This window comes from Phyllostomus discolor, chromosome 11 (assembly GCF_004126475.2).
Source record: "Phyllostomus discolor isolate MPI-MPIP mPhyDis1 chromosome 11, mPhyDis1.pri.v3, whole genome shotgun sequence".
NCBI lineage: Eukaryota > Metazoa > Chordata > Mammalia > Chiroptera > Phyllostomidae > Phyllostomus > Phyllostomus discolor.
This window is the reverse complement of record NC_040913.2, coordinates 40487374-40559462: the sequence shown is the minus strand read 5'-3', so window position 1 is coordinate 40559462 and position 72089 is coordinate 40487374. Positions and strand designations below refer to the sequence as shown.

The window sequence follows — 72089 nt, the reverse complement described above, 5'->3', positions numbered from 1 at the left end:
TCTAATATATAATACTGTTAGCCAACATGTTTAACATACAAATAAACAAACTAAAGACCATGTAAACATCTATTAAGCAAAATTAGAACTGATAAATAATCTTATAAACTCTAACTCCTATATGCTTTTTTACCAATATAATTTCTACCTAAAACAAAAGAGAAGACTTACTAAAGATTGAGCCTCAAGGACAAAAATGAATAAACAAGAGAAATAACCAGCTTTTGACAAGTAATCCTGCCTAGTTCTCTAAAGGATTGTTTTCTCATTTTATTTTAATGACCACTTAATCAAGATGTATTAATTTTTCCCTGCAATGGTCCAAAATTCAGGATTAAAATTAACGCAATTTGAGATCAACTGGAGAATATTTTAAGAGTATGAAATCTTAATAAATATGATTGATGAGATGACAAATTCTGCAGCAGCTGAGGTAAAGCAAAATATGAGAACAATTTAAACAAAATATGCATTTAGGACTTTCAAATGACAAATCACCTACATGTGCACTGTGTAATAGCCAACTCTTGGGTTTATGAGCCCTGATCATTGGGACTCCAGGGAGCTCTATGTTTTCCTGAGGGAGGCAATGAACCCCTCAAAATATTCTTAAGATAAAATTAATGTTAGTAGATATATTTGTTGTAATAATATGAAATCATAAAACTAAACAAAGAAATCATTAGTCATAACATATAAATTCTATTACTTGGCACAATACTAAATACATAGCTGCTGTCAATTGAAATAATTATCAAAGAAGATATTAAAAGTCCAAAACTCTTGGGTACACCTACCCTGTGTCAGAAATACTACATTACCTTTAATTCAGTATTTATAGGAAACTATCTTGACTGTTTAAGAATGATCTTTACTACAATCTATTTGTAATATACTATAATGTCATAGAAAGTAACTCCTTTTTCAGGAAACACTAAGAAAGCTAAGCTGCAGGGCAGTGAAAGTTCTGTTGAACATCACAGTTAGAGTAATCCAGCAAGATATATATCATAGAGGTCTTGGGCTCTGACATCAGATTTGACTGCAAATCCTAGGTATACCAGATATACTTCATGTCCATGTTTTTTTAAACCTAAAATCCTCCAAGAATATTAAAAAGAAGAAAATATGAAGCAAAGGAAAATGTCCTACAAAATACACGTGAAGACAAAACTTAATCTGAACTAATGAGAGATTATTTATAGCTGCTATGTATGCTATTTACTGTGAATATTTATCTACTAATGTGTTTGATTACAGGGTATACTAAGAATATACTAGGATGTTTGATATTATAAAGCATATACTCTATAAGCTTTCTGAATTTTGAACAATTTTGATTTCCTAAGCATATTGATCCACAAAGGTATGCAGTAAAGGGCAGGACTTTTCTTGGTGTATGTGTGTTTATTAACATGGTGATCTTGGATAAGCAGCTCTACTTGACTCTGGCATAATTATAAGATGTGGGGAGAGTGAACAATGTCATGTTGAAAAGTACCTGGGACACACTGTGGATTTATGACATGGTAGCAATTACTACTAACTGAATGCTTGAAAGTATGGAGGGTAAGAGTTACTTTTCCTCCATAGACAGAAATTCTTTCCTTTATTCATACAAACTATATTTCTTGAACTGAGTTGCATTTTGGAGATACAGTATAGCTCTCACAGTTTAGAAATGGAGGATGGATGTTCATAATCTATGCCTTGAAACTCCCTGAAAAGGATATTTTATCCCAGGTGACTTGGAAGCTCAGAGACAAGTTTCTGGAGGTTCTGCCTGAAATGAGTTTCAAAAGAAGAGTTAGTTGGTAGGAAGAAGTGCTCTAGATGAAGAAAAAGCCATGTCATTTTTCAAACATTGACCAAGTATCAGCAATCTCCCAGACAAAGAAAATAGGATAGCATTAGGATAATCAACTTTTCTTGTTTGTTAAGGACTATTCTGGGAAATCCCAGATTCCTGAGCAAACTGAGATGGTTGGTCATCCTAGGTGGAAGTAGGGCATGACTAAAGACAGTGAGAAATTAAACTGGAGAAGTAGGTAAAAGGTAGATAAGTATGCAAACTTTTGTTTGAGACTCTTTTAACAAAGATATATGGCTAGAGAAAAGTCATGCATGCCCTCTTAGGGCTTAAAATGAGAGAGCTTAAGTACTCTGATTAAAAAAGAGAGCCAGTGTTCATATCTCAGAGCATCACAGTTGGTAATCAGAAAAAAAAAAACAACCCTAAAACTATGATAGGGCCAGAAGAATAGAGAGAAAGCAGTCTCATAGACTACAGACTCAAAGAGATGACATGAGAGAAATTTGTGCTTTAAGCAAAAGATAGTATTAGAAAGGTAAGAAAATGCATTACCAATCATAGCTTGGTTAGAATGGTGTATCTCTCATGTAAAATGAAGGGTTTTAAGATGACATCACAATTTTCTTTCTTTCCTTTTTTTTTAAATTGATTTTGTCCAACAATTTATATACAGGAGAAATCATGGTATATTGAATATTTGATTTGCAACATACATTATTTTCAATTATGCTATGTAGAAATGATGACTGACACAGTTAGAAAGTAAGAACTATAATTATTCAGAAACATCAAGAGATATTGGTGGTCATAATTAGGAAATAAATTAAATTTCCATGTTATATATAAGGAGACTTCCATGTTCCTCAGAAATACAACCTACATTTTTATCTAATGAGAAAAGCTTCAGTATCTAACCACTAGGTCACAGATGAATTTGGAAGATTTTTGGAAATGTACTTGCCAGATTTAACCTGCTTTACTGGTCAAAGTATCTCTAGGATCACATATATTGCATGTTATTCAGTAGAATTTGTAATGAAAAATATAGTCCTGGACTAGATGTAACCTAAGATAAAGAGGTGATGTTGAGGTGCTTTACTCTATTTTCTTTATATACAATTGCTTTATTTTACTGTATCTCCTTGGTTTGGAAAAATCCCTACCCTTCCTATATAATCCAATTTAAATAATTCTTAGATCAACACATTTCCCCATAATCCTCAATGTTACTCCTCATGCAGAGGGTAAACAAACAAACAAACAAACAAACAAAGACCCAAAGAAATTTGAAAAGAAAAGGAAAGAAGCAGCTCAGTGTGTCATGTTGTAGTGACATTAATATAACCAATAAGAAACCCTGGACTCAAACAAACTACTATGTACTCTCTTACCAAGCTGAGATGTATACCTTTTCTCTCCAGTAATGGGAAAGCAACTAAAGATGTAAAGCAGAACCATAATTATTATCTGAGTTAGTGCAGTAGTATTGTAAAAGAGAAAGGAAACAATTAATTTAGAAGACTTTAGGACGGTACAGTCATGGGAACAAGGGACAGCCTGCATGTGGAGAGGAAAGCTAACGCTTATTCTAAATACTAGGGCGAAGTGCCTAGAAAAACACCTATCTTCTTTAAAAAGAATGTAGAAATGAAGGGCTAGATTAATTTAAAAAGATATCAAGACAGGTCTTTTTCCTGTTGGATTTTAAATTGTTAACAACAATGGATTCCATTTATTGAATACTTTTCTAAAAATACTAATAACAAACAGTAATGATTTTTGAATGTCAGTTGGTGATCAGAAATCCCTAAAGACCTTGAGAAAAAAAATACAGATTCCTGTGCCCCAATGTCAGAAATTATAATTTAGAAATTAGATGAGAGCTCTGGAAATCTATATTAAAAACAAACAAACAAGCAAACAAACAAAAAGACAGAAAAACCCTCAGATGATTCCAATATGCAGTCAGGTGCAGAAAACACAACTACAGTGCCTCTGCCTTTGGCCAAGCATTCTAAAAGCGTGGAGCCATTCATTTTTAATGAATGAGAGTTCTGAACTATGCAAAATAAAAATAATAGCAAACATGTGGGTATCAATAAAATTTCATGATTAGAGTATGATTTCAGAAGAAAATTAGATTTGTCTCGACACAATTAGAGATCTAATAAATTTAGTTTCAATTACCTTTTTACTTTGAATTTGAAAAAAATATGATTCACTTTTATTTCTTAATATCCTTTTAGTATAAAAATACCTGTTCTTTAAATGAGTTAGAGATTTTATTCAAAATTTTGCAAAATAGCTGGAGGCAATTCTTTTTCTGTTCTGAAAGGGTAGTGACTCATGAAATTGTCATTTTAGTAAATGCTGTCATTTAATATTTATTGAGTACAAACAATATGTCAAGTGCTGACAAACTCTAGCCATTTTACACTACATACAGTATAGTTCTTATTTATGCTTCTGTTTGAAACTTCTCAACCCTTGCTTGGTAAGCCAAGAAGTCCTCCTTTAGTATTTACTCTAAATTATTCAGGCCTGGTATCCTATTTGTATTTGTCATGAAAAACTACATTTCAAAATAAGATGATATGAAAATGGAATAAAATAACCTTTTAATTTCTTGGAACATGGTGTAAAATATTAAGGAAATGAGGGCAATTAGAAAAGGCATTAAGAACAAATTATATTCATTATATCCTTTGGCATTATTCCAAATAGAAATTCTTTTGATAAGAGAAACCAATGTGATTATTACCCAAAAATGAAGAATAGTGGACTGAATCCAGGGTAGCTGTTACCTTTTAGAATGCTGAGACAGGCCTGGCTGGGTAGCTCAGCTGGCTGGAGCACTGTCCTGATACACTGGGGTTATGGGTTCAATCCCCAATCAGGGCACACACAGGAGTCAACCACTGGATGCATAAATAAGTGGATAAAAAAATCTCTCTTCTATTTCTCTCTTTCTCAATTTTATTTACTATTTATTATTTTTATTTTTAATTGTTTATGTTGTTACAGTTGTCCCGCTCTTTTCCCCTTTACTCCCCTTTACCCAGCCCACCCCCACTACCATATCAGTCCCTCACCATTGTCCATGTCCATGAGTCCTTCATATATGTTCTTTGACTAATCCTTTTGCTTTCTTTCAATCAATTTCCCCCTTCTTTCTCCCAATTTACAGTTGTCAGTCTGTTCCATGATTCTATGCCTCTGGTTCTATTTTGCTCATTAGATTCCTCTTATAAGTAAGATCATATAGCATTTTCTTTTTTAATTAGAATGCTGGGGTTTATTTGAGAAGAAAAATCATTTCTGATATCCACTGGCTGCATCCATTTAGATATCTGGACATTAACCAAGATTCTACCAGGCAACACCCTGTTCAGCTAACACAGAGAAATCTGCAGGGCAAGGAACTTGAAAAGGTTCTCAGCTTCAGCAGAAACTCTGACAGGATCATGACAAGAACAGTCAAATTCATGAAAGTAGAATATGACCCATACTCACCCCAGAGCCATTTCAAGCTTTCCAACTATACATTCAAAATTACATCTATTGATCTTTATTTTCAGGGGCAGAAGACACTGGTTTTCAAGAACTCCTTAAAATGTGTGGAGTAACTGTAAACAATATCTTCTAGACATACTTTCTTTTTGAATAGAGTTTCTAAAATGGAACTGGAGGTCTTTCACCTCTGGCAATGTGAACAAGCAGACAGACACTGTATTGCCTGGTTGCCACTGGCCATTAGTTTTCCTAGTCAGGATGACCAACTGGACTGAGTCCAGTCTGAAGGCCAGGTCACAGTCAAGTCTAAATTTAGCATTCCCTATGACTTTCCTATTAACCTTAGACTCAAAATATAAACTGTAGCAAAGTGGCCCAGCTTAGGGTATAAAGTAGAACCCATGCCTATTTCGAGACATGTTGAAGGCTTGTAGTCTATAACTTTTTGACTGAAGGAAGGTCAAGAGTATCCTAAATTTTGTCAGGAGAATAGAATGGTTTGTGTTTACTCGTTAGACTACAGGACCAGATATGTCATTCTTTGGACAATAAAAGGCAAAGGGTAAAGCTGACAGGACCATTTTTACAACAAGGTGACAGGGAACAGCAGGGAGTGATAAGAAGAGCATTCTCTTAACTCTGTGCAGAGTTCAATGGCAATGATCCGTGAACTGGCAGAGAACTGGCCTGTCCCAGAAGCTGCAAGGGAGACTCTTTCCAAAAGTTTGAGAGAAGCAGTTTACGAAACTGCCAGAATGGAACAACTTAAAACAAAGTTGTGTGATCACTTTTATACCACCCCTGAGTATTTCTAGACTCAACCAGCTAGATTTAGTGGGGGAAGAGTGGTCTTTAATAACAGAGAAGGGATAAGAAATTAGCAATATATTTCATTATTACCTGTAACAGCTGAGACCCAGAACTAATTCAGATTGTGAAATTTTTTGGATGTCATTTGTAAATGTAATAATGATAATGATAAATTTCTCATTATAATTTTTAAATAAACATTTTATTTTGGAATAATTTTAGTACAGATTTTCTAGGTACTGACAGTCTTCCCTAATGCTAACATATTATATAACTGTTCTACTTGTCAAAATTATGAAAATAACATTGGCACAGTAGTATGACTATGAACTTTATTCAGAAATCACAAGTTTTTTCTATTGATACCTTTTTACTGTTCAAGAATTCAATCTACCATAGTACACTTCATTTAGCATGATTTTATTTAAATTACAAAGTAATTAGTGCAAAATTACATATTGTGTATCTAAGTAGTATATGAGACAAAATCTCTGCCTTCAAAAATATCATAGTCTAATAAATAGTGTCCTATATAAAATAGTATAAAGTTAATATTTTAGAGCACCTGTGTATTGTCATCAAATATGACATGAAGTATGCCCTCTAAAAATTAGAGCAGGGACACATACTGATTGTGTTCACCACCAAAATGAAAAAAAAAATCACTACATTAAATGAGAGAAGAAAATAAAACAAAAAAATCTACATTTTGAAATTTGAAAATGTACACATGAAATAATCTACATTTGTGCCAGTTGAGAGTAGATCAGATATTGTAAAGCACGACTTCAGTAGGAGATTGTACACACTGAATAGCCTATCCAGAACACAGCAGGAAAAAAAAAGGAATGAGAGCCTTGAGAAAAAAAGGGACACCTGACACAGTTAGAATGATGTCTTAAATTATAAAATGTGCATATTCTCAAATGAAAAAAAGAGGAAGTAGAATAGAAGCAATGATCAATTATACCATAGGAAATAAGGAAGAAGAATTTCAAGTTTACAAGAAAAAGGATTTTAATATTTTTAAAGCAAAGTTTAAAAAATAGTCAGGTAAAACATGGCCTTATGAAATCTCAAAATTAAGAAAACATACAGATAAAACAAGTAGATAAGTCAAATTAATACAAACAGTAAGGTTTTTCTCATAATTTTTATTTGGAATATTAATTTTTTAAAAAGAAGGCATTGTTTCTAGAATTAGCTTGATTTTTTATCTTTATTTCTTAAAGATATTTAAATGAAAAGAATCTGTACACATATTAAAAATTCACACTGTATATTAAGGAGTAAAATTAAAATCGAATTCCCTTATTCATTCTATGCTCCCCTGGTCCCTGACCTGAAGGTAACCAATATTAGCCATTACTTAGGTATCCCCAACTAAAAACAGTTCATACTTACTTATAAGATAAAGAGACAGATAAAGTTCATACATTAATATATGCTTGCATAGCATCTACTATTAACTGAGAACTGTTACAAGCACTTTAAAACTATGTGGGAATTGGGGGTGGGCAGGGCAGTGGAGAGCAATGGGGAAAAATGAGGACAACTATAATTGAGCAACAATAAAAGATAAAGTAAAATAATCATCACAACTTACATTATTCTGTATGGACAATTTGCATTTTTTAAATATAAGTTTGCAAACTTCAGTTACAGTTTGTGTTACGATTTAGATTGTACAGATTTTTATCATTCTTTTTAACAATTGCAGAGTATTTTATTCTCACAGAATTTTGGAGGCCAAATATTATAAGCCCAAATGCTATAGGTAGTCAGCTTATTATCATTTAATTCTGAGGTCAACAGAAAACCTTATTAAATATGCAACTCAAAAATGTGTCACTCGTATAAATTTCTTGAGAAAATAATTTGTATCTTCAGCAAGAAGTAGTCATTTCAAAATTAAGAATTCAATAACGAGACTTCTGGCCAAGATGGAGGCATAGATAGACACACTGTGTCTCCTTGGACAACCAAAATAAGGACAACAACAATTTAGAAACAAAAAACAACCAGAACTGACAGCAAATTGAACTTTATGGAAGTATGACAACCAAGGAGTTAAAGTAGACCCATTCATCCAGACTGGTAGGAGAGGTGGAGTTGGGCAGCCAGGCAGAGAAGGATCTAGGCAAAGCAGTGGCTGGAAGATCCCAGACTCACAAGGCAGCAGCTGGCGGACCCAACCAGGCAGCAGACTGTGGAGGGGTGTAGTGCAAAAGGCAGCTGGCAGACCAGGTGGTCCCACATTTGTGAGCAGATAAACTAGGCAAAACTGGGGAGTGAGACAGACCTCACAACCCAGGGTCCCAGTGCCAGGAAATAAAGCCTCAAAACACTGATTAAAAACACCTGTGAGGGTTGAAATGCTAGGAGAGACTCCCAGACTCACAGGAGAGTTTGTTGGAGAGACCCACAGGGTCCTAGAATGTACACAAACCCACCGATCCAGGAATCAGTACCAGAAGAGCCCAGTTTCCTTGGGGGAAGCTAGGGAAGTGACTGAAATCCAGCAGACAGCTGAGCAAGTGCCATTGTTCCCTCCTAGACGCCTCCCCCACAAACAGCAACACAGCCCAGCAACTAGGTTGCCCCACCCTGGTGAACACCTAAGGCTCCACCCCTCACTACTTAGCAGGTATGACAAGACAAAAAAAAAGTAAAAAGGCCCAAATGAAAGAACAGATCAAAGCTCCAGAAAAAAATACAGCTAAGCAACTAAGAGATAGCCAACTTATCAGATGCACAGTTCAAAACACTGGCAATCAGGATGCTCACAGGATTGGTTGAATTTGGTCACAAATTAGATGAAAAAAATGAAGGCTATGTTAAGTGAAATACAGAAAATTGTACAGGGAACCAATAGTGATGGGAAGAAAACTGGGACTCAAATAAATGGTGTGGACCAGAAGGAAGAAAGAAACATCCAACCAGAAAAGAATGAAGAAATAAGAATTCAAAAAAATGAGGAGAGGTTTAGGAACCTCCAGGACATCTTTAAACATTCCAACATCTGAATTATAGGGATACCAGAAGGGGAAGAGGAAGAGCCACAAGTGGAAAAGTTATTTGAACAAATAATAAAGGAGAACTTCCCCTTTCTGGCAAAGGAAATAGACTTCCAGGAAGTCCAGGAAGCTCAGAGAGTTCCAAAGAATTTGGACCCAAGGAGGAACACACCAGGATTAACATGAAGGAGAGAATCCTAGAAGTAGCAAGAGATAAGAAGACAGTTATCTACAAAGGAGTGCCCATAAGGCAAGAAGGGGCTGGGAAGAAGTATTCCAAGTCATGAAAGGCAAGGACCTCCATCCAAGATTGCTCTAGCCAGCAAAGCTTTCATTTAGAATGGAAGGGCAGGTAAAGTGCTTCTCTTCTCAGATAAGGTCAAGTTAAAGGAGTTCATCATCACCAAGCCCTTTTTATAAAAAATGTTAAAGGGACTCATCTAAGAATAAGAAGGTAAAAAACATGTATAGTAAAATTATAGCAAATCCACAATTATTAACAACCACACCTAAAACAAAAGCAAAAACAAACTGGGTGGACAACTAGAACAGGAACAGCACCACAAAGGTGGAGATCACATGGAGGGTTAGCAACAGGGTAGTGGGAGGAGGAGAGAGGGGGAAAAGGTGCAGAGAATAAGTAGCATAAATGGCAGATAGAAAATAGAGAGGAGGAGGGCAAGGATAGTATGGGAAATGTAGAAGCTAAAGAACTTACAACACATGGACATGAACTAAAGGGGGGAATGTGGGTGGGAGAGGGTGTGCAGGGTGGAGGGGAGTGAAGGGGGAAATGGGACAACTGTAATAGCATAATCAATAAAATGTATTTTAGAAAAGAGGACCTTTATGTTTTTGCCTCAATCATTTGTAGAATAGAGAAAATAATGGCTAACTTGAAGATTGTCATAAAGATTTACATTGACAATAGATGTAAAAGTACTTGGCATGAGATACACAATAAATTCCCAGTAGAAGCTTGTTGAACATGAACTGGAGTTTCATCAGCTGTAAAATGGGAATGATTATTCCTTGTAGGTGCCACCTACTACTGCTTAGCATGGGTCTGTTTTCTTTCTTTTCCTATTCCTTCCATAAATTTTACATGAGGACAAAACAACAAACTCATTGTAAAAAATTTAATAAACATATAAAAGCCCATCTAAATGGAACTTGTTAAGGTATAGCTTATGTATTTTACTGTTCAAAGTCTTATTTTTCTATTTCTGTTCTTTGCTCATCTTTTCTCTTTGTTTTCCAAATTTAACACAATTTTCTAAGTAGTTAGTAAGCTATTAGGTTATATAATCTTAAGGGTGCTAGATAGGAACTTTTAAGAAAAGTAGTTTCATGAAACCCAGGTCTCAAAGGGCAAAAATTTAAAAACTCTTTGTTTAACTGTTATTATATAGCCTCCACTTATTAAGTGCAAATACACAATAGGGAAAAAGTAGGCTTACAGTTGTTGATATGGAAAATAATATAGTAATTAATAAATAATAATGCAAGAATAAACTGGATTGTATGTACTCATAAGTATAAACCTTTTGCCCAACCCTTTAGTACTAGTGTTAATATTTTAGACTTTTATGGGATAATACTTGACTGTGTATAGTTTAAAGTCACTTGAGAATATTGATCTGGGTACAATTTAGGAGGCAGAGGAGAGGGCACTAAATAGGGAAGTAGGATGGCCCCAAGGATGAACTTAATTACAGTGAATTACAGAAAAATAATCAATTTTGTTGTAGTATCCTTTTGTCGGCTCTTCACTTGAAAATTTGCTTGGTAATTATTTAGTATCTGTTTTGGGGAAGTTTACCTTTTAATCAATTTCCACATAGTTCTAATGGAAAAAAGTTGTAGTCAAGATTTTCTATTTGCTAAAATTTATACAAATTTACATTTTAAAAAGTCATCTTAGCATAAGTTTTATCCACTCTGTTTAGATGAATGACATTTTTTTAAACCTAGATGTGCCATCCACTTAATAACAAACAAGTTTATTTTGGGATGAAATAGCTCTAACTCTTCTTACTTATAGACAGAAGCCATGAAATTCTACTTGTTATACCATTGCGTGAATAAGTTAAATGCAACTTCAATAACTATCCTGAGATTCATTATCCTAATATTGTTTCAGAATTATCTATGAATCCTTGAATTGCTAGCTAGCCTGGAATCTATGTCAAATAATAAGCATTATAGTGCATTGTCCACCAGGTTGGGAATTGGAAGACCCAATTTCTGATATTTGTCCTAACACCAATCATTTTATTTTTTTAAGTTTGCTCTACAATTAAAATAAATTCCTATGCAGGAATTTGCCACACAAAAATATTTTGAAAAATGTAAGTCATTACACAAAAGCACTATATTATTACTTTTTAAAGTATTTAGATGTATATAGTCAGTTTGCAAATCTTTTACCTTGCTTTATCTTGATACTTAAAATATTTGGTTTATTGAAACTACTCATTTTCCTACTAATTTTCTATTCTTCCACAACCCAAATAGGTGGTTGAAGTGTTCATTCACATAATTCTAAGAAACTTTTTTGTGACATGTGTTCTGATCCTAACACAGGAAATTTGTGAAGATTCTGAGCTTACTTAAGCTGTTTTAGCTTGGAAGTGATATGTGGGAAGTTTGTTCAGATTTACTTTTTTTGTGTGCAGCACCTAGAAATTACATAAAGCATTGCATAACACTGAGACTGATGAGGTGCACCTGCCCAGGACTGACATGTTTTACTGTTATCCAGAAAAGGTTGTGACCAGGACTGATCCTGGATAGGAAACTGGCCCCACAAAGTAGCATTTCAGCTTCCAGAAAGTATAAGATGATTCTCATTGACTCAGATGTCATCACCTGTGTTTGTGTGCCCTCTGGTGAGGCTCCTAGGGTCCTAAAGCTCATACCTTCCCCTTTTCAGAGAAGGTTGCTGATCTCACCACATCATCTTTTTCTGCATCTTACAGATACATACATAAAAATGCCAGGTACTGAAATTCACAGACTAACTTTGTAACTAATATATGAAACTGTGACCTTCTCTCTACCAGTTAGATACATCCACTCCATACTTTGAGTGGGTCACTTATCACACAAAGAAGCAAACATAAAAATCAGGTGAGGTAGCAACAATATCCAATAACCATATTTAGTAAGAGCATTCACTATAGAAGCCACCTGTGCAATGAGAATCAGCAGGAAAACCATGGCCTCTGCCCACTGGCTCTGGCAGGTTTCTTCTTTGACCCGCTTTCATTTGTAGTTAGGGAATAATTCTTACTGGGATATTCTCTAAGACTTCTATAGATTGAATGAGCTACTGTGTTGCCACCCTTCAAGGCCAGGCAGGTTCATGGTATTTGTTCAGACAGAAAAATATTTATGCAGCCGTTGGGATGGCTGGCATGCCTTTATTCATGGGTGGGTGAGCCATGCATGCTGCAAGCTGCTTGTCTATCTGCATGTCTCATGTCATGGCTCTTGCTCCCCATCGTGGCACCCATCATGGCACCTGTCCCCTTGCATGTCTGTCATCATAATTGCCCCCAGCAGGGAGTCCCTACCTGTGTAAGTACTAGAGGGGAACAAAACCCGAAAACTGCCAGAACAATATGCAACTTAACATAATTCTGTGCACGTAAGCCTGCTTCATGTTATGGAAATGGTTTATCAGACTCAGTCTCAAGGCTATGAGAACACTAATTATCAGGCCCCTCTACGGCTATGGGAACACTGCTTCCTTTAGTTACCCAGACACCTGGGTGAGGAAACCAGACTGCCTTAACCTACCCTACAGCTACCTAATATTTTAAAAGAAATAGTTTCCCTTTTTGTTTCAATTACTTAAACTTGATTTCTTGAAAATTAAGATAATCTTCAATATGTACTATTTTCTGCAGTGTCGTCCTGAAGTCTATTGTCTGTAAGGGTGCCATGCTGTCTTGATTTGTCTGTTGATGGTGGCTAAAATCACACAGCATTCCTTTCTAGCTTAAATTTTCACTAATTTCCTCAGCTTGGCTGCTGTTTCATGTGAAAGAGGAAAGATTTTTACATCTTTTTATATCTTTGGCTGTTTCGTTCCTTATGGTGGCAGAGAATGTGCATCATCAAAATCCCCTTTATAAAGTGTGCATTCCCCAGCCTCCTCTGAAGTTAGGTATGAGAAGTTAGTAAATTCTCTCTGATGAAATATATATACATAAATATTTAATGACATGTGAACAGAAGAACTGAGAAAAATCTTTACTGAGCTCCTTTATGCTTTTTGTCTTTTTTGTTGACCTTCCAGGGTGACCTTGGAAGCCTTGTATTAAAGATGGTAGACTGGCCATCAGCCTGATGACTTGAGTGACTTTTGTTCAAGAAGGCCTTAAAGTTGTCTTCAACTTGACTAAATTCTAGACAGCTAATTTCAGAATCTAGGCTCCTGACCTCTCTTTCTTAGAGCATTTACTTTAGAAAATTTATAGCAGTAAGCTCTTTTTCTGGCCCTTTAAGATGTAAATTTTTTTAACAAAGATTATTGCCAGTTTTACAACCCAGTAATACCTTTCTCAAGGACCCGGAGGCCCTCCTTCTGAAATGTTATCATAGAGAAAGAGAAAGCTGCTATCTCCCAGTTTCTAATGGAGGAGTGAAGCCTGATTTGATCAGATTTGAGGAGACACCTTCATCCAAGTAGTGAAACTGCCTCCTTTCATGAAGATAAGAAAAAGTTTACTTTTCCTTTGAGTAAAGTCACTTAGAAAACACATGGCCTATGCTCTCCCCCTCACCCAAGTTTTTTAAAACACCCTTTGTTTTAGTCCATGCAAGTTCAGACTGCACTCTAGTATCCTTTTGCTAAGAAAAGTATTCCATTGCCCTTAATCCACACAAGGACTAAATGAGAAGAGAATAAACTTCTAAGGTATTAAGATAATGAAATTTGGAGTCTACTGAAGTTTAGAAGCTAACAAACCCTGACTATTGTGATGATATTTATAGCTGAAAGCAGGGGAAAATTGTAATAAAAAGTGTAAAAAATACTAACACGCCCTGCATTGGCTTAGTGGTAGTGTTATACACAAACATTTATAGCGGGCTGGGAATCTGGTGCCCCATATCCTGTGGTGGCATGCTTGGCAAAATTTAGCCTCTAACAAATTGGAATGTGGTCTAAGTATTTTTCAAGACTTTAGCTCTATGAAAGGAGAGTGGAAAAACCCAGAAAACTATTGAAAAAACTTGCAACTTTTAGCAGGGTATTGCAAAAAAGAGAGGCTCTGCCAGTAATTGCAAAGATTCAAAATGTGCAACATTTTTTAGACAAAGAGCCTCAAATTATTAGAAAATCTATTGAAGAATGCATCCCAAGTGTCAGGAAATAAAAGCAAAAAACAAAAAATGCTTGAGAAACAAAGGCTTTGAAGAACTTTCATTTAGAAAAAAGACTCGATATATTATCTATTTTTAGGTGGTGAGCATAAGGGTAGATAATAATAAATGTGATCCCTTTGCACCCATACCTCAGACAGTCTGTAGGTAGCCATGGCTGAATAGATTTCTGGAGAATAAGAGAAAGTAAAGCAACAGTGAACCATGGAGTAGAATGTGAATTTAATCATGGATTCTTTCCCATTGTCAGGGGAAGGGTTTAAAACAGAAGCTACCTGGTAGGAGTTCATCTGTGTTAAGAGTCTCATAACTTGCTAAGTTTTTCTGATCTTCCCTTTTCAGAATGAATGTATTTACTGCTCTTATTTATACTGGCTTCATCCTTTGTAATGTGTATATTGGAAGTAGAGTAAAGCAAAAGGTTTGTATTTTATTTTATAAATTGTTGTATCATGAGGAACCTTGACCAGACCTGATGGAAAAGATTGTGAATCACCCAGAGACTTTAGAATTTCATGCAGATGTGACTAATGAAAGGAACTTTGTCTTACCTCCATTGGGAGGGACTATCTGTGCTCTTCATAGAAAGAAGGCTACAGATAGATATTTGGTGGCTTGAGAGGCTGCTGTGGCAAAGACCAATCACTGTCCAAGAACATCATGTTCCTCTCTCCTCTGGGCATATAGGTAGATTCCCATATTTCATGCAAATGGAGGTGGTAGGTCGTCCACTTAAGAACAGGATGAGAGCAGCCTATTCCATACAATATCCTGCAAAGCAAGGAGCTGCTTCATACTCTTTATCTCTTTCTACTTTATTGAGTTGTAGATATCCAAATTTCTTTGTAAACCAAGTGTTGAACACAGTGGAGCTGCTATGAACATGGATCCTGAGTAGTTATGTAGAGGACAGCTGTTCTTTGAACCTGAACATCCACTGTAGACCATGAGTTGGAAATAAATAGCTATGTTAACCCACTGCAATGTTTGGATTGTTTGTTGCTGGAGTCAGCCCTTCCCTAACCAACATAATGATAATGATATTTTTTCTTATTCAATGCAAGAGAATTTTATATAGACATTAAGTGACTTTTAATTTCCAAACCATTATATTCCCATTTTCTTACTTAATCTTCATAGCAAGCCCAAAAGAGAGATCTCTATTGTATTGTGAATGCACTAGGAGAGGTTTCATTATAGAACCAGAAAATTACAGACCTGGAAAAGAATTTTAAACTCTCTAAACCCAAAGCCCATGATGTTTTTAGTATTGCTCTGAACATAGATATGCTTGTTTGTACACTTGAAATTAAAGAAATTCCACTTTCTTATTTCTTTCAAAAATATCAGTTTCTTGAACCATGTTTTTCCTCTTAAGATGTCATTTACTAATACCAGCTCTATTTTTCACTTTAGCTCATTAAACAAAGTAATATTTCTATTTCCATGTATGGTACTTAGATTCCCACCCCCACCCCCTTCTAAAATATTTCTAATTGTGGAACTCAGTATCTATAACACTATCTTTACATAGTTGCCTGTGGCAGTCACTGAGTTGGTCAATTCATCAAACAAGAAAAAGCAACAAAAGCATAACCAATACAATAAATGCATTTTTCAACTCTGTATGTTTAAGTGAGTCCAGGAAGATAATATGTGGGATGGGGCTGTAGTTCTGTGTGATAGGCATCTGTCATTTATGAGGCCGCGTCTGTGCAAGCATTCTTACAGAGTGCTCTTCAGCAAAGTTTGTGATTATACCTCAATGAAATCTCACCCTCTGGATCTATCTTTTCAGAAATAGCTTTTAAAACATTTTAACTCTTAAAGCTCCATTTTTATTAAAGCCAAACTTCCTTTCTTCTAGTGTTCCTCTGCTTTTCATCTTATATTTCACCATTATATGGAATACATTTAATTTTATCCTGTGTATTACTTACACAGTTTGAGTTATTTTTGAGCAGTTTCAGAAGTGAAGTTTCTAACTGGCCAGTTTCAAGCCTTCCATGTTCAGGCAGGAGGTTTCTTGAGATACACATAGCTGCCAATACCAGCTAAAAATGGATGAACTAAAACTAGAATTAGTTTGATTTAGGATTCAATGGAATTCAATATATAAAATACAAAAATACCATTCGGTGGGGGTGAGCTCTTCCTATGACCTAGGCAGTCGATGAAATTCCTTTTAGAAAACGTGAAATGGATACAATATATTGTATTTTAGAAAGTGCATATGCTACTTTTTAAAGAAAACATGTAACAGCTTCATTTTATATTAATGGACATTCTTTCAAAGAATAATAGCATTCAAAAATTCTTACGAATATAAATGTAACTACTCTTGTTTTTCATCATAAAACTAGTAGTAAATGGGTTTATACAATATGCAGATCACTGTATTTCCTATTACAGTTTATTTATACACAATAAACATAATAAGACAGTTAAACTGGGTCTAATTTTGTCTAAAAAAAAAGCCAAGATTAAACTGGTTCAAACCTCAAAGGCAATTTATAAGACTGAAAAGTCCAAAGGTTGTCTCAGTCAATAAGCACCTTGGCCTTGTTATTATAAGGCTCTCTAGACTTTGGTTTTGTGGGGATTTTAAACTTGCAGTAGGTTTGGAAGTGGCTTCAAGCTGCCACTGGAGCGCTAACCTTCTTAGTCACATGGGGAAAGAGAGGCAATGCTTCTCTGCACACCATCATACAATACCAGGTTTTGCATTGATTTTCCCCTCCCTAAACACACACACACACACACACACACACACACACACAACCCATATGCTTCTTGGCTTATATTTCATGAATTAATCACTGTGGCAAGGGAATGGTCGTAACTCATATTGGCTTAGACTGCTCAGTCCCACTGTTGGACCTGAGAGAGGGTTGGTACAAAGGAGCAGGAAAGTATGGGAGGCAAAGAGGCAATGAAATGCCTGCTGTTTACTTACTAGTATTCCTATCATTTTATTGGTGAAGATCTGAAGGTTAGCAAATTCAAACGATTTGACAAAGCAGTAAATTTCAGAGCTGGGACATAAGCTGAGATTCCAAAGATCACCCTGTTAATCAAGTCACTCTTAATTTTAATTTTTCTCATTCTATGCATTAATTAGAAACAAAATAAATTGAATGTAATGCTGTTTTCTAAGTATCACATCTATTTTCCTGCCTTTTGTGTCATGGTGAGATATAAAATGAGTCTGTTTATGTTGTATAAGTTAAAGGTGAGTAGTTTAATCTTAGATATTGAATTCTATTTAATTTTATAAATTATTATGAGTTCTTAGTACAGTGGTATTTTTATGGTTGCTGTGTGGTTAAAATTGATAATAATAATTGAGATAATAATAGAAAACACTTCTATAGAACTTAGTGTTTTCCTGACACTTTTCTATATGCTTTGCACATAATAGATCATTTAGTTCTCATCACAATGCTAAGTGTTGTAGTTATGCTGCAAACATAGGTTAAGGTACTAAAAGAACAGAGTTATAGCACTTAAAGAAGACAGAATTTTACTTTCCTCTTGTTTAATAGTTTGTGATGGGGATATAAGCTCTATTCTATGGCATTATCCAGGGAACCAGACTAGTGTGATGGCTCTGTCATCCTCAGTAGGCACTTCTGCCTCTGCATAAAGTGCAAGTGCTCCAATTACTGACAATTACTAGCTAGTGATATGGGGCAAAGAAACTTAACAAGCTATTTGTTCTTAAGGGGAGACCTAGAACACTCATATACTATTGACCAGTATTCAAACACATGGCCACACCTGCTTGCAAGGGAGGCTTGGAGCTCAACTCTGTAGAATGCCATGTGACCAGCTGAAACTCAAAGGTTTCTGTTACTAAAATAAAGAATGAGAAAGTAGATAGTGTGAAGCAGAAGATTTTGCCACAAGTAAGTAGTATTGTATTTCCATGTTGCAGCTGAAGAAACTAGTGCAATTGTCCCACAGTTATCAGTGGTAGAGCCCAGATGTATCCAAGATGGTGTGGCTTCAGACACTATGGTCTTAACCACCATTCAAAGCTGCCTACACAGAAAGGTTTAATATGTAGACTACAAAAGGGAACTTTCACCCCTCACCCCTATCCTCCCAAATCCTGTCTTGTCTTTAAAGGTACCAATTGCAATTTGGTGACAATTTTTTTCTAAGAATTTTAATTTTTGGTACTTTATTCCTTTGAGAGTCATACATGTATTTTAATAGCTTAATTTTCTTTGTTAAATCACTCAATACTAATGTAAAGAAAGTTCTTAAAGCTAAATTCCTTTACCTTCTATCCAGTTTCATTTATTTCTGAGACTGCATTGTTGCAAGTTGAAGTTTACTAAATGTCTAATAGACATAAGAGAATAAGTAGGTTAGAGTTCTTACTTATAATGTGCTTATTGTTGAACATTTACATTTTCTTATACACTGCTCAGCCAACAAACAGTAAAATCATCTTACATAGTAGTAATTTTCCATTCTCTTACAGAGCTGAGCTATTAGATACCAAGTAAACAATTCATGGCTAAGAACTGTAGTCACACTCATTGCCTGCATGATGCTTGATTGGTAGGGTCAGCATACATTTTTGTAACTGCACAGTTGCAGATATGTTGAATTGATCACAACCAACTTCTTTGGCAGTAAAGTACACATTTTGGTGCACATTTAGATGAATATTTGAACATCCAGACCAATACATTTCCCTTCTTGCCTGCAAGGTTTCTTTTGAGAAATCAGCTGATAGTCTTATGAGAACTCTTTCATAGGTAATTGTCTCCTTTCCTCTTGCTGCTTTTAAGATTCCTTCCTTATCTTTAATCTTTCCTCATGTAATTATGAGGTACCTTGGTGTGTGCTTCCTTGGTCCAACTTCTTTGGGACTTTCTGGGCTTCCTGGACTTCCTGGAAGTCTATTTCTTTTGCCAGATCAGAGAAGTTCTCCTTCATTATTTTTTCAAACAAATCTGCAGTTTCTTGCGTTTCCTCTTCTTCATCTGGCATCCCTGTGATTCAGATGTTGGAATGTTTAAAGTTTTCCCAGAGATCCCTCAGCCTCTCCTCATTTTTTTGAATTTTTGTTTCTTTGTTCTGTTCCGGCTGAATGCTTATTTCTTCCTTTTACTCCAAATTGTTGATTTGAGTCCCAGTTACTTCCCTTCAGTCTTGGTTCCCTGTATATTTTTCTTTATTTCACTTTGGATAGCCTTCACTTTTTCCTCTATTTTGCAACCATACTCAACTGTTTCTGTGAGCATCCTGATTACCAGTGTTTTGAACTGTACATCTGATAGGTTGGCTATCTTTCATCACTTGGTTGTTTTTCTGGAGTTTTAATCTGTTCTTTAATTAGGGCCATATTTCTTTGTCTCAACAGGCCTGTTACATAGTAAGGGGCAGAGCCTTAGGTATTTGCAACAGGGCTAGGCAAACCAGGTCTCTGCATGGTGGGGCTACCTGTGGGAGAGGGGTCCAGGAGGGAACAATGCCACTTGCTCAGTTCTCAGCTGGCTTTCAGTCACCTCCTGTGCTACCCACAAGCAAGTTGGACCCTTCTGGTGCTGACTCCTGGATGGGTGGATTTGTGTACATTCTAAGACCCTGTGGGTCTCTCCAATAAATTCTCCTGTTAGGCTGGGACTTTCTTTTGCTGCTTCACCCCCCACAGTTTTTTACAGCCAGAGGTTTCGTTCGGGGCTTTATTTCCCTGCACTGGAACCTTGGGTTGCTTGGTGTGTCTCGTTCCCCAGGTGTTCCTCCTGGTTTATCTAAATGCAAGCATCGGACTGCCAGCCACCACCTCCCTACCCACTCCTCCAGCTGCTGCCTTACTGGTGTCCTCTCTGCCCCAGCTGCCTGTGTCTGCCCCTCCTACCAGTCTTGATGAATGTTTTTTCTTTAACTTTCTAATTGTCAGACTTCCATACAGTTCTATCTTCTGGAAGTTCTGGTTGTTCTTTGTTTTTCAATTTGTTGTTGTCCTTCTTTTGGTTGTGTGAGGAGGCAAAGTGTATGTACCTATGCCTCCATCTTGGCCAGAAGTCCTCATTCACTCATTTTGCATATATTTGTTCATAGAATTACTTGGTATGTCCTTTGTATGGGAAATGAAAAATAAATAAAATTCACTATTCTTGAAGAATTTAAAATGTATGTTGGAATAAAACATAAACATTAAAATATTATGTGTAAAAGGAAGATATAATTTACTAAATAATTGAAATTATATTTAATTATTATTATGGGAGATCAACAATTCTAGGAATCACTATTGATTGGTATCCTTAGAGAATGATTGCAGAAGATAATAGAAATATATTTGACATATGGTCCAAACCTATTGGAAAGGCAAAGGATATTGAAAGGGAGGTTTACAGACATAAAAGAAGTATCTGTGAACAATATTACAAGTGTAGAGGAGCTCCATTGTAATGGAGAATAAATGAATAAGGAAGCAAGCTGAAATAGAGATTCTTCTTGTGGTGCAGGAGGTGACGTGATTGGTGATGTGACTTGCAACAGGAATGCAGAGATTTGAAAACCCTGGGCAACATAAGGATGCTCCCATTTTTCCCCTTTAAACTTTTATATATAATTTATATAAATATATGCATTTTATGTGCACATATGTGTATATATAATATATATGCAAACATATATTTGTATATATATATATAATTCTAATTTTTATACTCTGAATTTTTTTCTTGAAAGTTTCTATTTAAAGATCTGACACTGTTAAATTTCATTGGGTTTTTGATTTTCAATTATTTTTCTACAGTTTTATTTTGCCTTGAACTATGCTGCCTTGGACTATAATATTATCTCATATTATAAACTAAACATTATTAAATAGGACTAGTATTTGCATAAGTGTCTTCTAAGAAAAACTTGTATGCCTCAGCAGTAAATGTTATTTGACATTTTGAATGCTATGGAATACTGAAAATATATGTGAACTTATAGTGGGAGTTGGGGGCTGAGTGGGGTAGGGGAGAGCAATGGGGTGTTCCCCACTGTAATTGAACAATAATAAAAAAAGTTAAATTTGAACCACTTGTCAGAATGTATATATTTGAAAAATATTTTATCTTGTGTATGTCATCCAGATATCGAACCAACTAAATAGTTAATCATAACCAGAACATAGCTTTAGTGATAAAACCATAATAAGATAATCTCTTTTGCTTACGAAATAGACCTAAAATGACATATCACTAACAGTACCTGCCATTTTGATTAGTTATTTCTTATTGTTCTTGACTGCATTACAAAAATCCTTAAAATGTGAATATTATCGTATTTTTTATCTTATCATGTGTTTTATTTTAACATTATAAAACACATGAAGTTAAATTCAATTGAATCAAATTTGATTGTGGAAGTGCTCATAGAATAATTATTTAATCACAATAATCAAATTTTACTATTATCTTTGTGTTATAACTTATTTTGATAATTAAAGTCTCAAGTGCATGTTAGTATATTGGCTTATTTATAAAATGAAATAGAAGTTGAACTGAATAAATTAACATAAAAATGAAAAAATCCAATAGAGGTAGAATTTTCATTTGATGTATGAGTTTTTCTTTTTTCTTCCATAGACACTATTGGGGAAAAATAAATATAAGATGCTCATATCTGAGTTCCAGCCAAGGTTTGGTGTAGGTAGAAACTCTTTGCACAACTAAAAGGAGGATAACAACCAATCTAAAATCAATAAACAACAAAAAGTACCAGAAAATTAAACTACATGGAACTCTGACAACCAAGGAGTTAAAGAAAAAATCAACCAGAACAACCAGACTGGTAAGGCAGAGGACCACTCAGACCAAATCAGAAAAATAGCTAGAGAGGTGGCTGAGGGGCGGGGGTGGCTGCGGAGCTCACAGGGTGCACAGGAAGGGCCGAGTTAAGGGGAAAACTGAGACTCAGAGCTGACTGTGGGCTACTGCTGGGGTTGCCACGGTGGGAGTTTCTCCCAGTCTTACACAAGAGTCTGTTGAAAAGTATGCTAGAGACAAGCAGGCAGGCTGTTCCCTCGCTGGCCCCTCCCACATAAGCAGCACCAAAATGCAGCAAAGAAGGTTGCCCTGCCTTGGTGAGTACCTAAGACCCCACCCCCTTACAACCTATCAGCTGAGCCAAGACAAATAAATATGGCCCAAATGAAAGAACACAGCAAAACCTCAGAAAGAGAACTAAGCAATGAGGAGACTGCCAACCTATCTGACGGAGAGCTTAAAGCTCTGGTAATCAAAATGCTCATAAAACTGATTGACTTTGGTTGAAAAATGAAACAACAAGTGAAAGATACCCAAAATGAAATGAAGCAAAATATTCAGGGAACCAACAGTGACAAGAAGGAAACCAGGATTCAAAGCAATGACTTGGAACAAAAGGAAGAAATAAACATTCAATCAGGTCAGAAGGAAGAAATAAGAATCCAGAAAAATGAAGAGAGGCTGAGGATTCTCTGGGACAACTGGAAACATTCAAATATCCAGATTATAGAGGTGTCAGAAGGAGAAGAACAAGAGCAAGAAATTGAAAACTTATTTAAACAATTAATGAAAGAAAACTTCCCCAATCTGGCAAAGGAAATAGACTTCCAGGAAGTTCAGGAAGCCCAGAGTGTCCCAAAGAAGTCAGACCTAAAGAAGAACACACCAAGACACATCATCATTAAGTTACCCAAGATTAAAGACAAAGAGAAAAACCTAAAAGCAGCGAGAGAAAAGGGAACAGTTACCTACAAAGGAGTTCCCATTAGGTTATCAGGTGGTTTCTCAAAAGAAATCTTACAGGCAAGAAGGGGCTGGAAAGAAGTATTTGAAGTCATGAAAGGCAAGGACCTACATCCAAGAATACTCTATCAAGCAAAGCTATTATTTAGAATGCAAAGGCAGATAAAGTGCTTCCCAGATAAGGTCAAGTTAAAGGAGTTCATCAGCACCAAGCAATTATCATATGACTGCATTAAAGGGACTCATCTAAGAAAAAGAAGATAAAAAATATAAACAGTAAAAAGACAACAAACTCACAATTATCAACAAATGAACCTAAAAGAAAAGAAAAACAATGAAAACAAAAACTAAGCAAACATCTAGAATAGGAATAGAATCAGAGAAATGGACATTACATGGAGGGAGTTCAGTGGGGAGGAGGAAGGGAGGAATGAGGGGGGCGGAGAAAGGTACAGGGAAGAAGAAGCATAATTGGTAGGCATAAAATAGACAGGGAGAGATTTTAAAAATGGTATAGGAAACAGAGAACTCAAAGAATTCATGTGTACGACCCATGGACATGAACTAAGGAGCGGGGAATGCTGGAGGGTTGGTGGGGTATGGTGGAAGGGGGAAAAAGAAGGAAAATTGGAAAAACTGTAATAATATAATCAATAAAAAATAAAAGATTGCTCATATTGCTTTCCTCTTATGTCATAGGCATTTGATAACATAATAGAGTATATTAAATATTTTCTTTGTACATTATACAAAACTTGTAAAAACAAAATCCAGGTAAAAAAGAATGTGGTAGAATCTTCAAACTGGTACTGGGGACTTTTTATATCAAAATCACTGAGGGAATGAGGCTATTGGATACAGCAGAAGGAAATATGGGATTGGCTATAAAGTTCATTTAGTTTTCCTGTATGATGGCTCTAGTAGTGCTTAGTTGTCTTTAACTTCATGTGAGACAATTTTGTTAGATTGTATTGTGACAGCTGTCATATCAGCATGCATTTAAAAAAACATCAAAATTGGTAAATTATTATGCTTTATTATTTTAAGAAAGGTAAAAACACAACTGAAACACAAAAAAAGATTTGTGCAGTGTAAGGAGCAAGTGCTGTGACTAATTGAATGTGTCAAAAGTGGTTTGAGAAGTTTTTTGGTACTATTGACATTTTGGCCAAATAATTCTTTGCTGTGGGACTGTCTTATGCATTGGGAGATATTTAGCAGCACTGTTGACTTCTAAAAGCCAGTAGTGGGAGAAGGCCAATATACTCAAAATATCAATAAAGTTATTGGTAAAAATGAAAAATATGTCTTTTGCTTTATGGAAAAAAAAAACTAAACGTACTTTTTGGCTAACCCAATACATATTTCTACAATTTGAAGTAGAAGATTCCAGTCAAGAGAATATTATGCCTGTGGTGATTCAAAAATTTGAAGAAATTCCACTAAATCTTATGGAACTGAAAACATGAATTTCATTATAATAGAGTAAGACAGGAATAACTTTGTGTAAGAGAATTCTTATAACTGGTGGAAGATGATACGTTTTAAATGTAGTGATCTGTTTAGCTATGACATATGATAAACCTAGCTTAAGAGTAAATTTGTTGTTGTTTGAAGAGGATCCTTTTACACATTTTTGAGAGAAGATGGCCCTTGACACACCTAAAAAATATTTTTTTCATTTTACTTTTATATTTGTTTAGTGAGCAGATACTTGCACTGTGCAAATAATCATGTTTCTAAGCATAAATTTGCTTATTAGCTTTACTATCTTTATATTATATTCCTGAAATTTTTATTACCATGGTATTTGTCAAATGATGAATCTCTTTTTCCATAATTCCCTACACACTTATTAATTGGAATTACACTGTGGGGAAGAGCTCTCTTGCTTTCCACTAATTAAGTTATATAATTATATATTTCTATCAGTACATAATCATAAATATGTTTTTTGAAATATAATTTACATACCATAAAATGTATACTTTCAAAGTGTAAAATTCAGTGGGTTTTAGTATATTCACAAGGTCATGCAACCATCACCACTATCCAATTCCCTAACAATTTCCTCATGCCAAAAAGAAGCTCCCTATCCATTAGCAAAAAATTCTTATTGTCTGTAATACCTGTTTCTGGAAAACATTAATTTATTTTCTGACTCTATAGATTTACCTATTCTGAACTTCACCTCTGTACTCATGTCTCCATGTCAACACACACACGTGCAAAACACATCCATGTACATATATACTGGTACATTATTTTCCCTTTAGGAACATTCTTTTTCCATTTCTCTAATGCAAATAATACTGTCCAAATCTAGACAAACTTTAAAATCAAGGCTTTTTCAAAAGCAACTTTTTCCTTGAATCTTTTCCTCTCACCATCTGGAAGACACTTATAAAATGTTTAAGAATAGTAAACATCCTCACCCTTCTGAACATCAGCTGATGAGAAAGCCTTAGCTAGAGGTATGTATCTCCAAACTCATACATCTCCATATAATTTTTTTGTGTATAACTTTCTCTATAGTACATTGATTTGCCTGCAAGTAATAAAAAAAGTAGATTGCTATAGGATATTCTGCATAAGAAACACAGTATAACAAATTCTGTATTTCAAGTGTAGGGGTGACTTCTTATTTTTAAGTTTTAGGTTCTTTTACAATATTATTATTTGCAAATGAGATAATCACAGCCACCTGCATTTGAAATCCAGGTCTTTTGCTTACTAAAATATGTGCTGTAAGTATAAATTATATATCCAGAATTTGAATGTTTAATCCAATGAATAAATGTGAACATTTTTTATTTAAATTATATTTTATGGTTTATGCTATTACAGTTGTCCTAAATTTTCCCTCTTTGGCCCACTCCACCCTGATCCCCTCCTATTTCCTCATGCAATCCCTACACTGTTGCCCATGTCAGTGAGTCCCACATACATTCTTTGGCTACTCTATTCCTTATGCTATACTTTGATCCTCATGACTACTCTGTAATAGGTAAACCAATTTCTGTTTCTTAATCCCTACAACTTTTTCACCCATACCCTTGACACCCTTCCCATCTGACAACCATCAAAATGTTCTCTGTATATATGATTATGTTTTTGTTCTGCTTTTTCATTTATTTTGTAGATTCAGTTATTGATAGATATGTGATTATTACCATTTTATTGTTCATATTTTCTTTTTCTTCAAGACTCTTTAACTGTATAATAATGGTTTGGTAAGGATGAACTTGTTTAGCTTTTTTTTTTTTTTTTTTTTTTTTGTCTGAGAAGCTCTTTATCTGTCCTTCAATTCTAAATGATAGCTTGGCTGGATAGAGTATTTCTTCTCTCTCTCTTCTTCATGGGGGTTCCAGTACCCCCATGATGCTAATGTTGTACACTTGAAGTTGTCCTAGTGGTTCCTTGCACTATCCTCATTTGTTTTGAATTCTTTTTTCTTCTTGTTGTGATTGGGTATTTTTACTTTGCTTTTTGCTAAATCACTGATTTGATTCTTAGCACCATTTCCTATACTGTAAATTATTCTTCATTTCAGTTAGTGTATCCTTCATTTTTGACTGGTTCTTTTTATGGTTTCCATGACATTTTTTATGCTGTTGAAGGTCTCTGTAAGTTCCCTGAACATCCTTATAACCAATGTTTTGAACTCTGTATCTAGCAGACTGCTTGTCTCCATTTGTTTAGTTCTCCCTCTAGAGTTTTGCTTTGTTCCTTCTTTTGGACCATGCTTCTTTATGTCCTCATTTTGGCAGCCTCCCTGTGTTTCTTTCCATATATTAGGTAGAGCTGCTATGACTTCCTAGATTGACAGAGTGGCCTAATGTAGTGATTATCTTATAAGGTTCAGTAGCACAGCCTCCCTAATCACCCAGGCTGGGCACCTGAGGTACACCTATCATGTAGACTGTGTACACCCCCATTCTGTAGCCAAGCCTTTATTGCTGTTGGCAGGTCAACAGAGGGATTTACCCAGACCAGTCAGCTGCAATATCTGTCAATGACCACTGATCACCAACCTCCAACTACCATGGATGATTAGCTGTGCAGGAATCTATTCTACAGAAAAAGACTCTCTTCATCAGGGCTCTGGTGTCCACTGAGTCTGCCCCTTGAGTGTGTCACCTGGTGAGGTGATGGGGTGGTTGTGCTCTGCTTTGGTCTATAGCTGTTTATGGGTGCAGCTGGCTCTGGGACCTCCTGGGATGTGCAGGCCAAGGTCAGCCAACCCATGTGTTCTATTTGGGGCCATCAAAATAAGCTACAAAGAAATATGCAGGTGGCTGATACATGTGCTGGGCTTGGAGGTGCCTAAATGAGTCGAAGCTGTAAACCAAGGCCGGCTGCTTTGCTGCTAGTGCCAGGCCTGGGGCCACTAAGCAACAGGCACAGGGCACATGGAGGCCAGATGCTATTTGTTTGAGAGAATTTAGGAAAATCTGAAGCACCAGCCAAGACAAGCCATTTGTATGGAAAAGCCACTGGAAATGGCCCAGGTGGACCCAACTGTTGGTTGGGGTGGAGCCTCAGGAAATCACTGGGGTGGAGCAAACAGTGTGAGCCAGGTTGATGGAGTCTCAGATATGGCGCCCACCTATAGGCTCTGTGGCTCTGTTGGGGTGTGCTCAGAAAAGGAGCCTCTTCTAGCACTTTGGGAGAAAGCTGTTCCCCAGCTCTCGCCTTGATGCTAGACAATTCAGTTCCTCCCCATATGTCTCTGATGCATTTCAAGCTGTTTCTCCTATGTTGGAGCTCAGAGGAAATGAGTCTGAGTAAGTCTGAGTGCAGGCCCTTTAAGAGGAACTGGCTGAGACTTTAGCAGTTCATCTTCCACAGCTTCAATCCCTGCTTGTTTATAGCCAGAAGTTATCACTTATCTTCTTGGTACTGGAACTCTGGGCTTAGGAGCCTGCTGTTGGTCAGGGACGCTTTGTTCCCAAGATATCCCTCCCAATTTTTATCTACTACATGTGGGTGTGGGACCAGCCTCTTCCACATCTCCAGTCCTCCTGCAAGTCACCTTGTAGTTTCTTCCATACTTGTAGGACTTCTCTTCAGCTTGATTTCTGACAATTCTGAGTGATGATTTTTCTGTAGTTGAGTTGTAATTTTGATGTGGTTATGTGAGGAGGTGAGCATGTTTACCTATGCTGCTATTTTGAACCTGATCATTATTTTTTAAAAAGAAAGACTAGAAATGGCCAAACTATACTTAAAAAATGTTGCTATGTATTTTGAAAATTGGATGAATGCAGATATTTATTTGTAAGTTCTTATAACTTACATGCTCTTAAATTATGTGACTTTAAAAATAATTTATTTCTTATCAATGATAAAGTTTTACATTTGGCAATTAAAATTTTTTCAACTATAAAACAAATTCACAGCTAGTGTTTTGAAATATTTAGCCAGATGTTTAAAGTATTTTATATTTTTATAAAATATATACTTACAAATAACAGTTATTTAAAATCTAGATAGAATGCAATAACGCTGAAAACCTTGTTGATGAAAAAATGACTTATATTCACACATAAAATAAGTGGCTATGGCAAGCTTCTCAGATTTTATTATGTGTGATTCAATTAGAAAAGCCAAAATCAACTGCTAAGATACATGTTTGACATGTAAATTTCTCTACTGGCCCACATACCCTTACATGGAAATATATGGTTTTGAATAAATAAGTATACTTTGGAATATGTGATTAGTCACACTTGTTGAGTGGCAGAGTTTAGCCCTCATTCAGAGATCCCAGAATGCAGTTCCCCCCTCCATTGAAAAGGAGCAGAATGGGTGAGCAGTCCGGCAGCAGACCTACTTGGTGTGGGCCTTGGAGGTGTGGACATGAAAGCTGAATAGTCAGTGGAAATGGCTGGTTCAAGTGCCACCTTGGTGGCTAAGCTTACAATCTGTGTTACATAGTTTTAATTTCTAACCTGAACAAATGAAAACTCGAAAAAACTCAGTAACTCCTTGGAAGCACAGCATCTCCTGTAACTAAATGACTTTATGTGTAATTTTTGAGTAGGAATTTTGTTTTCCGTTAATTAGTAAGTCATAGTTTGCTTTTGTTCTTTGTTTTTACTCCTTGCTTCTCTCTACCTATAAGAAGTTTTACCTTCTTTCTAGTTTGAAAGATTATTGAATTTTCAGAGGTGTTTCTCATCTTAAATTGAATATAACATTCCCCATCTATGCATAGGTTCCTGTGGCAGCTTCAGACAAATTGATACACTATGAAATGCCTTTCTATATGTAGCACAAAGTAATACTTTATTTTAGAATTTATTTAAGGGAAAATAGGTCTTTAGAGTGATCTGAAATAATAAAAAATGTCAATGTAATTTCAAACAAGTTATAATCGGTTACCCTTTCTGAACTTGCCACACATCCCAGTCAAAGAACAGGATGCCAGACTTTTTCTTTGTATTGTACCTGCTGCTCCAGAAACATGAGTTTGTAAGATGCTTGAGAAAACAGTTCACTTATCTCTTTTAAAAAGGAAATTATTGGGATTAAGTTTAGACCCTTTAAAACAATCTTGAAGAAAGAAAAGAATCAAGTCATACAGCCTACAGAATTTCAGCATCACACATCAGCTTCCAGTGTTGAGTCCCAAACAATGAAACATCAGGGCCAAATTTTGTTTCCAATCTGCAATATAAATATTTGTCATGTTGATCTTATTTAATAATTTAATTTATTTCAGAACAAATGAGTACAGATCCATGCTAATTATTTGAAAGATTATCTTTGAGGTTACTTCTCTGAACCTTAGTTTTGTGAAGAAAATATACAGTGCTTTTCATTAGTTGAAGCAATCTCATATATATTATGTAGATTTTTAAACTTTTGTGATCTTATTGATAGTAAACAACAGGAAGTAAATAGACAGCAATTAACTGTGGGCCAATATTTGGTGGTTTAAAAAGTATCTTGATCTTAGTCTTCTCCATATAATCCCAGAGAATGTTTCTTATATCTTTAGCATTTACAACAAAAACAAAATACCAGAATCAATTTCCAGTGAGGCCAATATTTGAGTTGAGAGGAAGTGATGATTACAATGACAGCATAGTTAGAAATCTTTTCAGATTCAGTACCATTTCCATAATCCTGAGACATCACATGCCACTGACAAGTTATAGTTCTTTTTATACCTCCTGACTGGGTTTTATCTCACTGAGAGATGATTTTATATGCATATGAAGACTTACTCTTATTTTAGAAAAAGATTTATAACCATACAAGGATATAAAAGAAAATGCAGCCACAAAATAAAAGAAATGAAACATATACTACATCTTAATATAAATGCTGATGTAAAAATGATATATTCACATTTCTAATGACAGATCCAACCATTAATAGGTTGCAGCAAGTATTAGCTGATCATGTAGTACTTCTCTTTGGTATCTTGATGAAGGTTGACATTTTTAACATTAAGGGTTAATTAGTTGCCACTCAGAATGAGGTCACAAATGGCTAATTGCACCTTCAGCTAGGTAATTACTGTCATGTATCAAATTCTCATTCCATGTAATTATACAGGATCAGGTGCTCTGACTGCTCACCTAGGGATATGTTTGCCTTCCAAGTCCTCTCCGTGGGAATTCCAAAGTTTTACACAGAAGGTGAATTCACTTGCAATTTGACCTGATGACTAATTTGATGTGCACAAGATTCTATGCCACCCTTTAAAAATCCTGGGCGTAAGGATGTCATCCAGTTACGCCTTAATGTTTCTGGCTTCTCTGATTCTGTAATTTTGCTGCTGTCAGCTCTGATATTGCTGCTCACAGGTTAGATATTCATTAATTTCATCTGGGCTATGCCAAACCTTATTTCCCCCAAATAACTGCTGAAGCTTAGCTTATCATTGACATTTACACAAAATGAATGGGTGCCTCTTAAATAATCAGAGGCAGGTCACAGGTATGCGAAATGATTTCTCCTGCAGCTATTCTATATGCTGTGGGACTGGCCAGAGTCTTAGTCTTGCATCATTGCTCAGACAAAAATGAAATAACTCAGGCATTTTATGAGGAGGAGGACACAGTCCTTCTAAATTTATGCTGCTTCTCCCATCTAGGATACACTCCTGGGGTAAACTGGAGAACAGATTTTCCTGGTTCTCAAAGGGCACTACATAGGTGATTAAGTTAGCTGTTTCTATACTCTCTAATCTGCTGCAGCAGTCTATATTAATAATAGTTAGAATCATTAGATTCTGCACTAATAGGCATTAGTCTCTCATTAACTAGGCAATTTAAATATCCCACAGGGCAATTGGAACTTGCACTTTATAGGTAGGCCGATCAGCACCCTTTCTCTAGCTTGAAGATGAAAAATAGACATGATTCAGTTCAGTGATCATGAATCATGATTGTGTGTGTATGTGTGTGAAATTTCAGTGTGTCACATAAAGATATAATTTAAGTAACTGAACTTGTGGCATTGTACATATGTACATCTATACCTTATGCATGGAAAAGTCAAGCACATTTATAGTTGCCACATGCACATGATCTTTAAGAATTAAACATTTCCTTTGGGTCTCATAATGCATTTCTACTGCAGTTCTTATGTACCATAACTCCCATGGAAGATTTGACAGTCTAATAAATGCGTTTCAAGCCCATGTCCACTGAGAACATAAAATAGAATTATTTTATCTCTTCTCTGTAATGGACACACAAACAGCGACTAACAACAGCATGGTGTTTTAGAGTATGTGAAGAAATTCCAAACATGGTAACCCATTTAATCCGCACTATAAGCCTGTAGGAAAGACTTTTACAGATGTGACATATTTTGCAGGTGGGATATAGTAGTAGGTGTCAAGTTTGTTGTTTGCAAATCTATAATTTTTTTTAGCTAGGAGAAACTAATCATGTTTAAGTAAAATATATATAGGATGTTTTGAAATCCCTGATCTAATAAAACTATTGGTTTCTATATGCATTTGTTATATTGAAAATAATAGAATGGTGTTCTTTGTTATTTTTAATTTGGTATCAGAAATCATCCTGAACATTAGGCAGTCAACTGTAAATGGAGACCATATTTCGATTATGCTCTTTTTCCAATTACAAAGAAATGTATGTGTACTCTCCAGGTAATAAACACTTGGACTTAACCTGACATCCACACAGGGAAAGGTACCATGAACTGATGGTCTTGAGGACTAACACCATGTAACCAACATCCAACTCAAAGTGAAACCCTTCAATTTATCATAGCCAATAGCACTACTGAACTCCTTGCATATGGAAATGAAGTCAGACATTATTTTTAAGGCTTTCTGAAGCTTACATTTTAGTAGGAGAACTGACTTTGAACAAGTCATTCAATTAATTATTTAAGTACAATTGCAATAAACAGTCCCAAGGAGAGCACACAGCAGAGACAGAAGACTGGCTAGGAAAATTTCACTAAGGAAGAGCCATCTTCTCTGAAATCTGAAGGATTAGATATCTAAATATAAGTTTAGATAACTTAATTTTGCTCTTTTTAGCAGATTGAACTATTACTTTCTTGAGTAGCAAAGTGTACTACAAAACTCCTGAGCCCATGAGTTGGGTATTTTGAATAAGAAGACTGGTATTTCAACAATAGTTGCCACTGATATAGCTTATTTGTTCTTTATTTCACTATCATCTTGGGAATTAAATAAAAAGACATAATAGTACAATGAAAGGCAAACATGCCATACATGATTCGTAAGTCTTGTTGCATAATATTCATCAAAGTCTGAGTAAAGCACATTCCAAATATCATTTAGAGGTGACCTTAAAAACCTAATAGCCTTGTCATAAAGGAAAAGAAGAGGGTGTATGGACCCAAATAACTTTTGCAGTTAACACTAAGCAAGAGCTCCTCTGACCTAAAAGCATTCTCTTACTTTAGATTACTCATACTAAAAATCTTTACCCAAATTTCTGTTTCACAGAAGAGTACAGAAAGTAAGTTAAGCGATGGAGTTTCTAGAATAGCAATTTTCAGTATCTAATAACACCAGTGACTATAATTATGTAATGTTTCATGGTTTTGCTGCTGCTTTCATAGACATTATTTGGTTCTCACAACCATTTTGTGAAAAGATGGGATGAGATTTTTATTGACGAGATAACTTGCCTTAACTTCTTATTTCAATAAATTATACAAAGTTATCCTTATTAACTGGAATTTGAACCCAGTTTTTTTTGTTTTTTGTTTTTTAATCAAGACTATATTTATGTAATCAGGACAGTGAAGCAAGAAGTCATGTTATATAACCCATGCAGTCCAAAATTAAGACAGGAAAAAGAAAAATCCTTAAGCCAATAAATTTTGAAAACCAAGCAAATAGCCATCACACAGCCAGACACACACACACACACACACACACACACACACACCCCTGGAGGTAGAGTGAGTATAAACAGCCCCACATACGTCCATAATGTCAAATTGCAGGAATATGAAGAGTTATATACCTAGTGAGAATTGAAGCTTTAGGAATCAATTATTTTGATTTATCAAAATCAATTATTTTGATTTTTTCAATTTAAGAAAATAGTAAAAAACACATTTTAGAAAGATGTTCACATGACTAATTACTAAAGATAAAATGTATATACTTTAAATAAAGGCATCCTGTCTCTGCCATATATAGTTTTGTCCAGGTCATCAGTAAACTGTCATTTAGTTGACAGTGGTTTAGCTTTGTCACTACGCTATCATCAAAAGACCCTAAGATTTATTAATACCTGAAGTATGTCACTAGTTACACTTGCTTACAAGAACTGAAAAGGACTCCTGACCACAAAGACTAAACTGCTAAGTGCAAAACCAAGTCACACTGGGGTATCATGTAAAAAGTGCCCCTGCAAAAAAGGTCTGAGTACAAGAGTATGATTACGCTTCCTTAAAAGAATTTAATCTCTCCATGCCACAGTCTGTAAATACAGAGGACTCCTTTCCAAATGGAGAGAGGGTGTCATTAGAGCATGAGCTCCCCCTTCTCCATTCCTTGATCAAAGAATAAAGCTCCTACTCTACTGAGCTCATTCTTGTTATACTGGCGTGAACCGCACTGGGCAGAAGGACCTTCCTTGGGGCCCTGGATTTTCAATAGCATCAGATTCATCTCTCTCTTCTTGAGATACTCTTGCATTTTTTCCTAAAATTTTCCTTGTTATCATTTTGTCTTACTGAACCCTCTTTCAACTCCCACCACCCCATAGGAGATCTTCCACTTTGACCACTCAATATCAAAGGAAATAGGGTATGTGACCTAAGCTATTCCCTATCTATGATCTCCCAAGGCAATTTCACATATTACCAATCTTTAGGTGATGACAATTCACATTTTTTAACCTCAAGGACAGGCCTGTTTCTTTCTTTCACTTTGAATTTAATCTATACTCTATATTTAATGTTTTATGTCTGAGGCCGTGACAAAGTTCCCAACTCATTCCATGTATTCTTCCTCTCACTACAGTTATTCCTTCTCTTCCTAGAACAGAATGAAATGTTCTTTCTCATGGCAAAATGTTGCACTGGCTTTATGTTTGTCCATGAACATGCTTCCTGGGACCTTTCTATGGCAAACCCAACTAGTCTAAATCATCCCCTTACAGAAGAGATTTCCCTGACAGCCCTGTGGTTGTCCCTAGTGATCTCCATCACAACACACTATTTATTTCTATGCAGTGTGCATACATGCACACAGAGTCACAAACACACAACATCTATAATTATGTAATGTATTGTTTTACTGCATACAAGTGTTAAGATCCCTGTATAGGTACATTAACCTATACATTTTCCATTTTATCACTGATGCCTATCTAATAATAGCTATTAAATATATACTTGCTGCACAAATGAATGATTGAAAGATTTCATGACTGTCTAACTGAAGAAATGTGTGGCCTTTAATGGAAAGACAGAAAAGACTTAGTAACTAAATTGACTTCTTAGGGAAAGGATTAGTCTGGTTTGTAGCATAATGGATTTTACATTAATTGAGAAAATATATTAAAATTTCTTGAAGAAATATTTGAAATCACACCAGAAACTTAATAAAAAAATTAGGACTAGTTATATATGTTTGGAATTATTTATATAAAGTGACATTTTTAACACTAAAAGTAGCTGAGGTTATCAAGAGACAAAACAAAGAGAAGAGTGAGTTCCATGCCTGGGAAACTCATTTAGAAGGAATAGTAATTTGAGGAGGGATTAGGAAAGCAGAGAAGAAAGAAGATAGAATTAGCACCAAATTTTTATGGAAGTGGTGTTTGTTACTTTCACAAAATATAGTTTCTTGCTTTGCCCACAGTTAAATCTACCAACCAGTAAGTTTTAATAGCACTTTATTAGTGTTATATAGTAAATTTTACAAACTGTGTTCTAGCACCTATTCTATTTTTCTTGTTCTCCATCTGTTCTACTCCCTATACCGTATTCTATGACTTTCAATTCACTAATCTTTTCTACCTGTTTCTGATTGAGTCTATATTTATTAGGTTAATATACATAAAACACTTAAAACTATGATAGACAATAGTAAGCACAGCACACATTTTGTGTTACTATCATTGTTTTTGTTTAACATTTTTTATTGAGTACATTTTTAATTTAAATGTCTGAAATTCATACCAGTGGGCTTTCTGCTTGAGTTTTTTCCATATTGGATCTTGTTAATTTTTTTTGTATTGGATGTTGTTTCTTAATTTCCTGGTTTTATGTTATGTTCTCTTTTACTTATTTCAACATTTTAATTGTACTCATTCTAAAGCACTTGAAGACTGCTTTAATTTCATTAGATTATAGGTGAAGACAGCTCACAGTGACCTAGTATCAATTCTCCCCTTCTTTCTTTTATTGATAAAGTCACTAAATTAAACAGAAACATGACTATTCATGTTTCTAGAAATAATATATCTCAGTCTTGCTGTCAGTTAGAAATAGCCATGTAACTGAGTTTCTGCCAACAGGAAATTATGAATGGTGGTATATATTTCTCAAGTCTGGATACTAAATGCATTGAGGATCCAGTTTTCATAAATCAGGTAAATGCAAACACTTAAGTGAATAGTAGAAACACAAATGAAAGGAAGTAGGATCTTTGAATGGCTATGTGGAATGGAGACCCCAGCAAACTGGAATACTAGCTTGCTACATGAAAGAGAGATACATTTTTATACTGTTTAAGTTACTGTATTTGGGATATTTTTACTATAATAACTTTACTTTTACCATACTAAAATGGGATTTTTTTTTACGTGAACAAGGGATTCCTTAGAAATATCTAAAATATATGGTGTTGATATAGAAGATAAGCCATGGAAGGTAAAGGAGAAGCACAGCAGGTTGTAAAAGCTGGTCATTCTTGTCATGCTATGGGCATAACTGATTACAATGTTGCTTCCAGTGACTTGGAAGTCAGAACACATACCAAGTGAAAGTTTGTATGTAGCTATAAAGGGAAATTATTAGAAAGCCAGAAATTTTTGTTGGTTGCACCTTACTTTTCTTACCAAATATTCTACAGCATAGGTAAGCTTGGTCAAATGTGGAGGGGAAACTGGAATAAATGGACCCTAAATCTTTGTAGTAACTTAGAACTGGAGGACCCAACTACTCCTGTTCCTCTAAATATTAAGACCTAAAACCTTTCTCAAAGGCCTTCTATTAAGACTAGTCAGCCAATTAAAGGGACCCAGATATTGTTTCCCAAACACACTTATTATTTTACAATAGCAGAGTGGGAAGGTAGCAGAATGAAGGAGAGAATGAGGGATAAGCCAAGAAGAAGCAACAGTAAATTATAATCATCTTAGGAAATTTTACTGTCGATGAAGCAACAGGCCTGGTTGTCCAAGGCCTGTGATTACTTGATCCCAAAGCTGACTTCCCTCAAGTATTTTCTAGTAGGAAAGAGCCTCTCAGAACCACAGAGCCCCAGTCAACAGTGATCCAGTGTCAGCCACTGAGTCATAAGCTGGAAGGAACCTGGGAATCTCAATGAATGTATGCCAGGATCATCTTGCTAGCATGGGGTTTAAAGTGCTGCACTTTTAGATTTCTTTTATGGTAGAAGCTCAGGCTTTATCTCTACAACTACACCAGGTTTCAACTTCCATAGCCCATTCAGTCTGTGCACTTCCTTAGCATTTTACTTTCTGAAGTGACTTATCATTTGTCTCTTCACCTGTTTGTAGAAAGTATTTGCAGGTAGTGTCAGGCAAGTCTAAGCCTTGAATATGGGTGGTTGCATGGATATTCAATTATCATACATCAGTTTTTTCATTTGTTTCTTAGTGCACACATTTTGCAACATATTGTTGGGGACCGCCCTGCCTGGTCTCAGGAAGCTGTAACCCCCCATGACTTAGGCTGAGTGAAAGACCTCCAGACCAGTAGCCACTAAGGAGACAAAACTTATTTCCCTGGCATGAACATTGCCTGTTCTAATGCCTGGCTTCCCTATTGCATGATCAGCAACCAATGACAGGTAACAATTCTCTAGGAAAGAGAATGATCCTAAGACAGACTCGATCACGTGAAAATGCCCTAAGGGAAGAGATTTGGGGCTGTGGATAAGAAGGGGTGATGGCATCAACCCCTGTCCCCTAAGCTTTGTCAAAGCCCAAGTCCTAGTGAGAAATCCAAGTCTCCTGGCTGCCTTTGTGTTCTCTGTTAACTCAGGCCTGCGGAAATAGCAGGGGCAGTGCAGCCCAGACCAGAGTCAGCGGGCCCCTGGGGTAATCAGGCCTGGGGCATAGAATATGCAAGATCCAGTGAGATCTGTTTGCTGGAGGATGCTCTTTAATTAAAATATGAAGGCACAGGGAAGAAATGAAACTAAGTTTTTAAGTCCTATAGTCTTTTTAAATGGTAAAACCCCAAAAACTCTGGTTTAGGTTTCCAGCGGGAGATCTGCCAGTGCCTTTCAAAGCTAATTACTTGTAATTTGCAAAGGGTATTAGTATTGAAGAATAAAAATCTGCTTGGGAATGGAAACAGGGAGCTCTCCCCTCTGGAGAGAGTGGCCATTCTGTTTTTACTTCCCCACGGAAACTGCTTGTCTCTGTGTATGTCTTTCTCGTGTTTTGATGAGCCATCCGCAGCGTTCCATGCTCACTGCTGATCGGTGAGTATACTTCAACATATAGGTAACACATTCTCACATTCCATGACTAAGTTATGTAGTCTTAGGTTTGAAAGGCTCTCTATTTTAATGAGTAATACATGTACACTATTGGGAAAAAAAACTTTTAATTCCTGCCTATGGTTAACACAGTCTTTTTCCGACTGCTTTTTAATGGGGGGGAGCAACTCTCAATTTTCTCCTCAGCTTGCACTTACACATGTTACACTTCTAGAAGTAGCATGTATGAGCAGCCATGTCACTCCTTTGAGATGTATGGCTGCAACTGCTGCTTACCAGTTTGCCTGTTTATTCTTAGTTTCTGGACTGTGAGAAAAGTCACCTTTCACTTCCATATCTTACAATATTCCATTTAGCACTTTTATATGTTTGGAATGAGAGGGGGCATTTTCTTTCTGCTCAGTCCACTTTCCTGTCAAGGAGCTGAGACAGAAATATAAAATTAAAGTATAGGAAATAGTTCCAGATGTTCAGAGTCTTTTAAAGAAATCTAAAGCAGTAAATAGAAGATAAGAATAAAATGCTATATTAGACAAAATAACTATTTTAATAAGTATTTTAAGAATACTAGCAAGGTACCCTGTCCAGTGTGGCTCAGTTGGTTGGAACATCATCCCGTATGACAAAAAGTCATGGGTTTCATTCCTGGTAAGGGCATATACATAGGTTTTAGGTTGGTCCCCAGAGGGGGTGCTAACAAGGAGCAGCCTATTGATGTTTCTCACACCAATGTTTCTCCCCATCTTTTTCCCCTTCCATTTCCCTCTCTCTAAAATCAATAAGCATGTCCTCTAGTGAAGATTAAAAACAAAAAGAATATGAACAAGGCATGAGACCAATGGCAGGATGGATAAAAGAAAACCCACACCCTAATCACAGCTTGATGAAACTTTAATGTATCAAAAGTAAAGATGAAATGCTAAAAGGTTATTATAGAGTAGGTAAATTACCATAAAGAAATGAGAAACTGATGATATTGGAAACAATAGATGCAAGATGACATATGAAATACTATCTCCAAAGTGCTGAATTTCATGAGTCATGACTACTATTCAAAAGTGAAGGTGAAATAAATATGCCTTAAAGCATACAAAAATGCATAAATTTTATCAACCACAGACTTTAGCCTGAAGAAATATAAATAATGCATTTCTTTAAAGAAATTTAAGAAAACAATCTAGGAGAAATTAGTAGATAAAAAAATATATAATTTTAAATTATTTCAACTAAGCTTTATTTGCCCTGAATGGTATAGCTCAGTGGGTCAAACATCATACTGTAAAACAAAAGGTCAGATGTGAAAGGATAAATTTTTAAGTGATTTGTTTTTTATTAATTTATTTTTTTAAATATATTTTATTGATTATGCTATTACACATGTCCCATTTTCCCCCCTTCACTCCCCTCCATCCTGCACACCCCCTCCCACCCACATTTCCCCCCTCTAGTTCATGTCCATGTGTCATACATATAAGTTCATTGGCTTCTACATTTCCCATACCATTCTTACCCTCTCCCTGTTTATTTTCTACCTACCATCTATTCTACTTACTCTCTGTACCTTTCCCCCTCTCCCCTCTTCCCACTCCCCTGTTGCTAACCCTCCATGTGATCTCCACCTCTGCAGTTCCATTCCTGTTCTAGATGTTTGCTTAGTTTGTTTTTGTTTTTGTTTTAGGTGTGGTTGGTAATAATTGTGAGTTTGCTGTCATTTTACTGTACATGTTTTTTATCTTCTTTTTCTTATGTAAGTCCCTTTAACATTTCTTATAATAAGGACTTGGTGATGATGAACTCCTTTAACTTGACTTTATCTGAGAAGCACTTTATCTGCCCTTCCATTCTAAATGAAAGCTTTGCTGGCTAGAGCAATCTTGGATGGAGGTCCTTGCCTTTCATGACTTAGAATACTTCTTTCCAGCCCCTTCTTGCCTGTAAGATCTCTTTCAAGAAATCAGCAGTCTTATGGGCACTCCTTTGTAGGCAACTGTCTTCTTTTTTCTTGCTGCTTCTAAGATTCTCTCCTTATTTTTAATCTTGGGTAATGTAACTATGGTGTGCCTTGGTGTGTCCCTCCTTGAGTCCAACTTCTTTGGGACTCCCTGAGCCTCCTGGACTTCCTGGAAGCCTATTTCCTTTGCCAGAATGGGGAAGTTCTCCTTTATTATTTGTTCAAATGACTTTTCCACTTGTGGCTCTTCCTCTTCCCCTTCTGTTACCCCTATAATTCAGATTTTGGAATGTTTAAAGATGTCCTGGAGGTTCCTAAACCTCTCCTCATTTTTTTGAATTCTTATTTCTTCATTCTTTTTTGGTTGGATGTTTCTTTCTTCCTTCTGGTCCACACCATTTATTTGAGTCCCAGTTTCCTTCTCATCACTATTGGTTTCCTGTATATTTTTCTTTATTTCACTTAGCATAGCCTTCATTTTTTCATCTAATTTGAGATCAAATTCAGTCAGTTCTGTGAGCATCCTGATCACCAGTGTTTTGAACTGTGCATCTGATAGGTTGGCTATCTCTTAGTCACTTAGTTGTATTTTTTCTGGGGCTTTGATCTGTTCTTTTGTTTGGGCCATTTTTTTTTATCTGACACACCTGTTACATAATGAGGGTCAGAGCCTTAGGTGTTCACCCTGGCGGGGTAATCTATGTCGCTGAGTTGTGATGCTGTATGTGGGGCAGGAGTCCAGGAGGGAACAATGACACTTGCTCCACTCTCTGCCGGATTTCAGTCCGTTCTGCCACTTCCCACAAGCAAATTGGGCCCTTCTGGTGCTGATTCCCATGTGGGTTGGTCTGTGTAAGTTCTAGGACCCTGTGGGTCTCTTCAGTGAACTCTCCTGTGAGGCTGGGAGTTTCTCCTGGCATCGCATGCCCCCTACAGGTGTTTTCAGTCAGTGGTTTGAGGCTTTATTTCTCTGCTCTGGGGTCCTGGGTTGTGTGGTTTGTCCTGCTACCCAGTTTCACCTGGTTTATCTGTGTATGAATATGGGACCACCCAATCCACCAGCTGTCTTTCAAACTGCACGCCACTCCACAATCCACCACCTTGCTGGGTCTGCCAGCCACAGCTTTGCCTCTAGCCCTCTCCACCCTGGCTGCCTGACTCTACCCCTCCTACTGGTCAGGATGAATGTTTCTTCTTTAACTCCTTGGTTGTCAGACTTCCATACAGTTCAATTTTTCTGTCAGCTCTGGTTGTTTTTTGTTTTTAAATTGTTGCTGTCCTTTTTTTTGGTTGTGAGGGGAGGCACAGTGTGTCTAACTACACCTCCATCTTGGCCAGAAGTCTCAGGATAATTTTTAATTAGATAAAAATCTGTTAAAATTCCTGTATTGTTTGGAAAAATGGAGAGACTGATTAGCTTATAATTAATCATCAGTAAAAAATTAATTTCTATCTTATACTATGGAACGTCTTCCACATAAAAATGAAAAAATGGAAATAATGAAAGATGTGTAGTTATATCTCCTGAATTTACTTGGTCCATCTCTGCCGTAGATTTCACTCAGCTATCTGTTACACATTGATACCTGACTTCATCTTTCAAAAAGAACTATAGTATTTTCATATTTTGGATTTTTAAATAATTCTACAATATAATAGCCAGGTTATAGGTGTTCTTTCTTTAAAGATCTGAATAAGAATTCATGTGACAATAGGTATAAGGCTTTGAGCTAAAGCATGGCTCACCAGGTCTGATGCTAGTCCTGTTATAAGACAGGTAAGGATGCCTGTCTCTGGGTTTTCAAGAACATTTCCAATATCATATGACAATTGTCATTGAAATCCAGAATCCTCTTCTTTCATTTCAAAAGCTATCACTGAACAAGAATAGAACTTTTGACTTTAAGACCTCAAGGTGTAATGCCAAAAGCCTATTTGTATCTCTGTGAAAATAATAGGCAAGAAAACAGATATCATTTTATTGAAAATTGTGGGTTTTTATCTGAAGTAGAATTTCTGCAATGCCTATCATCTAATGCACTTCAGTTTGCACTAATTCAACATAATGAACCCCTTTGAGACTGTGACTGTGTCAGTAAGAGCATGGAAAAATCAAATTAAACCATAAAATTTGGCCCATTCAATTTACATTAAAAAAGAAAAATGTGCTAACTAAGGTTTTCCTTTTGCATGTTTCATTGTGTTGAGGCTTTGCAATTTTTGGAGGAGGTAATTGGTGAAGTTCTTAAAGAAGCTCCTTGAATATGATTGAAAAAATATGAAGTAATTTAGTATTTGAGTCAATTCTGATAAAATTCAATTTGTAAATAAAATGGAAGAAAAGATGGTCACATACTCTGCTCTTAAAGCCTATGCAGTGATGGAGAAAACTGATTACTTTTTGGTTTATGAAAAGATAGTGTATGGGACATTGGTTGACCTTGAAAAATCATACAAACTTGTCTGCTGAGAGACTGAAAATTCTTATTTATTTTCAACACATGGAACCATTAATATATTTTTGATGTTTGATCATATCATGTATTTTATGTTTCATTTTCCCCTCATCAAACATATTTCCTTGAAAAACTTAATACCATTTACATAGTACCTGTCTAATATATATTAAGGAATTTGGGAAGCCAAGACATAGTGGGGAAATTAATTTCCCTGTGGGTGCCCAACAAAAGCCTAATGAGGCTGTTGTTCAAGATACATTGTTAATGCTGAGTCTACCAGTCAACAATAGTGTTGAGAATAAGATATAGGTCTCCTAAAGGAAAAATTTTAACTACTAAACCAAAGAGAATCCTGAAGTGCTCCATGGTTAATCATTATCCTCTATTTGTCAGTATTTTGAAATGGTATCTCCTAGGATGAATATTCACATAATAAGGATATATGTGTGACAATTTCCAGCCAATTCTCCTATAAGATTTTGCTTATTTTTTCAAAAGAGTGTGTAACTTGCTAGAAAGTTAGTTACATGAGAATATAAAACATCTATTTTTTCATACATCTGATGAAGTATTCCACCAGTATTAAAACTATAAAGTCAGCAAAGAGTCACAATAAGTGAAAGATGAATATTTTTAAAGTAATCAGAACCATTTCACCCAAAGGATTCATTGAAAGTAATTAATACTTCCATGCATATAAGTCAGACTGCTGTGGCAATCAAATTCTCAAATTCTATAGGAAAAAGAATTCCTACACCTTTTAATACTTACTCTCCTTCTGAATCTATAAATCTCCCTCAAAATTATTGTTTACAAATTATGGATAAACTAATTAAGACAAAAGGTTTGATAGTTTTCAGCAAAATCTTTTTTTTACTTATTTTTATTTCTATTTTATTGTTTACGATATTGGAGTTGTTCCAGTTCCCCCTCCCCGTTCCCACTTCCACCTACCCCAAACTTTCCTCTCCCTCAGTCATCCCCATATTGTTGACCATGCCCATGGGTCATGGATACGTGTTCTTTGGTTAATCCCATCACTATCTTTCATCTAGTCCTCCCCTCACCCCTCCTTTGGTAGCTGTCAGTCTGTTCCATGTATATATGCTGATGTTTCTATTTTGTTCATTAGTTTATTGTGTTCATTATATTCCACATATAATTGAGATTATATGGTATTTGTTCTTCACTGCCTTGCTTATTTCATTTAGCATAATATTCCCAGATTCATCCATGCTGTTGCAAAAGATAAGAGTTTCTTCTCCTTCTTCTTTTTTTACTGCTGAGCAGTATTCCACTGTGTAAATGTACCACAGCATTTTTATTCACTCATCTACTGATGGGCACTTAGGCTGTTTTCAGATCTTGTCTATTATAAATAGTGCTGCTATGAACATATGTGTGTGTGTGTGTGTGTGTGGGTGCGCGCATACATTGTATTGGTGTATTGGTGTGTATTTATATATAATTGGTATTTCGGGATTCTTAGGATTTATTCCCAGAAGTGGCATCACTGGATCAAAAGGGAATTCCATTTTTAATTTTTGAGTGTATTTCATCTTGTTTTCCACAGTCTACTTAGTTTACTTTTATCCTAAAATTTTCATCTGAGTTGTCAACATACTCAGTTCTACAGGTTTATTTTGAGATGATATGTTTATATATTCTTCATATAATCTGATATGGCTTATATATGCACATGTAATATGAGAAAGGCATAAAAATGAAAATGAGAGTTAAGTAAATCAGGGTAAAATAGGACAGAAAGATTTACAACACAATATTTTATTCAGTTCCTAAAGGTCAACATAAAATTCAGTTCTCTGATCTCTGGAAGCCAAAAAAAAAAAAAAAGAGAAAACTTGAACAGTCACAAGATTCACTGTCAGTAAAACAAAAATATACCAGTGACTCATGAGAGGTAAAGCTTTTTTTGGAATGGAAAATTAAAGGAACGAAATCTATGGCTTTCCATAAAGATGATATGGTAAAAGCTTCAACATATGCTCAGCAAAATCCTTATAAAGAAAATTATACAACTATAGATCTATAGCACTCGTTGTACTGATAATGTAGACTTGGCCCTTGATACCCCAGTTAAATAGTAATGCCACTTGATATTTGCAAAGACACTATTGACTGAATATATTATTTTAACTATTATTTTGAAGAAACCAAGTTACCAATTATACACATGCACACACACTTATTCATGTAAATTTCCCATGTTAAAACCAGAGTGCTTAAAATCAAGATTAACAAAGTACTAATCTGCATGACATAATCTCTAAGGATGTGAGGTGATATTTAATATAGACATAGATATTAGATATAGATGTATATATAAATTTGTATATATATATAGAAAATAAAATTCTAAATCAGATTCTAGAATTTCACTAAATATTTTTAAAATATTTTATTTATTTATTTTTATACAGAAGGGAAGGGAGGGAGAAAGAGAGGGAGAGAAACATCAATGTGTGGTTGCCTCTCATGCTCCCCCTACTGGGGACCTGGCCCTCAAACCAGGCAAGTGCGCTAACTGGTAATTGAACTGATGACCCTTTAGTTCACAGGCTGGCACTCAATCCATTCAGCCACACCAGCCAGCAACTTACTAAATAATTTTTGAAAAAAACACAATTTTTTTATGTTGCTTTAATCATTGGAAAAGTTGGCATTAAAGATTTCATTCCCCCCTACACAATTATTAAAATATAAAGTCATTAACTATATGAGTGTAAATGTTACACCTCCTTATTCTTATTAGTTATTTTAGGAATACAAATAATGGTAATTTCCATTAATCCTATGACATTTACTTAAAGCCAAATTTATATAAATTGGGAATAATTTGTCAATTCATAAAAAAAGTGAATGAGCTTTTGTATGATTTGCATGTAATTACAAAATTGATGAGAAATGAATAAAATGTATGGTTTCAGACACAATAATGAAAGCTTCCCAGCCCCAAACATGCCCATGTCCTAATCCTTATAATCTATGAATTTCTTAAATTAATGTCTATATGGAAATTAATGTTGTGATCAGCTGACTTTCATAAGGAGAGTATTTTGGATTATCCACATGTGCTCAATGGCAAACACAAGGGGACATCAAAGTGGGAAAGGGAGGCAGAAGTGGTCCAAGTAATGCTATACAAGATCATGGAGAAAGGCAGTCATGAGCCAAGGAATGTGGACAGCCTACAGAAGCTGGGGAGACAAGGAAACATATTCTTCTGTAGACCAGAATGAAGCACAACCCTGCTGATGCCTTGGATTAGTCCTGTGAGATCCTTGTTGGATTTCTAAACTATAGAAGTGTAAGATAGTAAATTTTTCTTTGTTAAGCCACCACATTTGTGGTAAAATGTTACACGAGCATTGGAAAACATACAACATGCTGCATAAAATATTGTGCCTGGTCTGCAGTTGTTATATTCATCTATGTCATGACACTCTCCATGAATGGCAATATACATTCTCTGCATGGGTGGTGTAGCTGGTAAGCCCTGTAGACAGTGCCATTTCACACCTAAATTAACAACTTTTTATATCAGCTTCCTCAATTTTAGTGGTTTCAGAACAGGTCTTTCAACTGATCTCCAACTATTCTGTTAAAATTAAATAATAATGTTCATCAATCATTCTATCATGATATTTAAATAATTCCATTTGAACCTTTAAATACCTAAAAACTAGTTTTTCAGAAAAGCCTGAAGATCTTTTGTAAGTTCTAGGGAGATAAAATTTTCATGTCTGAAATGTTTATGGGTTTTAGAGTTCTTGATTTAATGTTAATTGATATCTCAAAAACAGAAGGACTTTTTTTTCAGACATAAAAAAATTGAATAATATTTTAGGATCTTAATTCACCAGAGAAATATATTTCAGTGAAACATTGTGAATATTTGGGTCTTACCTTTACTGTTACCTGGCACATGTTTATTAATGTTTGCCCCTACTTATTTTTTTAAACCAAATGATAATTTCACTTTTTTCTGATTGTTTCAATATGTATTTGTAAAAAAAATTTTGAGTGATTAGGTTTAAATAATGTGTCATTATGTGGTGAAACTACAAAAACTCTAAAGGTACTTTTCCTTATCTGTTTGTGCCACTGTTAACTTGAAATTTGCATGATAAAGAAAATTATAATTAAATGAAAAATGTATCACACTTTTGCATGATGATTGCAGTAAGAAAACAATCAAGGCAACACAAATCTGACAAAAACAGAACATTAACAGTAAGGGGACAGAAAGGGTGAGGGGATAATTATCTATTCACAGATAAATAAATAGCAAATGAACAGATGGAAAAAAAGTCCAGCAAACAAGCCAACACAGCCTAAGTCCCAGAGATGTGCTCTGCCTCCATGGAGACAAATTATCATAACTTTTCTCTTAGATCTAAATGAAGGCATGATTTAATCTGTGAAGTTGTTTTTCTCTCAGACAACTTTAGGAAAGACTTTCCCCTCCTTTTTTAATCTATCCTGGTGAACAAAAGAACTGAGTTATTTAGAATTTTTCCAACATTAAACTTAGAAAAATTTATTCTTCATTTAAATGGATGTGAATATGATTTTAGATTCAGTCTTTGGAGAGAGCAAAGTAAGAACAATCCATCATATTTAAAGTTGATTAGAATTGATAAATACAATGATTCTAATCAAGCAAAAATAAATTTCAAATGTAAAATTACAAACAGCTTTTTCAAATGCCAATGATGCTACTTTTAAGTAACAATTCATTTGTAAGACCAAGGATTTACATTCTGAAGGGGATAATTCTGCCCCTTTTCCTTATTCACAGTGATGGAAATAGCTGTTTCCCAGGCAAGAAAACTCTTTCTGTCCTTGAAGATCCAAGTTATCAAGCCCTGACAACCCCACTGTTGTATCCATGTAGTCACCCCTCTTCCTTATCACTGTGATTGTCTTCACTCATCCTCAACTCTTATTACCTGATTTATTCTAATAAATTATGAGTAGCTTGTTGTCTCTATTTTACTCCTGTGCAATCAGCTTTTCACACTTAATTTTAGAATAATCTTTCAAATAGATATATCTGGTGCTTATTCTCCTGCTGCAGTCCAACAGTGGGTACCATTTCCTTCAGCTTCTACTCCAAACATGGTGGCTTATCCATAAAAAAACATTATGTCAAGTAACTCCTTCCCATATTTCCTTTACATACACCCCAGCCTTCCTCCACTCACACTTGTATTCCTACAGAGTCACATTGTTTAGTGCATTCATTCACTCAACACTTACAGAACATATTCTTTAAAAACTCCATATTTTTCATATGCTCTTTATTCTGCAGTTTGTATCCATTTTGTCTGACTGACAAGTTCTCTTTCATTTTTTTTAAATCTGAGTTGAAGCATCACCTCCTTAGTAAATGTTTTCCTATACTCATTCTTGCTGCCAGGGTTAGATTTCAAGGCAGAGATGAAAGTGTAGAACTTTGGCTGCCAAGTTTCACAACTATGTGATTTTATAAATACTACACACATTTGTTGGAGCCAGCTGAGCCTGCACTCTCTCACCTGTGCTGTAAACTACCTGTCAAGCTGAGTCATTGCAGCAGGCATGTGTCTAACACAGGGTCTTGCTCCAAACTTTCTACTCTTAATTGGACTCTTTATCCATGATGGGTCAATGGGCCAATAAAAACTTCCATCCTGAAAATTGGAATTGTGTCTTACTTACTGTGCCTTTAATATCTTCATCTATAAAATGGGAGTACTAATAGTGATGCATCAGTTTCACTGTGACAATTAGGTAACAAATGGAAAATAACTGACATATTATATGTATTTAGTAAATGGTCCCTGACTTACCCTATCTACCTCACATGGTTTTATCAAATAAAAATGTGTCTAAGGCCTTTTAAATTGTTAAGTAATATATTAGAGCTATTATTTTCTGATGTAATGTATTATTTCTGATACAAAATCATACTGGCATGTGTGAATTCCTGTCATTAATGTATATAGTATTTGGGGCTACAGATCAAAGGGAGTGATCAGACAATACTGGTGCACATTCTTGTGATGTAGATTGTAAAAATTTCCATGCATGTTCAAATTAAAACACACACACACACACACACACACACACACACTGATTTTGTGGGGGAGATAATAAACAACTGGAATTTTCCCCTCATTCCCAGATGCCTTAGGATAAGAATTTATCCTTTCCTATTCTAAACAGACTTTTTGTGTGAAAAGTTAAAATGGTTATCCAAAATGTTATGAAATGGACAAATAGCACACAGTTTGAAAGGTTGCCTCAATATCTCAATTCTTTGATTCATAGATTAGAAAAATAGAAAAGGGAAACTTCTGAAAGCTTACATCATGAAAAAGGAAGTTGATTTTCTACACCACACTTAATCTTGTTCACCTTCTTATAATTTATATTCCAAGAGCCTACAAGGTCTTATTTATTCTCATCCTCAAGGGCATAGAGTTAGCAGTCTCCAAGATGCAGAAGTGGGTCAAACTAGGAAAGAGAAAATAAATCACAGTTCAAGGTCTAGGAAGACCCTGACTTTGTGTCTTCAGAAGAGTAGAAAGTTTCATAAAACGTTCAGCTGAAAAGCATAGGCAAATATTAAGTATCTGATATGAAATGTTGTGCAACTTTAATACTTGAATTACATATAGCTTCCAGAGACCTCTGAAAAGGTGACATTGTTACTAGAAGGGGATACTGTGATATAAGGTAATAGTATAGAAATCCCATGAGACATGTGTCATTTCCTATTTAGAATAGGACAGACAAGAGGCAATAGGCAGTGGCTTACATCAGAAATAGATATTGTTTGAGAACAAGTGTAAAAGTATCTTCCACTTTTACTTTAATTTTATTTACTTTTGAATAAGCAGGCCTGTCACATTATTCAAAGTCTAAAGGATATGCAGTGAAGTCTTTCTGCATTGCATGTGCTCCAACCACTCATTCCCCGTCTGAGGAAGGTATAGTGCCAATTTCTTGCACACTCCTCTGAAGATATTTTATGCTTATGTAAGCAAATCTACTTCTACTGTTTTTATCCCTCCTATTTTACACAAAAGTATTATTTCAAAATACTGTTCGGATCCTTGCTTTCTTCACTTGGCAAGAACCATTCCTTAATGTAACAAAAGTGTTTCCAAGTCAGGAATATACAATATTTATTTAGCCAGTAAATGGAGTACTTGTGTGTTTTCTCTCAAACCTTTCTTTTCTTTACTTTTTAAAAAAATATTAAGTTTATTGGGGTGACATTGGTTAATAAAATTATATAGATTTCAGTGTACAATTCTATGATCCATCATCTGTATATTGTGTTGTTTGTTCACCACCTAAAGTCTCCTCTGTCACCACATGTTTGTCCCCCTCTACCCTTTACTACCTTCTCCTCATCCTCCTTTCTCCCTGGTAACCACCATAGTGTTGTCTGTGTCTATGAGTTTTTGTTTGTTTTTCTTCTTGTTTGTTCATTTATTAATTTCAGTTATATAGCTCGCATATGAGTGACATCATATGGTTCTTGACTTTTTCTGTCTGACTTATTTCACATAATATTCCCAAGACCCAACTATGCTGTTGCCAATGTCAGTATTTCATCTTTTTTCTTTCTCTTCTTTTCTTTTTTCTCTTTTTCTTCTTTTCTTTTTTCTTTTCTTGTTATTGTATTACAGTTGTCTCAATTTTCCCCCATTACTCTTCATTGCCCCACCCACCCTCCCCCACTCCCACAGTGAATCCCCACCCTGTTGTCCATGTCCATGGATCACTTATACATGTTTCTTGTCTAGACCCTTCCCTTCTTTCCCTCCTTATCCCCCTTTCCTTCCCCTCTGGTCACTGTCATTCTGTTCCTTATTTCCATGCCTCTGCTTCTATTTTTCCCATTTGTTTGTTTTGTTGATTATGTTCTACTTATAGGTGAGATCATATGGTATTTGCCTTTCAATGCTTATTTTACTTAGCCTAATACTCTCCAGTTCTATATATGCTGTCATGATGGGCAAGAGCTCCTTCTTTCTTTCTGCTGTGTAGTTTTCCATTGTATAAGTATACCATAGTTTTTGATCTACTCATTTACCAATAGGCACTTAGGCTGTTTCCAGTACAGCCTCTTGTAAATAATGCTGCTATGAACATAGGGGTGTATAAGTTCTTTTGAATTGCTGTTTCAGAATTCTTAGGGTATAATCCTAGCAGTGGAATCACTGTATCAAAAGGCAGTTCCATGTTTAGTTTTTTGAGGAAATTCCACGATGTTTTCCACAGTCACTCATCTTTTCTTACAACTAAGTAATATTCCATTGTATGTGTGCACCACAGCTTCTTTATCCAGTCATCTGTTGAAGGACACTTTGGTTGCTTCCGTGTCTTGGCCACCATGTATAATGCTGCAATGAACATAGGGGTATATACAGCTTTACAAATAAATGTTCTCAAATATTTTAGTGTAGGTGACCAGATGATGGATTGCTGGGCCATATGGTAACTCTATTCTTAATTTTTCAAAGAACATTTATTTCACCTCAATATGTCTAATCTTGTTGGATGTTGGAAGATAACACAGGATGGGAGGTCTCCAACATTCCAACTCATATATCCTCAAAAGAGAAGGAGTAGCAATTTGCTAATTTGTTGATTTTTCCAGGAAGGCTGCCTCTATACTGAATGCACAATGAAATCATCTATTTTCCAAGGTCTAGGTTAGGGGAGAAGACAGGATGCCACGCTTCCTCCTCTAAACTTGTTATAGGAGGAACAGTGCTGCTACTATGTACTGATCATCTTATTCATCCTTATATCTATTCACAAAGTAATTAAGCTCATTCAGGTGGTTGACTATAGCTCCCCCAGAAAACAATGAATTTTTGTATGAATTATTATATTTTTTGCTTTGCTTTCTACAGGAGATATGTAATGTGTTCTTTTTAATATGTAATTGGTTTCATTTTGAGGTAAAGATATTGAAACATTTCCATGATGGTATTTATATTTTAACATTTAAATGATCTCAAAACAAATACTGATTTTTCTTATATTCTGAAGCAAATCCTAGTTCACAACTTTCAAAAAATTAAAAGGTTATATCACTCACCTACATGAATGAAAACCTCCAAGTAAACCTTTTGAAAAGTAAACCTTTTTTTGAGAGGCCATTTATTCCTGATTGTTTATTAGAGTATCCTTAAACAAGTCTCCTGGTTATCAGTAAAGAGTTATATATTTTAGGGAAAACAAAAACTACATATAAATTATGAATGTAGAACTTCAATAATTATAGCTAACATTTATTGTTTTCTATATGCCACACTATGCTTTATTTTGTAACTTTGAAAAAGCCCTAGGCGGTGCTATTATCATTTCCATTTTACAAATAAATTTCCTCAGAATCACACAATTAGTAAATATCACTGGCAGAGTTCAGACTTGAATAAAGAATTGTCAATGGCAAGATTTTGCTTTTGACCCCAAGTTATCATGTTTCTCTAATTTATATAAATATTTCACTTACTAATGTTTTAATTTGGCTAATCAAAATTATTATTAATATAAGGTACAAGTAATTATACTATTGCTTTTATGGAAATGTGTATTTCAAACACTGGCATTTCCTATTATGCCGTATAAGACTTAATTTAAACAAATATTAGCAGAGTGTAAGGCAATTTGCTGGATTTTCAGGAGGGGGTATGAAGATCATTGTCATGACTAATAATTGTAAGAGCTCATTACTGACCTGCTATCAGGTCTTCTGTCCAAGTGTGTGCTACAATAATCAATCAACACCTAATGTTTATCACCTAATGCTTATACCCTCTTTTCATACTAGGATTACAGAAACTATTAACCATGGAATTTGTGTGAATTTCTTTAATATATTTGTGAAAAATATTATAAAAGAGTAATGTTTAACTGGGAGTAATTTTTAAAAATATGTCATATTAGTGGAAAAGATGGAGTGGAAACAAAGACAGAGTCCTGAAAAAGCATCAGGTTAGCAAATAATAAGCCTGGACCTGGGCCCATCACTAGCCTACACAGGACCTTCAGTTGAATTAGAAACACTCTCACATTGCCAATTCCTCTCCACCTCCTGCTACCCCTGGCACTTGAAGCCCTATAAGTACCTTGTAAGTGGATGGTGCTTTTGTGTCCCTTTCTCCAGATGATGCAGAACTGAGCCTTGGTGCACAGCTTGGTTAATATTCAAGGTCTCCTGTGTATTTTACAATCTATGCAATTGAACATGCTGACCTGACCTGAATCAAATTTTAACTCGCTGCTTACAAGATGCATGATCTAGGGTGAGGCTATAAGTATCTCTCATACTCACTTTACTCATCTGTAAACTAAGTAGTTGGATTCTTTGATTCCCAAGGCTCCTTCTGGCTTAACTTCTGCGAGTCACAAAGCATTTTGAAGCCCAGATAAATTAGATGAGTGTTTACAGTATGTCTGCAATCAACCTGAACAATATCAAGGAGCAAAGAAAAACAAACATATTTGTTGGAAGGATACAAACTAAATGTAAACAGTGATGTTCCTCATGTGGTGAATTTACAAAAGACTTAAGACTACGTGTGTATATACAGAGTATGTGCATAATAAAATTATAAGTATTTTATTAGGTGTTCTTAATATTTTAAATAGATAATTTGTTATACTTAACAATCAGATGTGAAGCAGTACAAAGTCAAGAAAAGATTGCAAAGGAATTTATTGTCACAAGGCATACCGAGATTTGTCTTTAAAGGAAAAAAAAAAGGGATTTGGAGGTAAAGAAATAAAGGTGTGTTTCAGGAAATTAAAACCTGGCCCAAGATAAAATGTAAATAAGTGTTAAGGAAAGTCATGAAGTTCAATATGCAACACACCATAGAGTGAGAGATGTTTAGTCTGGGAGGGAGCCAAGGCTGAGACTTGGTTAGGGACTTGGAGTACATCTTTGAAAAGTACTGAGATATGGAGACTGTGACAGGAGATTTCACAAACAGCTTTCTCAGACAGAGTCAACTAATTATATAGTTCCTCTTTCTTCCTCATGCCCTACTCTTAAAGTATTAGTTTTATCATCCCTGGGAGCTGTGAAGTATTTCAGAGGACAGAAGGAGGATGGAGAGCAAAAGAAAAGCAATTCTTAAACTAACTCACATTTAGTGTGAGTGACTTTGTCAACTTGCTGAGGTATTTTGAAAGAGGAACATTTTAATCAAGGGATGGCTTCATGTGTTGTGGAATTTCAGCCTCCACTGTTGGTTATGATAAGACCACTAATACATTTAAGAAAAATATCTTAGGCAGAGCCACTCATTGCACTGTCCAGTTGACCACCTGCCATGCTCGGGTGAAAAACTGACTCAATAATCTTTATGTACCAGTGGCAAATGATTTGTGTATCTGCAAAGTGGAGATTTAAGAACATAATTTTATTAATAACTACAAGTTAACTTTGTTAGAAATCCAGTAATGATATTTTCACTTTTATGTTTAACCTCCTTATATGAATTCTAGGCAGCTGTCAACAGGGAGGATTACTTGGCTTTAGGAGACTCTGAGCTCTGTCATTTGTGTTTTGAAAACTTTCACATTCATTAGGGTGGCCTCACAGTCTCTAGTAATTTAAATCCTGAATATTCTATTTATGTGTCAAACTCCTACTGTTTTAGAAGAATTTCAAGCACAGTTGTGACAGGTGGCCATGTAAATTCAAACAAGCTGTGGTAGTTTTCAGGTCAAACAATGAAGACTTAACTCTCTTAGAGTCTCCATTGACACAGATGTTGCTTTGTTTTTTATTGCCTAAGATTTACCTGTGGAAACTATTTTTATTAATTTTCTACAAATACACCTCGAGGCCATAGCAACAGGGATGGTTAAATCTTTACTTTTCACTGTCAAAACTGACAGCCTATAAAATATCCAGTTTCTTAAAATGTTATTTTGAAGTGACATTCAAGCACATCTGCTCTACTATGCAGTTAGGAACTTGATAGAGTAGACAGGGCCAGCTTTCTTAGTCACCCTGGATTCTGAAGTATGAGTGTCCATTGACATGTAGAAGAGTCAGAATTTAAACCAGTGTCAACTAGAATGCCCTTTACATCCTTGGCAACAATTTTATTTAAAAAATTCTTTTCAAATAAACATTTGAAATTTTTTAATTTAAAAATTTAAAACATTTAAATTTAATTTAAACAGAGAACATTTAAGTTAAAAAAAGACAAACTGGGTTTAACCATGTTTGTTTATTAGTAGAATTGGTATTCACTAAAAGAAAATATTATTTTATTTCATTCTAGGCAGTTTATTTGCTGAAGAGGTAAATGACAATTTTTCCTACAAGTGCATTTTAAAAAGTAGGGGTAGAGGTACTTTCGAGGGCACGTAAGAATCAGAGTAGCCCACTTTAAGTATACATTACAAAAATGTTAATTATGATAGTGGATATATCAGTTACCTGAGTAGTAGTAATCATTTCAAAATGTATGTATATATTAAAACACCATGCTGAAGAAAAGACACTGTGTTGTATAACTTGAATATATACATATTTGTTAATCATACTTCCATAAGGCTTGAATAAAATTAAATAAACAAAATTAAATTAATTAAAATTTTAGAGTAACATAAAATACACGATTTAGGGTAACCAGCTCATTTGGTTTTCCCAAGACTCTCCAGTTTTAGAACTGGAACTAGCACATACAGGAACCCTTCACCCAAGGCAATCTGGGAAGGTTGATCATCCATTCCTTTTTTCTTTTCTCTGCCCTACTTTTACTTTTTTTAATAAATAAAGTTCTTAACACTCTATCCGATGCAAACTCCATTTTAGTCAATCAGTAAGAAATTATTTGATCGAACCGGGTTTGTTTTTGAACATCTGCATTCAGAATGGGTTGAGAGTCTACTGTGATACCCATTTGCTAAGACCCCTTGAAATATCAGTTCAAAGAGATGTTAGCCTTTCTCAAATATAATGTGGAAGCTATTTTCTATTCTGATAAGCTCAAACTTAAATCTGCAAATGAATGATTTAGAGTGTAAACTGATGCGTCTGTGAGAAGATAACTGACAAATTGCTATATTAGATGGCAAACTAGAAGGCTGCTTAACAAGAAACTGCTGACAGTCCTTCTGAGTCAACTTATCAGAACTTTAAAAGATGAAAGAGTCTAACAACAACCTTTCTGAACCTGTAATAGGAAAGTCTTATTACCAGAATACGTGTGCTCCTTTTTTCGTTCTGAGTTTGAGGAAGGGTGTTCTGAAGATGGTGAGGGAATTGCTCTCTGTCAGTAGACTAAGGTATATACAACCTTCCTAAATCCTATCTCCAGGTTGAAGTTGACAGGGAAATCTGTGGAAAGGTTTCCATTTTATCTGGGGAGCTGCAACAATTCAAGAGAATATAATAGCTTTCAGTATGAATTTACAGCACAGCAGCCATCCGAGATAGATAACTTGGTAGGGGTCCAGTAAGTTCAGTTATTCTGAATATCTAGAGTGTTAGAAAACTATGAGCAAGACAAGCACAGATGTTGTGTCTGAGGTGACTTATGCTGACAGAATTTGCTTTTTTATTCCCAGTGTTGAATTAGAAATAGGGCATTTACGACAGAGTGGAAAAATATCAAAATAGCTCCAGAGTCAATAAACTTGAAAGCTTTCATTTTAGACTTGGCTGTTATGGTGCATAAAAAGGCATGGTTTCTTTGAAGATTAATATGCCATATTCATGCTACAGGGAGATGCTTTTGCATATGTAAAGCAAATGTCTCCATGAAAACAAATCTAGGGGACCAACTTCTCTTCACATTGTTTCAAGTAGATAAAAAAAATCAACAGAAGCAAGTGGTACATTTATTCAGGGCTGCTTTTCTTTGCTATAGAAGACTTTTGATTTAAACTGTTGGGCTCTAAAATGAGCTATTTTAAGCAGATATTTGCCAAGACTATGAGAAACATACCTCCTTACCCCCAAAAGTGAACACATTTAGTGACTTTAATTGAGTGACAAGACTGAAAACAGACCTCAGTTTTGCTTACTTAGGCCCTTATCTCCTTCCTCTTTTTAAAAATTTCTACAAAATCAGCTCTCAAAAGAACTGTTCTGACAGTTGCTGTGATGTAAGTGCACTGCTGGTCCTCAGTAAGGTCACAGATTTCATTTGTAGAAAGTGGCTAGGGTGAGTCTGTATTTACCCTGGAATTCATTCCAGAGGGTGTTTCCCCCTACTTACCCCTCAATATTAGTTTGTTTCCTATAATATTTTACTGATTCTCAGAATCAAATTACTTAAAAATAATATTAATTAAATGTCTCATTGTTAATCAATGCTTTACTGAAAAAATCTCTACAGGAAATGACAAGTTTGAGAATTTTTGTTATTAGAATTGGCTGAAGAGGAAAATAACAGGGAGAAGTTGTATAATTTCCTTTAGATGCATGATTTTCCCTTTAATTATGGAACTGGCATTTCTCATATTTCCAATATATGTTAATTTAATTTTTCTAAGAAACTTTGTATAATCACTTACAGTTTGAAATTGTGAAGGGGTGATACTGAGGACTGTGGCCAAAACCCCCTGCATAGCATTTTATCTTAGCAATAGATAATGATGTAGAGAAGTTATAAGGGCAAGATTAATTATTTATAACTATAAGCATGGAAGATATCCTGAGGAACATGAAGAATACAAAGTTGAGAGGAAAATGAAAAGCAGTATTCAGCTGACTTTAAACAAATACACATAAGAATGTTACAGCCACTTTGTCCTCTCTCATGAGAAGTCTCATTGATTAGTGATTTATTTTTAAATGGTGTGAGCAAATCATTGACCATCCATCTGTCAGAAATATTATAGAGGATGACACAACGGATCAGCTGAGTTATCAAATGTTTTACAGCACCCTATGACAACAAATTGAGACAGCACAACAAAACTGACCCTATTGACAGGATAACACAAATTGAAGATATACAGATGTTGAGAAATTCAGAAACTAGGGCATAGAAAAAATAAACACCAGAATTTCCTAGAAATGTCAGGATTTTGTGTATAATTATTAAAAATACATATATTAATATATAAAGTTAACTAGTTATTTTACAGATTTGGCCATACCCAGAAGTTTTAATGCCATTTTGTAAAAGATTTGTTATTTCTGGTTTTTCTCTGAATAAGGGCATTTAAAAAATTAACAATAATTATCCTTTTTCAAAAATTTCTGTAAAGAAATTTCAGAGACATAGGGACTTTTTCAGAAATCCATATGAATAAAATGACTTGTGTATATATAAAACCCAAAGTAAGCTAAAGGCATTAAAAAAAACCATGAAATTGTCCACAATTGTATTTAGTTCAGAAAATTCCATATATATATATACATATATATATATGGAATTCCATATATATATATATATATTCATTCAAGCCTTCCAAAATTAGACATCTTCTTGTTATTTAGAATAGTCTACAGTTTTTAAAAAATGTCTTTGTCAAATTTTCCTAAAATCTAACACATATGAGCTTAGTAATAGAAGAAATCGCTAGGAACAAATATAACATGAACAAAGATGTAAAAATTCAGAGCAAAATATTAGTCAATCAAATCTAAGCATTTATGAGAATCCTAAGTTAAAAACAGAAAGGAGAGTTGGTACTTGGATTTGATTATCATTTGTAGTCTCTCTTCACAAGATCTTCACTCTGATGCAAAGAAAGAATAATGTATGTAGTATATTATCTTATCTAAGGCTTGGGTTCCAAACCTCAGTTCAGGTCATGGGTCATGAAAACATCTCTGAAACCCTTCTTTTGTTAGGCCAATGGAGCTTAGTTATCTTCAAAGCAAACTCAATAAAGATATGCTACATTTCACATACCATACATGTTCTGCATCATCATAGAAATGTCCACACCTGAGACATGAAATCAAAATCATAATCAAAACAAAGGCTTATTTATAGCAGTTTTATCATTTCATATTTCCACCAACAGTGCACAGGGGTTCTAATTTCTTTGCATCTTTTACATCCACATTTGTTATTTGCTGTTTTTTTTTAAATAATGCCATTCTAACACATGTGATATGATCTCATTGTGATTTTGATGTATATTTTTCTAATAATTAGTGATGTGCATCTTTTCATATGCCTAGTTGTTCACTTGTATATCTTCTTTGGAAAAAAATGTTTATTCAAGTTCTTTGCCTATCTTTTAATGGGGTTAGTTTGTTTTCTGCTACTGAGTTGGTAGAACCCCTTATATATTTTGGAAATTAACCTCTTATTAAATATATGGGTTGTAAATATTTTCTCCCATTCCACAGGCTGCCTTTCTACACTTGGTTATTGCCTTTACTGCCCAGAGGATTTTAGTTTGATGTTGTTCCACTTACCTATTTTTGCTCTTGTTCCCTTGCTTTTAGTGTCATAGTAAAAAAATCATTGCCAAAACCAATGTTATGAAGTTTTTCCCTTGTGTTTTTGTACTAGGTCTCTCCAGAGAGAAAAAAAAAACACCAGGGTACATAAAAGATAGATAGATAGATGATAGATATATAGATAGATAGATAGATAGATAGATAGATGAGGATAATATAATAGGCATCGACTCACAGGGTATGGGGGCCAGGAAATTTCAAGATCTGCCGCTTGCAAAGTGCAGAACCAGGAAAACCTGTCTGATTCTGAAGGCCTAAGAACTGGGTAGGTAGGGAATGACAGAAATCACAATCTGAGTTTAAAAACTTAATAACCAGGAGTGCCAGTGTTCAAGGGTAGGAGAAGATGGATGTTGCAGCTTAAGTAGAAAGAGCAAATTTGCCCTTCTTTCATCTTTTTGTTTATTTCAGGCAAACACACTGGATGGTGTCCACTTGCATTTGTAGGGTGACCTTCTTTCCTCAGTTGCTGATTCAGATGCTAATTTATTCCAGAGATGCCCTCAAAGAAACACTCATAAATAATGTTTTAACAGCTATCTGGATATTTCTGAGCCCAGTCAAGTTGACACATAAAATTAACTACCTCCGTTTTCTTCTATAAGTTTTATAGTTCTGGCTCTACATTTAAGTCTTTAGTCTGTTTTTAATTAATTAATTTCTGTATATGGTATAAGATAAAAGGTCTGATTTCATTTTTGAACATGTGACTGTCCAAGATTATTTGCTCATATATGCATGAGTTTATTTCTACTTTTGCCATTTTCTTCCATTGTTCTATATACTTTATATAATAACATAATATTTCATTTAAGTTTTTTATTCTCAGTATTTCTGTGAGAGTGCTTTGGGATGAGATTAACATTTAAATCAGTAGCCTGAGTAAAAAAGATTGTCTTCCTAATGTGAGTGGGTCTCATCCAATCAATGGAAGGTCTGAGTAGAACAAAAAAGTGACCATCCACCAAGTAAAAGATAATTCTTTCTTGCTTGACTGCTCTCCAAATGGAACATTGGCTTTTTTTCTTCCAATTGAGTGACACTGGTTAATAAAATTATATAGGTTTCAGTTGTACAGTTCTATAATACATCATCCATATGCGGCCTGTCCAGAAGGTATCTATCCAAGTAATATGAAAAATAAGACATTTATTGAAGAAGATGCAAGATACAAGAAACATTGTATCTAGGACAATTATGCCTCAGTCCCCTTCAAAGTAGGCACCTTGGGACTCTCACAGTTCTCCCAATAGCCATCAACTGCCCCATCATACTTTTCTCAATTTCATCGACAGTCAGAAATCTCTTTGCTTTCAAAGGTTATTTTAGTTTTGGAAAAGGGCAGAAGTCACAGGGCACAAAATCTTGGCTGTAACGGGGTGCTCAATCACCTGGGTGATGTTTCACCAAAATACTCTGCATGAAAGGTGATGCATGAGATGTGATGCATGAGTGGGTGTGTTGTTGTGATGAAGTTGCCAGTCACCAGTTGCCCATATCTGAGGCCTCCTGAATCATGTGAATAGTTTCTGTGGAGGAATGTTCAAGATTAACACAAAATTTGATTCAGATTCATTGCTCTATTCATTCAGTCATTTTGAATGTGTCAGCCACACAGTACAAATTCAATACACAGTACTCAACTGCATCTACCATCTCTACTAATTGGTAGGCTGAAGTTGTCATTGTTCATATGTGCATATTCCATTCCACTCTCCTTGGCTACCAGGTTATAGCAATGTCACGCAAACTGTTCTCATTATGTTAACAATGGCTGGACTTTTCCCAGACAGACCTCATATATTGTATTGTGTGTTCACCACTCCAAGTTCAGTCTCCTTCCATCACTGTTTTCCCCTCATACCCTTTTCTATTTCCTTTCATCCCCCTTTTCCTCTGGTAATCACCATACTGTTGATTGTGTTCATCTTTTTTTTTGTTTAATCCTTTCACATTTTTCACCCAGCCCTACATATGATTTTGATTACTGTAGCTTTGTAAGGTGTTTTGAATCAAGAATAAAGAATGGATATTCCTTAAAAAATACAATTAGAATTATTACATGATACAGCAATTCTACTTCTGAGTATATTTGCACAAAATAATTGAAAATAGGATCTTGAGGTTTTGGCATATCCATGTTCACAGTAATCAAGAGGTACAATCAACCTAAATGTTCAGTGATAGATGAATGTAAAAAGAAACAGTGATATATTCATAGAATAAAATATTACCCAGCTTGAAAAATAAAATGTAATCCTGTCATATGCTACAACATAAATGAGCCTCAGCGATATTATTCTGTGCACTAAGCCAATCACAGAAGGACAAATACTCCATAATTTCACTTACCATACTTGCCATGTATAATGCACATCCATGTTTTTGTGCTCATATAGAGGGGATTATTATACCCATCATTATGCCCATGATATATAACCATTATAACCATGTATAATGTTCATCCTTGTTTTTCCCTCAAAGATTTGGGCAAAATAGTGCACACTGTACACAGAAAAATATGGTATATGCTGTACCTAAATAGTTAGACTTATAGAAACAGAAAGTCAGATGCTAGAGTTCTTGTTCAAAGATCATAAAGTTTTAGTTATGCAAGATGAAAAAGTCTAGAGATCTGCCATACAGTTAAAAACACTGTATACTTCAAAATTTATTAGGATAGTAGAACTTATGTGTTCTTTTTTACCATGTTAAAAATGAAAGGCTTATCAGATACAATCTTACATTTCAGAAGGAAGGTGAGCCAGAAAGCAAGAGTAAGCAGTGTCAGGCAATGCTGGTAAAAGCAAAGAGATACAAGGATTTGGTATTGAACGATAGGGCTGGTTGATTATATTTCAGTATCTGAAAATCTATGTGATTTTTAGAGCATATGAATAATTAGTTAGAAGGTAGAATGAATAAATATAAAAATTCCTTCATTACACCAAAAATATAAAACACTCTAAGATTAATGTACCAAAATATGCATAACTATACAAAAATCAAACTGCAAAACTTTCTTAAGAAAGAAAAGCTAAATTGAACAAATAAATATGTATATATACACTGCTGTGAAAATATATATTAATGACCTTTTTCAATGCTGAAAAATCACCTACCTATATTGCAATATCATTGTGTTTATTTCAATATAAGCTAACAAACATCAGTATATAATGATTTGAGTATGAAAGAAATTTATTTCTTCTTAATCTAGTAGTCCAAAGGTGAGAGGCCCTGGGATATCAGGGTGGTTTTTCCATCCTTGGCATGTGATTTCTGAATTTGCTCTAGTTTTTTTGCATTTCCCACTGAGCTAGAAGGAGAAAATAAAGATACTTGGCAAAGTAATCTGTAAGAAGATGTCCCAGATTTGCACACATCTCATTGACAGGAACCTAGTCACACTGCCACATCTGGTCACCAAGGGGACTGAGTAAAACCTGTAGCTCTTCCAAAATGGTGGAATCTTGACCTGCTTAGTAACAAACCAATATAAAACTTAGTAGCTTAAACCAACAATTACATGATTATTTCTAAAACTTTCAGAAGCTCAGAAACTTGGGAAGAGTTCTGCATCTGTTCTGATGTTGGAGTGGGAGAATATGGTGAGTTAGAGTAGAGCTATTGGATGATGAACAACCAGTGGCTGGTCAGACATTTTCCTCTCTTCTTACCCCAGAACTTTTCCACGTTCTTCCAACATGCAGTCTTTAGGCACTTGGGCTGCTTACATGTCAAGTAAGTGCTTTACAGGGAGAGCTTTCCAGGCAAGGAGGCACAGAATTCATTGCCCTAAGAAATTACTTGAAGAAGTTTTAAGATATCACCTAGTTATCTCCATTGTACTCTATTAGTGGACGCAGACAAAATCACCAAATTCAAGAGGATAACACGTGGGATCCACCTTTTAGTAGAAAAATGTCAAAAATTTCATGCTTAATTTTCAAATTGTGATATTTATTAAAAGGAAGAATGGGAGAGTAGAAACTGAAAAATACTTTTTAGTCTCTGTCCGAGCATCTCTGTCCCATAGACAAACAGACAGACAGACAGACAGACACACACACACACACACACACACACACACACACACTTTATTTAGAAAGTTAATTCAAGGTCTCATCTGGCTCAAAGCTAAAAATATAATGCTCTTATTTGCATCACTTCTAAGGATGAGTGTTTGGGATTGGGGGACCAATAATATAAAGACAAACACACCAATATTCATAAAGGATTAAGGATAAGAAAGTTTTAATAAATAAAGTACTATTTGAAAAGATAAGATATGAAAATATTAAGTTTTCTATCACAGATATAAAATCCTGCTTGACAGAGTGCCCTTGCTCCACAAGGAGTAATTTCCTAGGTTAATCCTATCTTGCTAGCTCCTGACTCTTGTTTACAAAAGGAATTCCCTTCTTCATAGTCACCTTTGGCCACTACATAGCCCTTTGCAAATTCTCTCTTACCTATAACCCTATGGCCATTTTTCCTGCAGGTGTTGGGGACTATGGAGGCTTGATGTCCTGAGAATATTGTTGGAGCTGGAACAATCATGGGCTACTAATAACTGTGGTTAGGCTTGTAATTTGTTTGACAATATAATTCCCTCCAAAATTTAGTAGTCTCTGATCTACTTTGCTTCCAGTTGGTTCTATGTGAAATAACTATTTACAAAGATCTCTTCAGGTTAGAGTTCCTAAAGTTGCTGGGTTTTTAAGTATACACATGAATGGTTTCTGAACTTTGTCACTCATTTCTTTCTGCCCTATAATAGGGGCTCCCATGAGGGATCTGTATCTTTGGGTTCATGTGGGAAGGCAACACACTAAATCTGCTATTTACTTCCAGGTTGCTTTTGGGCTGTAATATTACTTCCAGCTGTTTCCATATGGAAGCACTTAGAACTTCAACACATTAAGGTCTCAAATGTCTTGATATTCATTCAATTTAAATTTTAGGCTACTGGCAGAGCTTCCCTTAAACTGAATCTCTTTTTTTCCATCTTTGCTTGCAAAACTGGCCAATTTTTAGCTGAATATCTCTTGTACTGTGTATTACTAAAAGTAACAAGGAGCAGCCATCACTAACAAACAGTCTACATTTTCTCAATCAGTTCTCATATGATTACAACGTTGGTAAGAAAAGGGTCTTACTTTCAGGTTACTACAGCAAGTGCTTGTCAGATGCTTTGCCTTGCTGTAAAATGTGTGACTAAGTCACAGGACTATAATAATATCTTTGTTCTTTCTAGTTATTAAACAAATTACTAAGACAACCCTTTAATTCTAGGTTTTTTGTCAGTATCTCATATCCCAGAAGACAGTTCTACTTCTTAAGTTTGGACTGGTGTGCTATAACAATATCATATTATATACTTTTAAATAAAAGGGAAGTTTTCCCCTCCTCATGTTATTAATTCAAACAAAAAATGATCTAGGGCAGTAGATTTTTAGGGAAACATGTCAGAAGTGGCATTCACCACTTCAACTTACTCTCTTTGATTTAATCACATGGCCGTAGTAATTTGTAAAGCTAGGCAGCCTATATCCAGCTAACATTTTAGGTCTTCTATTGTGAAAGAAAGAACAGGAGAAGAGAAGCATAGATAATGGGAGATAGTTACAAGTTTCCATGGTATTCTGGTAAAAAATCTAATGTAAACTTTCTAAAATACAATTTAACCAAATCATTCTAAATTAACCTGGAATAATAAGCATGTGAGAATAATTGCAAAATTCCTGAAAACAAAGACTAATAGAGTTGGAAGGAAACTGGGAAAACAATTTTTACTAAAAGAGATTTCAATGTTTGAAATAAAAGTAAATGTTACTGAAATAGGAATAGAAAAATAACCTGAGATATAATATAGCAATTTATAAAGCATGGCTTATAAAAATATAGCATATGATAAAAATTATATTTGAAGTAGTTGAGTCATTATTAAATAATATTTATGAAAATGATTCTTTTTTTTTTAAAGATTTTATTTATTTATTTTTAGAGAGGGAAGGGAGGGAGGGAGGGGGAGAGAGAGAGAGACAGACAGACAGACAGACATCAATGTGCAGTTGCTGGGGGTTATGGCCTGCAACCCAGGAATGTACCCTGGCTGGGAATCGAACCTGGGACACTGTGGTTCCCAGTCCGCGCTCAATCCACTGAGCTACTCCAGCCAGGGCTGAAAATGATTCTTGTAATATCAAACTACAAAATTTTTAGAAGAATATATAATTGAATATTTGCATAATAATGGAGCAAGAAGAAATTTCCTAAGAGTTATCACAAACCATAAAGAGTAATGACTGATAATTATTGCAAATAAAAAATAACCATAAATCTTATTAAACATGTAAATAGAAATCTGAAAAATTTATATGATTTATATAACATGTATAAGGATTTATATATTTAAAGAGTGAAGTTATTGCAAATAAATGAGAAAAATGAACACTCTTATAGCATAATGCCCAAAGACACAAGCCACAAAAGAATAGGTAGACTGTTATAGAGAATTAAGGAAAAAATCTAACTTAATTAGTTATCAAAGAAACAAACAATAAGAATACCTTTCAGTTATTAGGACGTAACTAATTAAAAGATCTAATGTTGACAAGTTTGTGGTGAAATGGGAATGGACAGTCATGCAATGCTGAAGGAAGTTTACATTTATTATTTTTAGAATAACAATAATATATATCAAATAATTGAAACATTCATGTTTTTAATGATAATTATAAACCATGGGGAGTTAAGCAAATATGTAGCATTGTGAAAATTTCCAAAATATATCTATAAAAGTGGTCATCAAAATGAAAACACTGCAACTTCAAAAGAGTCTCTCATGTGTGCAGTGAAATCCTGGACAACATTAAAGTTTGTGCTATACATATCTATTTATTCACACAGAATGATACCAATGCTATTTAAGTAAGAATACTTTATAAGGTCATATTTTATGTACATATGCATATGGAAAACATTAATTTTTTCCTAAGGTGATAAACATTTGAAGAAGTTTATGAATTAGAAAAAATAATTAGGTTAAGTGAATTAACTAGTTTAATCAGGACAAAAAAATATGGTGAATAAATTATCTGTTGAATACAATTAGCAATCTAATTAGAAATTATTAAGTGGATTTATTTTTGCTGCTCCTGAGTATTTTATTGAGATCCTACTTAATTTATAATATGTTAGTTAAATTGATATTTGAATAAAAGTTTAATCAAGAAACATGAAAACTGACCTTTGTTGGACATCTAAAGCAAAGCTAAAGGTAACTGGTTCAATTCCTAGTAAGGGCACAAGCCTGGGTTGTGTGTTTAGTCCCTGGTTGGGGGTGTGTCAGAGGCAACCAATCAATGTTTTTCTCTCACATTGATGTTTCTCTCCCTCTCTTTTTCCCTCCCTTCCATATCTCTAAAAGTATATATAAATAAATAAAATCCTAAAAAAAAACATGAACACTAACATTATTAATTTGTACCTATTGCTCATACATATTTTTATATGCTTCAAACTTTCATTCTGAAAAAAATCTTAAAATTTAGAAAAAAATATACACATGCATATCAAGGCAGTGGCTGTTACCACTCTGCAGTTTGGCTAAACTAGTATTAATCCATGTTGTTATGTTCTGTAATACTCATCTTCAAATTTAAATGTGTGAGATAAGTCACCTAGTTAAGTGAAAACTGTATAACCTAATGTAACAAGCTTGAACATCAGCTCAAATCTTTTATGTGGCACTTGGCTCACAAATGTCTGCCTGGGCAGATGGTATTGGTTTTAAAAGAAAAACATAGTTTGCCTAGAGTATTTCAGAAAACTCTGGGCATCATTTTTAGTCTCTGGTAAAGGAGAGAGGTGTCATTTCCTTGACAGCCCAGCGGTTTCCCTGTTACTGTTTTCTTGACAGATGCCAGGAACAGACTGATGTATAAAGAAAGGGGGGTACAAGAAAGTCATACATTAAAACTCATTAGCTAGAGATAGACATGGTCTGCTCAGAGCCAGCCAGAAGCATTTTTGATGTAGAGAGAATGTATAACATTCTTAATGTATGTGCTTTTTAATGTATAGGGACTAGATTCACATGCATGGTGCTTTGCCTGAATGGGAAGAAAAACATTGTGGCTTAACAACAGGTAGCCTTCCAGGAATATGTAGCAGAAATGAATCAGTCTTAAATACAACTTGTAGTATAAAATGCACTTTATTATTACACTTCTTTATCCCCTTGGTGGTGCCTGTTGAATTAAAGTCTGATAATGGAACTATCCATTACCGTCAAAAACAAATAAATAAAAATTAAAAACTAACATCACTGAACACATAACATGAAGAAATATGGGAAGGCCATGTTTTTGCTTTGTATTTTTATCAATTTTTATTTTTTATCATTCTTTTAAGGATGTGAAATCAGGGAGATCTATTTGTGAAAATAAAATATGTTTTCCCCTAAGTTTGTTGTTTCATTGACCCAGGGTGTTTTCCTTTTCTGGAGAAAGGACTATAGAAATGACTGCCAATTCTTATGCAGAGAACAGTTTGACACATTTATAAATTTATAGATTTCTGGTAACTTCACCATGCTTGAATGAATATTTTCACTCACACCATGAACCAATTTTCTCATCACTAATAGTGATACACTGATGTCAATCATCATGAGAACTATTTAAAAACCAAGTGCCCTACTTACAGTCAATTTAGCACTCCATAGGAAAGGCAATCCCAGGTGCTGGACCAGCAAAGGGTTGTAAGACTACAGTCCCTGAAAGCCACAGAGAGAGAACTGATGGAAATGCCAGGCTGCATTTACCACAAGCAACACCATGGCTAATGTATCTAATTGGTAAGTAAATGTGCCCCATTATTCACAAAAGAATTAACCTCCTGAGAAGAGTTTCTACATATTATTCATAGAAAGAAATCAACTATATCTTAGATTGACTAAGGTAAATGTTAAATACAATAATAGCATAAAATGATCTTTAGTTTCATCTTCAACTTGTTTCCATTTGGAATATTCCTTTTAGTGGATAAAATGGCAGCTAGAGTATGCTCATCTCTGCTTCTTTTCTGTCACCTTTAACATTACAACACTCTTCCCAGACAATTGGTAATGAACACATAACTTCTTAGTGAGCATCCCAAGATGCTACCTAAGAGTCAGATGCTCCGACTCTGTCCTTTCCTACCAAGCTGCCTCCCCTCGCCACCTATAAGCTTTGCTTCTGTCAGTGTTCCTGGGTGGAGGTTGAATTTCCTCCAGGTTGGGGAAGGAAAGGAAGTTGGGTCCTGCATTTCATGTGCCAAATTCCAAGACCATGTGACAGTTGTCACACTTGCCCAGGTTTCTTCTCGACCCACTCTTCCCAACTTTACAAAACTGCTTATATTTCTGCAGCATATTTCATCTTCTCTGATACACTCAAAATATCTTACTGCTCTTATTTACCAATAGCCAAATAACTCTTGTTCATTATGGAATTTGGCATTTGGTTAAACTTCTGTGAGTGTCCACAGGTCTGACCTAGGAATCCAGAATTGTTTGTACTTCTCAACACCAACCACCACTGCCATCTTTCCTAAGTCCTCCCTGTAGACACTGTGATCCCTTGTAACAGCTCTAGCTTGAATTCAGACATAAAAATGTCGAAACACATCCTCCTACCCTTTCTCTTTTTCATCATCTTACTCTTCCACACACGTTCATTGGTCTCGTTATGATATCTTGTTTCTCTTTATTTCATCATTGTTTATCCATTGATTACCTCCTTTATGGTTTCATTTCCTTCTTGAATGTTCAGGTAAGGTCACTCTCCTTGATCTTGCTTTTTTGAAATAGCTGCCCTGAGAACTCTTACCATTTGCCATCTCTGTTAATGTATCTGGACAGCTGAACGTTCCCTCATGAAATCACATAACTGTACATTTTGGTGCCGCTAAAAATAACTTCAATTTCCTTTAGGTTACAATACTAATCTGCTATCACAACCCAACCCACTCTATTTACCCCTATAACTGTATTAATCAAGGGGAAAAAAGGCAGAAATCCAATAAGGGAAAAAAGACAGAAATAAGGTATCTAATGAATCAAATATTTGAAAAAATTGGGCAATGACTCTCATCCTTTCACATTCAGAAAATTTCCTGCAGGGCTTGTTAAAATAAAATTGCTGGACCACATTCCAGAATCTCTGACTCAGTAGCTCTAAAATGGAGACTGATAATTTGATTTTCCAACATGTTCCCAGGGGTAAGGACCACATTTTGAGAACCACTAAACTAGCAACAGAATTTTCTTTAAACATGTTGGGATATAGGTGCTCAAAAATATCTTAAGAATATATCTATTTTGTCCTTGCCAGGTGGCTCAGTTGGTTGGAGAAACATCCAGTACACCAGAAGGTTGTGAGTTTGACTCCCAGTCAGGGCACATGCTTAGCTTGTGGGTTTGATCCCCCATCCAGTGCATGAGAGGCAGTCCATCTATGTTTCTCTTTCACATCTATGTTTCTCTCTCTCTTCCTTCCTCTCTTTAAAATCAGTAAAAACATATCCACAGGTGAGGATTAAAAGTGAAAAATAAACACATGGACAAAAGCTAGGGGGAGGGTGGTAATGCGAGGGAAGTGGGGAGAGTTGGGTGGGTGGGTTGGAATGGGAGTAAAAGGGAGAAAACTGTACTTGAACAATGATTAAAATAAAATTCAAAAAAATGAAATAAAAAATAACAATATACCTATTTTCTCTCTTTCTCTTTTCTTCCTCTGTGTTGGCCTCATTGTTCAGATGATGTTTTGCTCCGTGACAGAACAAATGGCACCAGCAGTTCCAGGATTAAGGATCCTTTCTGATTCACACACCTAGAGGAAAAAAGACTGTCTTTCCCCATAGCTTTTATAAAAATACCAGAAAATAAACTGGAAGGAGTCAGCCTTATTCTAGATAATTAAGCTTATTCATATTTGTATGGACCTGTAAAGAGTGTCCACAAAGAGAGTATGTGGGTTAGATTGATGTCCTCTGCAGTGCGTTTTACAACTCTTCACCCTGCCCTTAAAACATGCCCACACTCCCTCTTACTTAGTAAAGGATATTAGTGTTGATTTAATAAAATAGCTTAGGTTATAAAATAAGCTATCGCTGAACTCTTGGCCCAAACAAGTGATTACAAACATGTGTGTTTTTAAGACCTTCAGAGTATTATAGCAGAAATTAAACAAACAAACAAACAAACAAACAAACAAACAAAGCAGTACTACAGAGGAAAAGAGTAGAGACGTCGTCTAGGCTGGAGAGAAAAACACATACACATACACAAAAGAAACTAAGGTTATTTTCTTTGGCATTAAAAAATTATTGGATCATATGATATATCCTTATCTTCTTTATTTCAATTTGGAAGAAAAATGTTTCCTGCTCATAATAGTACTACCATGAAAAGAGCTTTTGTTTATAGAAGGAATTTATTAATCAACTTTCCCTTCACAGTTCTCTATTTGTAACTCTCATTCTCTTAGTCTGATAAATTTAATAAGTCTATACATTTAGTCAAATTTATCTAATTAGTCATATGTGATTGTGTGTTTGAGTTCAGTAAAAACTGGCTTTCACTGTACCTGCTTTTTTAAAAACTAAATGCCATGTAGATATTTACATGGTAATAAATATTCATTTATTTCATTCTCTTAAGGTCTGAACACCATTTCAGTCTATACATTGCAACATGAATTATTTAAACATTTCCTAGTTGTTGAATATTTAGATGTCCCCAATATTGTCTTTCCATAAACAATGCCACAAATGACATCCTTATTTATTTATATTTTCATTTTTATCTGTTTAGTTTTGTAGTATAAAATTCCAGATGTGAAATTGCTGGGTCATAGGATATGCATTTTTTCAGCTTCTGATTTATGTACTCTCCTGAGCAAGCACATGGTTTACCTGAAGCTTTAATGTTCATTTTCTCACCTGCCTGCCCACATTGGATATTAACATTCTTTTCATGTTGGCCAATCTGATAGTTATAAATGATCTCTTATGTCAATTTACTTTGCATATCTTTGAAAACTTATGCAGTTGAAAAATTTTTCAACTGTCTGCTTATTTGAAATTTTGTTTCTGCTTTGCCTTTTTGTTCATTTGTGGTATTCTAATAACAAAAACTGTTAACATTTATTTAGGCACATTTGTAATGTATCATGTTTGTCCTAGTATTCTAACAAGCATGTTTCATTTAATCTTCACATTAATCTTATAAACATACCCTATAATTATTCTCATTTTACAAAGGGAGATCCAAGAGCATACAGATTAAATCATTTCCAGATGTCACACTATGAGTAGCAAATACAGCCATTATCAAGCAAAGGTCTGCTTGACACCAAAAGTATATGCCCCTTATCATTTCATAAACTTTTTTATTTCAGTCCTTCCAACCAACTAATACCACCTTTTCTGCCTTTTCTTGGACTGTCTTTAAATCTCACATGGACTTGTGACCATCTTTCTTTCTAGTCTTAAAGTATTTACTATTATTATGCACTGTATCTCTGCCTAGATCTTTCTATAAGTTGGTCATAACTCTCTGTGGGCTAAGATCCTTTAGATGGCCCCCTGTCTCTACACAAGAAAACCCAAATTACTTGTCAAGGCCACAAGCGTTTCCATTGTGCGGCCCTCATTTGCCACAACT

General features: G+C 35.2%; 1 long non-coding RNA gene across 1 annotated transcript; it reads left to right on the top strand.

Annotated features, from left to right (window-relative positions):
- The first annotated feature begins 15375 nt into the window (after positions 1–15375).
- On the top strand, positions 15376–31039 carry LOC118497256. The gene is made up of 3 exons (XR_004899778.1): positions 15376–15486; positions 22579–22585; positions 30867–31039. It is a non-coding gene; the product is annotated as an uncharacterized LOC118497256 (long non-coding RNA).
- The last annotated feature ends 41050 nt before the right edge of the window (positions 31040–72089 follow it).